This window comes from Poecilia mexicana, unplaced genomic scaffold (genome assembly GCF_051168715.1).
Source record: "Poecilia mexicana isolate PSO_F unplaced genomic scaffold, ASM5116871v1 scaffold_2, whole genome shotgun sequence".
Lineage (NCBI taxonomy): Eukaryota > Metazoa > Chordata > Actinopteri > Cyprinodontiformes > Poeciliidae > Poecilia > Poecilia mexicana.
In genome coordinates, this window is record NW_028263371.1 from 38,977,505 (window position 1) to 39,049,593 (window position 72,089).

Genomic DNA, 72,089 nt, shown 5'->3' on the forward strand with positions numbered 1-72,089 from the left:
GCCCCATTCCTTTTTTATGTGGGGTAACTGGGGATGGGGCAGAAGTGGGCAACACTATGTGGGGCCCATGTAGTTTCGGTATCACGGGCCCAACATGGGAAGCCCATGTGGGCTGACCACACTGAACCCACATGAGATAAGTATGGGCTGACCGTACATGGGTTGGACCTGGGCATGCCTATGTAGGCCCCATTCCATTTTTACGTGGGCTAACTGGGGATGGGGCAGAAGTGGGCAACACTATGTGGGGCCCATGTAGTTTCGGTATCACGGGCCCAACATGGGAAGCCCATGTGGGCTGACCACACTGAACCCACATGAGATAAGTATGGGCTGACCGTACATGGGTTGGACCTGGGCATGCGTATGTAGGCCCCATTCCATTTTTATGTGGGCTAACTGGGGATGGGGCAGAAGTGGGCAACACTATGTGGGGCCCATGTAGTTTCAGTATCATGGGCCCAACATGGGAAGCCCATGTTGGTTGACTGCATAGAAACCAGATAAGTATGGGCTGACCGTACATGGGTTGGACCTGGGCAGGAAAATGTAGACCCTAATCCTATTTTATGTGGGCTAACTGGGGATTGGGCAGAAATGGGCAACACTATGTGGGACCCATATGGGCTGACTGCATTGAACCCACATGACATAAGCACGGGCTGACTGTACATGGGTTGGGCCTGGGCATACATATGTAGGCCCCATTCCATTTTTATGTGGGCTAACTGGGGATGGGGCAAAAATGGGCAACACTATGTGGGGCCCATGTAGTTTCAGTATCATGGGCCCAACATGGGAAGCCCATGTGGGCTGACCACACTGAACCCACATGAGATAAGTATGGGCTGACCGTACATGGGTTGGACCTGGGCATGCGTATGTAGGCCCCATTCCTTTTTTATGTGGGCTAACTGGGGATGGGGCAAAAATGGGCAACACTATGTGGGGCCCATGTAGTTTCAGTATCATGGGCCCAACATGGGAAGCCCATGTGGGCTGACCACACTGAACCCACATGACATAAGCATGGGCTGACCATACATGGGTTAGACCTGGGCAGGAAAATGTAGACCTAAATCCTTTTTCATGTGGGGTAATGGGAAAATTTTTTTTAAATCTGATTAGACAATGTGGTTACCCTGTCACTTTTAAACTTTTTACTATATGTCAAAAGCAAAAGCTGCAAGAGCAAGATTATAAAAACTTTGAAAAAAATTATGAGATGTCAGATTGATGGCCTTTAGCTAAGGAAATTGTTACTCAGTTGGCCTGTATTGGAGCTGATAAAAGGTAAATTGTTGAAGCAATTGTATAAGCTTTCTACAAAATGAAAAGCTCTCCTTGGATGGTTACCTCGTCTTGGAGGTCATAAAGAGGTATTGTATTTGAACCATGCTCACTACATGATTTCTGTGTCTGGCTCATTTACTAACACCGACATTACACTAGGGTTCCAGAAGACCAAAATATGCTTCAATGCTTTATTTTTTAAACCAGTTCAGTATTGTTCAAGCTACACTTTGAAGTCCTAGCATTTTACTTTTTATTATTTTACACTAGAACAGTCCAGATGTCCTAACATTTTTGTGACATTATCTGTTAAATATGCATAATCTTCTGCTGCTCACTCAAAATAGGTAATGGTTCAGAGTGGACTTTTGTCCTTGCTTCTTTTTTTAAATGTAATTTAATTTTATTTTATTATCAATAGGATGTTCAGACATCCAAAGTGTTCATTGCAGCTTTTTCACAGAAGGACTTAATTCTTATTTGGAGAAATAGTTCAGATCAGATCATCGTGAAAAATATTACAAAATGTTTAGAAAATGAATTCAAACAAAACTCAAGTGAGAAAGACAAGAGTAAAATTTTTAGCATCTGTTTTTTCATCTGTAAACATTTTCCAAGTTGTCAGCATAAATAAAATAAAAAAACTAAACATTTCTATTAATGATTATTTTTTATATCTTTTAATCTTTTTTCAATAATCTTTTTAACCTTTTTGTTCATTTTTTCTCTGGCACCGTTGCCAATAAAGGTTGGTGAATTGAAGTAGATACTTTACACATCCACTAAAGAAAGTAGTTCCAAAACACATTTGAATAAGGACGACTATATTTATTTATTTTTATTGAGAAAATTTGTGAGTGCTACATTGGTTTTACATTTGTTAAACCGATGTATTACTCTCAAAATTAATCTCGTGTTTCTTGGAGAACGTACAATTGTTAACTGCGGATGGATATGCGGTTTCAAAATCAAACGTAGTCCCATCAGTCCGTTGGCGCGGAGTCTGCAGGTTCGCTGGCCTTCTACTAAAGAATCTGTAAGTACACTTCTGTCTGTTTTGTCTGTATTGTATCAAATTTTAGGGAGAGATTTTAAATCGCTAGTTAAAACATTTGTTGCTCGTAATGGTTCGGATGACCGGAGTACCCCGAAAGACCTAATTAGTTGTTTCTTCTTTTTTTTGGCTTTTTTTTTGTTTTTCTTTTAGGTGATTTTTTTTATATTGTTAAAACACACACAATAAGTCATTTGCCATTATTGAGGTAAGAATATTTGGATGCAGAGCGATTTCAAACTGTTCTGGGCCAGATCATTTTCAAATACGCTGCGGCGCCATTCACCGGTAAATTTGAGCGCCAACGCGGCAGAATAAAATCGGTTCACTAATGAATCTACGTTGCTAGCGGAGGTTGCTTTTAAAGTACCTTGACACGATAAAACCACTTACATTATTTATAAAGAGTAACTACTTCGCTTTCATTCTGTGTACATGGGTTTTTAACAATCTTTCTCGCAGCCAATTAAGCCAGCATGCATAGCTGGGATCCATTAATTGTGCATTTTTAATTATTATTATATTTTTTTCTTCATGAAACTGCATTGAATCGTGTCGTTATGGGCTAGATAGGTAATGATGAATGGGCATGGGTTTTGTCTGGGCTAACTACAGGAGGCCCATATGTTTAACCTAAAATGGGACCCATATTGTCAGCCCATTTGGGCTAAATGTAGACTGTATTCAGCATTATTGTGGGCTAACTGAGAATGGGACAGAAATGGGCAACACGAAATGGGGCCCATGTGGTTTCAGTATATTTGGCATAAAAGCTTTTTTGTAAATAGAATGAAGGCATAGTAGTAAATATTTTAAAATCATGTTTGTTTTATTGTGTAAGTGACATTTTAAAGCGTTTTATTCTGTCATCGTTTGACTGCAAAAAACATGACAAGTGGGTGTTTAGGTCTCAACTAGCCATTTGTTTGGTCAATGCAAATGGGAGCTTTAGATTTACCAATGTTTTAATACTTTTTAAAAAATTATTTTCTACAGACTACTATGGAGAAGCGTGAAGAAGGCTTGCAAGGGCAGAAGTGACATCAGATCTTCAAAGAGATAATGATATTCCAGAAAAGCGACGTAGAAGGTAACGTGGAACAGGGACTTCTGTAACACACAACTCTAGATCAGTGGTTCTTAACCTGGGTTCGATTGAACCCCAGGGGTTCGGCGGAGCCTCTGCCGCGGAGGGAAAAAAAACTTGTGTAAAGTCGTGATGCGCCGCTTTGCCATCATTTGCTGCGGAGGATCACGTTACATTGCTTAGCCAATCAGTGCTGCGGAGGAGCGCAGGGATGGGGCAAGGAGGGGGGGGGGGTTCGGTGAATGCGCATATGAAACTGGGGGGTTCGGTACCTCAAAAAAGGTTAAGAACCACTGCTCTAGATCTTCTGTCTCCCTGGTTGTCATTTGAGCTGCTCTCAGTTCTTTTACCCATTTGGTTCTCCTTGCTTTACTTTTTCCTTCTAATCCTTCAAAATTTATTGACTTAAATTGATACAGACATTAACAATTGGCATTTTGTTCATGTATAAAAAGTAAGCTTATAAACTATATATGTGTGAAACAATATATAGCTTATAACAAATCAATTAATAAAAACTAAATGTATCATGTGTCCTGATTTTAAAATGTTGTCTTGTAATTGTCATTATACTTAAGGTTGTCATGGTTGCAGAAATTGGAGGAGGGTCCTTAGATGATGCAGTACAACAAGCTGTGCGATTCCTCATGTCCCCTGAATTGGCCCTCCAGTTCAACCTGTTTGGCCGACATAGGAAACAAGTTCCGGGACCTGCGTCTCTGATGTTTTGTATGGTAAAGATCAGTTTTTATATTCACGTTTTTTCTTGAACATTTGTTAATTTTGGTTGTCTTATGCCTTTTGTTCATTTTTAGTAATCTTTTTTTTTTTTTTTTTCTTAAGATTAAAAACTGAGACTTCAATTTTTGGTTTAATTCACATAGTATTCTTTCACTGTGCTCTCAAGAACTTAAAGATTTGATTGCTGACAAAATTTGAAGGTAATATTGTTTGCATTTCAAACAGTATTAACAAAATATACAAGACCATGATAGAACCTTTATGTCAGTAGTTGATTTATATACATTAATATATTTTAAATTTACAATAAGAATATAGTGTGTGTACTAGGGATGCTCCGATCAGGTTTTTTGCTTCCAATTCTGATACCGATCACCCATGGGGCTCATCTCTGCCGATCATCTGGATTGGCTGTTATTTTTTCACTTTAGGTATAAATGATAACATGTTATCTGGCAAAATTAAAAAGTCTGCGCAGTGTGACGGAAAGAGTAGATCAGCTGCACATGCAGGCTGCGAATGAGATACAGGTGATCTGCAACAAGAGGCCGTGATCAGCGATCACCAATCAAACACATTTTCACGGAAATTAACCGATTATGATTGCTGATCGATCTGCACACCTCTATGTACATAATAATAATGACTCCAGAGTGCTTTGATTTTGGCAGATCCCTGCAAGCATTTCTGCCCCTTGAAGGGGAAGAGATGCACATTTCATTAATGTTACATTGTACTAAAAGTAAAACACTAATGCAATTTCTACCTTTGCTTGTTTTTTAGGGGCACTTAAAAGAAATGGATCCATCCACGGAATCACACAAAGATACGGAAAAGGCACTCGAAGTGGGTTACTGGAGCCCCGGACAGAGGTGGAAATAGAAAAGTTAGAGCGACTAGGGAGGCAGCCAGCTCAGACTCAGGTGGGCAGGTTCCAAGATGGACAGTTACAATGATGTATGAGAGCTTTCAAGTGTGGCATATAGGTTATTAAAAATATTTGACAAAAATGTAGTGTGAAAGAGCTATGTAGGTGTGTGTGTGTGTGTGTGTGTTGATATATATTTATATGTATTTATATATAGATGTACAGATCTATCTATATAGTTGCATATCTAGATATAGATCTATATACATTTATGTATCTACATATTTACATAACTAGATGCATAGTTATCTAGATAACAAGATATAGTTATTTAGAAATATAACTAGATATATAGATCTATATATATAGAGATAAATATATATTTACATAGCTAGAAATCTAGTTATATAGATAATTATATATCTACATATAGATCTATGTTTATACATTTGTTATATTAAACTAGTTTCTGTTATTTTCAAATCTGCCATATGAATAATTTTGTAGATTTCTTTTGCCAGTGCATTTCTTGTGGCATCATTTGCTCTGTGTCAATAAAGCTCTTATAATTGACGAGTTAAAAAAACTGAATATTTTAAATTACCAAATAAAAACCTTGACCAAAAGACATTTTTCATCTCTTTTTCTTTAATGCAGGTTTTGTGCTAAAGCATTTTAATACTTTGGTTTGTTGATTAAGATTGTATATCTATTAATGTAATTCACTTTCAGGTTAGGTGAGAAAGACCCCATTGTTCCTACTGGAATGAGGCATCTGGGCCCCACTGAAAACCCAGTCAGCACCCATTTAAATCTACCTGGGCAAACCCATGTGGGGCCACCATGGAACCCGTGGACAAACCCACTTGGTACCCATATTCTAGCCCAGTTTAGACCCAGTTGGGGCCCAGGTAAAAATGAAAGCTCCCAAGTGGGGCCAAGATGGGCCTCATGTAAGTTACCCATCTGGGCCCCACTGAAAACCCAGTCAGCACCCATTTAAATCTACCTGGGCAAACCCATGTGGGGCCACCATGGAACCCGTGGACAAACCCACTTGGTGCCCATATTCTAGCCCAGTTTAGACCCAGTTGGGGCCCAGGTAAAAATGAAAGCTCCCAAGTGGGGCCAAGATGGGCCTCATGTAAGTTACCCATCTGGGCCCCACTGAAAACCCAGTCAGCACCCATTTAAATCTACCTGGGCAAATCCATATGGGGCCACCATGGAACCCGTGGACAAACCCACTTGGTACCCATATTCTAGCCCAGTTTAGACCCAGTTGGGGCCCAGGTAAAAATTAATGAAAGCTCCCAAGTGGGGCCCAGATGGGCCTCATGTAAGTTACCCATCTGGGCCCCACTCAAAACCCAGTCAGCACCCATTTAAATTACCTGGGCAAACCCATGTGGGGCCACCATGGAACCCGTGGACAAACCCACTTGGTACCCATATTCTAGCCCAGTTTAGACCCAGTTGGGGCCCAGGTAAAAATTAATGAAAGCTCCCAAGTGGGGCCCAGATGGGCCTCATGTAAGTTACCCATCTGGGCCCCACTCAAAACCCAGTCAGCACCCATTTAAATCTACCTGGGCAAACCCATATGGGGCCACCATGGAACCCGTGGACAAACCCACTTGGTACCCATATTCTAGCCCAGTTTAGACCCAGTTGGGGCCCAGGTAAAAATTAATGAAAGCTCCCAAGTGGGGCCCAGATGGGCCTCATGTAAGTTACCCATCTGGGCCCCACTCAAAACCCAGTCAGCACCCATTTAAATTACCTGGGCAAACCCATGTGGGGCCACCATGGAACCCGTGGACAAACCCACTTGGTACCCATATTCTAGCCCAGTTTAGACCCAGTTGGGGCCCAGGTAAAAATTAATGAAAGCTCCCAAGTGGGGCCCAGATGGGCCTCATGTGAGTTACCCATCTGGGCCCCACTCAAAACCCAGTCAGCACCCATTTAAATTACCTGGGCAAACCCATGTGGGGCCACCATGGAACCCGCGGACAAACCCACTTGGTACCCATATTCTAGCCCAGTTTAGACCCAGTTGGGGCCCAGGTAAAAATTAATGAAAGCTCCCAAGTGGGGCCCAGATGGGCCTCATGTAAGTTACCCATCTGGGCCCCACTCAAAACCCAGTCAGCACCCATTTAAATTACCTGGGCAAACCCATGTGGGGCCACCATGGAACCCGTGGACAAACCCACTTGGTACCCATATTCTAGCCCAGTTTAGACCCAGTTGGGGCCCAGGTAAAAATTAATGAAAGCTCCCAAGTGGGGCCCAGATGGGCCTCATGTAAGTTACCCATCTGGGCCCCACTCAAAACCCAGTCAGCACCCATTTAAATCTACCTGGGCAAACCCATATGGGGCCACCATGGAACCCGTGGACAAACCCACTTGGTACCCATATTCTAGCCCAGTTTAGACCCAGTTGGGGCCCAGGTAAAAATTAATGAAAGCTCCCAAGTGGGGCCCAGATGGGCCTCATGTAAGTTACCCATCTGGGACCCACTCAAAACCCAGTCAGCACCCATTTAAATCTAACTGGGCAAACCCATGTGGGGCCACCATGGAACCCGCGGACAAACCCATTTGGGGCCCATATTGGCAGCCCACTTTTATCCCATATGGGGCCCACATGGGTATGCTGGCTGGGATGCTGTGTCTGAATGAGGCCATCTGTGAGCTCATGTGAAACAAAAGCTGAGGCTTTTATCTGTTTTTGGAAGGTGGCAGAAAACAAAACCTCAGCTGTACTGATGCTCTGCTATTTTTTTTGTGCATCTAAAGCTTTATGGACCATTAAACCTGTTCTCCTCACTGTCTTCACTGCCCTTTATACTCTCTTCTTGTACATATACATGTTGCCATTTGGTCCCTTCCTTCTTCTCTTTCATATCTTCAAACTAATGTTTCACCAGTACACTTAAACCATCTGATTGTTTTCATGAATTGAAGGTAAATTGTCGAAGAAATGCTCAAATTTTGTGTGTCCTTCTACAGAATTATTATTATTTCCACTGATTGTGATTTTGGAAACCAGTTCGGGCCACTAAATTATTAATAGATATGTTAGATTGTGATAACTCTAACTTACCACCTGCTGGTATTATTTCCTACAATAAAGCAGAATATCTGAAGAAAATAATTGGGGCTCGTCTGTTTTCAAATGAGGTGTGTCTCGTCTCTATGCCACAGGCATGAATACGTTTTTAAAATCTATTACCTTCAAAATCTCAAGACGTTTCTGATGAATGTTTGAGTTAAAAGTCCCTTTATTAAGATGTGAGAACGTGCAGGCCTGACTTGAGTCGTGAAGTGCTCCCTGTTCCCCAAATGTTTGCTAACGATCAGCAAGCTGTAAGAAGAGATCTAAACTTTTTTTTCCCCCTAACATTTAAGAAATATATTTCTGTTTAAACTTGCTGTGTAAATGTTTTGAACTTGTAAAACCATGCTATTTTCCACTAAGGTTATCATGCAGTGCAATCTCACGTTAGTGCAACCCTGCTAGGTATGAATTGATTTATGGCAAGTAAGAACATCCCACTGCAGATGGGTGTGATTCATTTCCAAACAAGGCAGATATAATTCAACCAAAACAATGAAGGTGCGAAGGAGTGAAATTACCAGCAACTGTTGTGACCTTTTCCACTTGCTGCTTGTTATTATTGAATCAAGAATGCCAGTAATGCAAAAGAATACATGTAACACTTTCATATCATATTTGCACAGTTACTGTTCAAATATGATCTAAAACTTTAAGCCAAGCAGATCCACTAAGCTGTTTGGTTAAAGTCTAGGATAATACGCACACACACACACACACACACCCACACAAAAAATAATAGGAGGCTACAAACGCCACACAGTTCCACAGTGTTTAGATGAAAGATAGCCAAAGTTTTATATAAGTGAGAGCATTTTTCAGCAGACATTCAGACATCTCTAAGGTAAAGAGATGTCCAAACATCAAGCTAAAAAATTGGAGTCTAATTTGGATTAAATTTTTCTTGCATGCACAGATCAAGAACAGACAAAATAATTGTAACTTTTGAAGACAGAGACAAGACATTCAGTCTTATTGTACAAAAAACAAAAACTTCCATCTAAATAATAAATTATCAAAATTTAAATATTTAAAAAAAAAATCAACAGTGTGCTTCTGGGCCTCATGTGACATACAGAAAAACAACAACAACAACAACAACAACAACAACAACAACAAAAAACAGACACTAACCAGAGAGAATGAGCACCATACCTCAGAGCCTTTCACCGTAGTTTGAAGTATTATTTTGTTTCCAGCTGGGAAATAAAATCCAGAAATAGCTTGGTCTCAGCTGAAGAGATCTAAGATACGGAACAAACGTGAGAGATACCAACTCCCAGTTCACCCTACATCCACACCAACAGGCTTGAAATCCTCCACTGACATCCCACCAGAGACCCAGTGAGAGTTTAAGAGACAGGGAGGAGAAAAAGAGGGGGAGGTGGGGAGTTTCGTTGAAAAACAGGGGGAGTAGTTGAAAGGGAGAGAGTCAGTGAGAGTACGATGGAGGGAGATTTAGGAGTTTACACGTCAGTGCCTGTGCTTGAGTGTTTGTAAAGAGAAATAGAAAGAGAGAGAGGTTTAAATCTCTAATTACAAGTACTTATCAAAAGCCCATAAGCAGATGGTGGGAATAAGTGACACATGACTATTTACACTGTATGATGTGTATTATGTGCCTGTGTGTGATGTAGTCGGATAGTAGAGGAGAACTAAACTGAGAAAATACAGTGAAGCATGCAGGATATCGAGACGAGCTGAAAAACAAACTCCATTTCACCTCACCTCTCGTATCTCATTTTGAACTTCTCATTCTCCACATTATGATTCTGAACAGGATGAAACAGAGAAACATGCTTTTTTTAAAATTAATTGTATTTATACTTTACTTTTTATCAATATTTTAGTCTATTAGGTAGCCATTACAAGGATGTGCCATGTCAGTGACAAAAAAAAGTCCTATAGTGGTGGCTCTGTATGGATTGTTGCCTCAGTTTCCGATTTTTAGCAGAGGAGTTTTAGCTAAGCATTAACAGCTAATACATGTGGATAGTTACCGAAATCCATTTCCCTTCATTTTGATGTTCAATTTTAAACTCAGCGAGTCCCGTATATATAAATACCTAAATGCGGAGTTTTTGTCGTGTGATTGGCTGATTTGTTGTTTCTGTTAGCAAGCAGCTGAACAGATGTATCTAATAAAGTGGAATGCGAGTGTCTTTCTTGTATCCATTCATCCATTGTCTTCTGATAACTCGAGATTGAGGGAAACCCTGACATCCCTCTCCCCAGTGGCACATTTATCATCCTTTCAAGGCCTTCTAAGAACCTATAGTCCCTCTAGCAGGTTCTTGTTTTTCCCCAGTGACTCCTCTCAGTGCCTGAAAAAGAGACAAAGTGAGGCCCCAGAAGAATTTCTGATCAAATACCTGAACCATCTCGCCTGGCTCCATTTGGGGAATCATTGGCTCTGAGGCCCCACCAGATACCGGAGTCCCTTCAAAACAAAGTCCAGAAAACCTATAGCCAACTGTATCAAGGATATTGTTCTTTTTTTTCCATAGCTACTGAACATTGGTTGAGAAAATAGATGGGGATGTAAATAGATGTTTAGCTCTTTCTTCAGCAGAAGGTAACTGGGATAGCGCCTAAATAAATGTCCTGCTCCATCCCACCATCAATGTGAAGAAAATGATTATTTGCCCTTTATAGGATGAGCTACATCAGTTACATAGTTGAAAACTGAACCTAGCATTTTACAAAAAAGTGGACACTCCGTCAAATACTATTGAAATGTGTTTGTGTGTGAAGGCAAATGTGACTGCATATGTGAGTGACTTCCAAAGCAGGCATAACGAAGAGTAGAGATTTGCAGCCAGGAGCGTTAGGGCAGAAATCTCTATCCACTCATCCATTTGATATTTCCCCCCCTCTGATCTGCAGCATAAAAGCCTCGTGTCTTTGAGAAAATTGTCGGATAAAGACGAGCATGAACAAAGATGATGTTCTTTTCATTCTTTCCTTATGCAGATTGTCCCCCTACTGGATTATGTTATACACAGAAGCACAGCTACATTAATTATTGATCATCTTATATTTAAGTAGATCTCATGTTGTTCGGAGGGAACAACATAATACAGCTGAACAATGGTAAAAAGGAATAAACTCGAGACATGTTTTTGAAATTGAAATCTGATTTGTTAGGTCACACTGAGTTGGTATAAAAGCTGCAACAGAGCGACCACAGAGCATGTAGCTTAGATTTTACAGTTACATGTCGCAAAATCTCATTTGTAGATACACTAAATCCTCGCTTCAACTGGAAACCCAGGCAGCTATTCAGTCAATTCAGCAGCAGGGCTGTGGATCAGCCTGATAACTCTGAGCTGATGGCAGCAGATCAAACTAATCCCAAAATACTATATAAGTATGTACATGGAATAGCCATGCTCCACATTAAAGCACCCTGAGATTGTCTAAGCGCAGTACATTTTTGGATGTTGAGGGCGGAAAAGGTGAAGGCGAACATATGTACAGAGTGAGTTTCTGTGGATGTGGCTGCAGGATGTGAACTTCTGCGCCGCTTCCTTGCAAAGAGCAGAGCAAGCTGGATGCTACAATCAGGATTCAGGATCACCTTTAGCCCTCCTCATCAGTCAGACCTGTCCTGAAGCTACCAAACTGTGAGAAAGGGAGGATGGAGGGCAGTAATGCACAGATGGAGAAAAGGCGTGGTATGATCCAGCAAATAGAAGAATGTGTGAAGAATGAGGAAGCAGATATTCCTCTTTTAGTAACCTATTTTCAACAATGATCAGTTTAATGCAGTACATTTAGTTTACATTTAAACCGTCTGCAGAATGCAGTAAGGTACAGCTGCTGAATTTGCTTTATCTGCAGTATCGGAAACAAGGGAAAATTAAAAGTATGCATGCAATTATTTGTGTATGTGCATGTTTGTTTGTTCGACCTTGTTATGCTATTTTTGTGCCCTCTGAGGTTTTACACAGTGTTCATCTCGTTTGTTTTATCTCCTTGCAGTCGCTCTTGTTCCGTATTCTCACTGTGTCTGTAATTCGCGAAGCTGTTTGTGCAGCCTCGCCTTCTGCTTTCACAAAGTTCATAATTTTCTAACAACTGTCATGTGCCCTGCACTTGTGTGACTGTGGTTTACGTTGTGTTTTGTTGGTTTATAATTAAAGTTGCTTCGAATCAATTTTGCGCTGCTTTTTCCCCCTATACAAGTTGGAAACTGCTGGAACAGTAGCGTCGCTGGCTTGTGTCCACTATGTTGCTTCACTACATTTTTCAAAATGTTGACCTTTTTTTCCACGGATGTTTGGAGCATCAGCTGTTCTTTGTGCTTGAAGGATGATGGTATAGCGTGTGAACTACACATACAGTGCCAGCATGTGTACACACAGTTGGTCTCATTTCCTGATTCTCCGGTCAGACGCTGGTTTCTCTTTTGAGAGCCGAGCCCACAGTGACATCAGCTTCCGCAAACACACAAGGCGTCACCATGGCATCGCACAAAGACATTTCTGGCCCAAAGGGAGGGAGAGCGGCATCATGCTTTACACATTTGTAGGAGAGATCTGAGTTCCGCACCCCTCTTCTCTCGTACCCTCCCTCCTTTCACGTTTTTTCTCAATTGCTGTTTGTTCTGTCGCCTGCTGTGGTAAACAGCACAGCCGGCCCATCAAAGAGCTCCTCTGATTTCCCATAGCCCCGTCTGCTCTCCATTATATATTGTAGCTTCATTGCGTCCATCTACTCTTCCATTAAAAGTTACCATTATCCATTAAGTCCTTTTGAACACTTTCTGGGCAAACCCACATTTTAGTCTGCCTTCTTCAGTTGCTATCTTGATTTGTTGTGTAGTCAAGAGGAGCCGTGACAACAAAGGCAAAAGACCAAATGAAGAAGTGACCACCCACAAGGCTCTGTCAAACTGTTTGGATTAATGGACAGAATTACTGTGTGTGACAAAGAGGAAGAATATAGTGTGTTGTAGGATGCATCTTTTGCTAAAAAAAGAAAATAAAACTGTTACAAAGCAAAATACTTTCATTTTGTCAAATGCTAATTAGAAATGAATAATGTTTTCACATGGTAAAACAATCCCCAATTTTTTGTGCGTTTAAAAAAAGTTTGGTAATTATCCATATTTAGAAACTACGAAAGATCTTTGATGAATGCAGCATTACCACAGCTCTGCAAGATGACGCTGTTGTGTGTGGCTTGGTGTCTGATAATTTTCTTGGTGCTGATGCTTTTGCTGAAGCTGGAGTACATGGAGAGAACCCATGCTTGCACAGAAGAAACATGCAAACTCCATGCGGAAAATCCCCAGATATCCACCCGGCACCTTCTTACTGCAAGGCAACAGCGCTACCAACTGCACCACTGTGCAAGCTAGGCTCTTTGACTCCATATTTGAAATGCAAAATCAATCTGGGGGTAGAAAAATGTCTTTATCACCTCCTGGCTTGATTACTGTAACGTGCTGTATTTCTGGGTCAGGCACGCAGCTCTCTCTTGCCTTCAGCTCGTCCAAAATGCAGCGGCTTCTCTACTAACGTAATCACACAGGCAAGAACAAATCATTCCTGTTCGCTGGCTCACTGTGTGCTACAGAACTGATTAATAAAAGGGGCTTTATAAATAAATCGGATTGAATTTAAATGCAGCTACACATTACATTGTTTAAGAAACAGAGCTGTTTCCAGCAGCAACAAAAAGGGAAACTTTCAGTTTACTCTGCTTCATTGGAAACCTGAGACAGAACCAAGTCAACAGGAATAACTTATTAAATATGATTTAGGTCAAAAGGTGAAAACCTGGACTTGATGGATTAGATTTGGAATCTGTTGATATCTGCGATTCTAGTCCATGTTTGAAACGCTAACTTTGAGGTAATAAAGGAAGCAGTTGTTAGGTTGACAGAGATGGCTAACAAATACTGTTATCTCCTTGACAACACTCATTTACACCAACAGTAATGAACCGTGTCAAAGTTTTTCAGTTGTTTAGCAGGATTTTGGATACGCAATAGAAAACAAAACAGAAAAGATAAATGGCAAGAACAACTCAGATGGGTATTTGTTCAAAATCTCAATTTCAAAACCCATAATACTTAGAGAGGACAGGATAGAACAGTTTTACACAAAATAAAGATTATTTAAATCATTGATTGATCTGACTGTGAAAACAAAAGAAAAATACTGTTATTGTTTCCAAAATCTCATCCAATTCTCAAGAGTCCAATGTCAAGGGCCGACTTGCCTGATGAACTGGATGCATTATGTACTAATAATTCAGTATTAAGAGCATCTCTAATCACTCCTGTAGGCAACAGTGCTTCAATACCATAAGCACATCTAAGGCATACACCAATTTCTCATCTATACATTGTGCAAAACTCTTATTTCTATATCTTTATTACCTTTAGTACTTTGAAGCAGGATAATTTCTTCCAGAAATCTGGCTTGACAAAGTCACTGATCAGCTTCTTTGAAACTGCTGACAGCATCCGCCTGCAGTTTCTCTTGAAGCTAAAAATATGCATGTGAGCTTGGTTTCCACTGTTGCCGCTTCACCTTATCTTGATGTCTCTCTCTTCTTCTGCCACACAATGTCTTTGCTTCCCGTGGCCAGAAATGGAATAACAAACTCATCCCACATTATCATTTGCACACATTTGCATTTTATTACATCAAACTTCTTACATCAGCTAAATATGTAAAGGCTTGTTCAAATGAGAGCATCACAATGAAAAACCTGCATTTGAAAAAAAAAAAAAGACAAGATGCTTTGTGACACAGTAATTCTGCTTAAAATGTTAAGAAATACAAAGCATTTTTAAAGCTTAAAAGTTGAAAAATGAGTCTCAAGTTGTGCTTGCTAAGTGTGGGGTTATATAAAGAATTGATCTGAAATTTTGACTTCAACAGCAATATAAGTGAACATTGTAAATCTTACCCTCAACATATTGTCTGTTTCATATTAGATCTGACTTTTCATCACTGGAAACATGCAATACACGTGTCTGCCAGTGCAGAAGTGGCTGACTGCTGTATGTTTTGTTCAACAAGTTACCATAACTGCTCTGCTCGCTCTCCTCCAACTACATGGCACTTATCCCCCATCATCTTCTGTTCACTTTAAGCAAGCTTAAAAGCACCCAGAAAGGTAGAGTCTCCTTCCAAGGAAATGTTGGCCATAGATCGGGGGATCAAAAGCTCCAATTTGTCTTCCTTCTCCAGCTTTACAATACCTGCAGGATTCAGATGTCTACTTCAGACAGGTTGCATGAAGTAAATCACAATTATAATGCAACTTAAGTTAAAGAAGCAGTACTTTATCTCTTTATTGAGTTGCTATTAGTGGACATAGTTTATGGCACAAGCTCACCTCCTGTGTAGCAAGTGTTGTAAGAGTAATCAGGGTTCATGCTTTGGATGCATCGGAACAAATGCACATCCTCATCCTCATTTCCCACAACGTTGCTCTTCCATCGTATCACCACGTGCCCCATTGTGAAGGTGCTGTCCATGTAGTAGACCTACACAAACCAAAGAACATATGGGTTATGCCCATTGTGAAAACGTTCTGAAACAGGCAGGAAAACAAAAATGCTACAATTTGTCTGCGGATGGGTGGGTGCTTTTAATTCCTCAAAATGAGTAATTAAACACAACATGCACTCAGAGGGAGCACACCCTTTTTGAATCACCATGTGTAAAGGAAAAGAAAGCTACGGTTCTGCAAATAGAGTAGCAGCAGCCCCCGGTGTACAAATTAGGAAACTGCAGTACTCGAGCCCACCTGACTGTAGACAAAGTAGAAACCAGGCTCGTTGACTACAATGCAATCCCCAACTGTCGCCAGGGATGAGCCTCTCCTCAGCCCAGTTTGCCAGGGGATACCTATGTACGGACCCGAGGAAAGTTCTGACAGAGACAGAGCATCTTGTTAGAAAAGATGCAAAAAAAAAACAAAAACAGAAAAAAACAACAACTGACATGCAAACATATTTTCTGTAGGTTTTAATCTGGAACATTTAAGTGCATATTTAATTCCAAAGTAGAGGAAATATAAATAAAAGCAAAACAGGAAACAGTGTACCTTTCTTGAAGGGTTTTCTGCTGTTGTTTGCCAAAAGCTGCAGGCAGGAGACAGAATCTGGTATAAAACGCAGGAGAATTGTATTAGTCCTCTGTGACCTTTTGGGTATTTACGCTGAAATAAATAGGTAATTATGAAATCTACTAGTGGTGTTGCATTTACGGTGCTACAGTAAAATCATGCTACAAGTAGACAACAATTTAAAAATCATTTGTTGTTTTTTTGTACTTGATGGCCATTGCATTTTTTTCTGGGACTCCAGTTATGGGAAAAAAAATGTATCAAGCAATTCACTACTTGATATTTCACTGTCTGGACAAGAAGTTATTTTTCATTTTAACAAAACACTGAAACTCCAAATGCTTCTTGTATGTTAATGTTGGGAGATATTTTGTGGTATGAAAGTATATCTAATGCAAATACCAACAACTTGACCAATCCTGCGTCTGGTTTGGCTTTTTCAATTTTACTTCACTCCACTGTTTCCCACAGCCCTTGTGCACCTTTAGGATGGGGGGCGAGTGAAAGTAAGGGTTTCACTCTGCAAAAGGCAGCTTTTTGCTAACAGCTATTTTATAATTAACTGAAAATGAGTGTTTGGATCTGTATTACAACAAGAACAAACTGAACTCCATGCTATTGAAACTCAAGACAAGGTTCCCTTCAAATATCAATCCAATTCTTTATCCATAAGGTTTACCAAGAGGCCTGCAAACCCTATGTGCTATAACAGTTTTAACTGTTAGTAGGAAGGCTTTCCAGAAGGTTTAGAATTGTGATTATGAGAAATTCTAACCATTCTTCCAAAATAAACGTGGCAAAAGGTTAATGTCAGATGAGAAGACTTGGCTCACAGTCTCCGATTCATCCCAAAGGCGTTCCGGTGGTTCAAGGTCGTTGGAGGTCTGGTCAAATTCTTGGACAACAAATTAAGCTGATTCATGTTTTTAGTGGCTGCTCCTCTGGACAGTCATGTCAAAAAAGCAAACAGACTCCTTCCTCCCTGTAGGTCCCACAACATTAGGAGCATGGCACTATCCAAATAGTGCAAGAGCTCATTTCACTGTAAGAGGAGAATCCTAGCTCCTGAAAAACATCCCACACCAGACCAAAAATGTGGTGTAGAGTCAAACATTACACTTCACACAATGCAGACAGACAAGTATTGTTCTCCTGGCAATTGCTGGTGACTTATGTGCACCGTGTCTCAGCATCCGCTGAGCCCGAACACTTTGTGGCTGTGTTACTGTTGTTCCACTTCCACTTTGTTATAATACTACTGTTGCAGTACTAATAGTGACAAAATTTCTTGACCGTGTTCCTGAGCGCGACCCATTCTCATACTTGTTTGTCTTTCTATGTCTGTGATAATTAAGGTGATAAGAAACTCATAAATTAAATTAAACAAATGAGCAAATACTTTTAGCAACACAACTTAAAAGCCACTGTTCAGCACAGGACCCCGGTCATAACTGCATGTAATGTTCTGTGCAAATGGTGAGCATTTTATTCCAACATAAAATTGTGGTTAAAAATGTTCCTGTACCTAAAACAATGAGACTTGTTTATAAGTAAAATCACAATTTTTCTGAAAAATCCCGTTCAGAAAATAGTCCAGACTGTCAAAAATATTTCATAATTCTGAAACCAAAAGTGCACTTTTCTCTACACTTTTTTCTCTTAAATAAGCAATATATTTAAATAAGCAATATATATATATATTTTTACATTTGTTGCGTATTTTTTCATTATTTCCAACACAACTTTACCAAGCCTGTGAAATGCTCTAAAATAAAATTGAAGTAGAAATATAATTAGTAGAATATAACCAATTATAAACATACAAATCTTGCTTTTACGATTAGGTGACAATTCTCCTAGCTCCTGAAGTGTGCTAAAATAAATGTGCACATATATTTAATGTTGTTTCTGCAGGGTTTGCATGTCATACATCACATCCAATATCAAATGTTTGTCTGTCTTACCTGAGATCTCTGGTTCAGATATTGTTCTTTTCCTTCTTATTCGACTGAAAGCATGTTGAGACTCTGGTAAATCCTGAAGCGCTTTGGTATTTTCTCTTCCTTTGATGTTTCCAGTCTGCATGTACACGATTACCATTTTTAGAAACACTGAAATACAACAATCGAATGCCAGTTGAAATCCCTACTGACCGTTACTTACCTGATCTCGGTGGCTGACCTTTTTCCCCTCTTCTCTCATGCGGCTGATGTCTGACTTGAGCCCCTCTACTTCAGCTCTCAGATCCACTAACTGGTACAGGGAGAGAGCTGACAGAGAAGAGGAGGTGACAGCAGCCAGTGTCAGCAGGAAAACTGGCCAAGATACCCTTCCTTCAGACGCAACTTGTCCAGTTCCGTGCTTCCCATCTGCTAAAACTGCCATTGCTGGGGAAGTTTGAACCCCCAGACAGTTCACACTAGCAGCATGACCGTTTTTACTCCAAAACTATTTCTCTTCTTACAGACTTCGATTATGAACAGTGAATGTTCTCTTTTTCAGGAGCCGCAAGCTGCACAGAGCCTGGATTCGTTCAGTCCCGACTTTCTTAACTCTCGTTTTCTTTCAGTGGCTGAATCTTGTTTAGTCTGAGAGACTACGCAGTATAAATAAGCCAAACAAAAGACAAATCAGCTTCCTCCTCCGTGGTTCCGCAGAAGAAACCACACCAACAGCTTCCTGCCTGACCAGCAGCATGCCAAATCTTTAACTTTTTTTTTTTGCTTTCGTTACCAAACACATCCCTTTCGTTCCCAATCCAAACAATGAACTCATAGCAACATATAGGAAGGATGGTTGATATGAACACGGCACCTCTGGGATCTGCATGAAAGGATTTCAAGCTAATAAACACTTGAGAGAACGTTATAAATGACTAAAATTGTCACAGACTGAAATGAGGAAGTGCAAATGCTTCATTGCTTCATCATAACATGACAAAACGAACTTTAATTCCGAGAATTAAAATGTGAAGTAGGGACAAGTCACGCCATTAGTCTTCTATTTCTTGAAAATTATAATTATTATTTTTTGTACTTCAGTTTCCAACATTAAAGTTCAAAGTAAATGTTTTATTTTTACAGTTTTCAGTGGCCGAGGTTATGGTATATGAAATGAAAAACAAATATATTTTAATGCAGCAATTGACCCACTTCTGCTTACCGAAACACTGCAAAATTCCTGTAAATTTGCTAAATTTAATATAAATCAATTTGATATAAATAAATATTTATATGGTATTTATTGAGTTCTGAGAAAGACACTAAGCAAAAAAGCGCAGAGGCTGTAAGAGAAAGATAAAGTCAGACTCGGATTAAGATAAGAAAATTTATAGCCACATTTCCTGCAAGTCTTTACAGTCACTCAATCGTGACTTTGTGTAAAAAAGTGGCGCTTTGAACTGCACATTTTTAAAAAAAAGCACTGATAAAAAAAAACATGTTTTTGTCCTAAGCAAAAACATGGTTTTGCTTAGGATGGTATTTTTCAGAATGAACACATTCTGAAAAATACCACTAGTGAGTCACTACTCAGTTATTTGAAATATGTAAAAGGGTTTTTTAAAGATCAGTGGTGAACTACATTTCCAAATGATTCAGGGCTGCTATAACCTGAGAAAAACAGATTTTATTTGACAATCCAATATAAAAACAGAGCAAAATTAAATTAGCTACAGAAAAGATTTTTTGGACTTTTTTTCAACATTTTAACAGTCTTACCCTCCTCCATCCATGAAAAACACATTTCTGGCTCTCTCTACAAACTTGTCACTTGTACACAGGTCTTTGTTGACATGGCCCTATAGGTGGCAATCACATTTCTATCTAGGTGACCTTTGAAGGTCACTATTTGCACTAGATTTTTCTTTTAAATGACTGAATAGTAATACACACCATACATTTTGCTTAAGATAGATTAGAAACCATATATAATTTCCTTCAACTTAATATCTTTGTGTGTTTCTCTCACATAAAATCCCAATAAAATACATTGACATTTGGGGTAATAATGCAACAAAGGGTGAAAATGTTTTTTTTAGAATATTAGGTGAGAAACTTATATATACTGGTTCACAGTATTGGTCATATTGACTGGTTCATATAGTCAAATGTGCCATTTATTGCTGAAGATTTTAAATGAAGGTAGGCTACTGGACTGCATTCCTGTTAGCATCAAGAACGCATACAGATGGATCCATTTCCAAATGCAGCAACATAAACCCAGCATATTTTCTTCTGATGAAAAACATCAATGTATTTATTTGTTTGAGTATTGTTTGAGATTAAATTCTAGATTCAATGTGTGGCTCTGATACCCCTAAAAGTTGCAGTGCAACAAACTACATTCAGAAGTTTTTTTTTTTTTTTAATTACTACATATAGTCCACTTGTACATAATTCAGAGAACATTAGTGAGCAAACAGCATCACAAAGACCAAACAACAAACTAGTTTGCTATAAATAACTTACAGAGCACTGTTCAGTCTCATCCAAAAATGAAGGGTGCCACGAGTTGAGCAAGTGGTGCGAGTGCGGTGAAATTGATGGGGTTTGTTTGTGGCTCTTAGAAGCAGCTTTGTACTTCTCACACTACATAAAGCTTTCTGTCAGCAGTTTTTCTTTTTTCTGCTCAGAATACACGTAGCCTCATGCCAGTTGGCGGCAGAAGTGAACCGGCGATAAATTTACACTTACCCATGATAGTCGCAAAGCTTGCTAGCTACAAGAGTTAGCAACTAGTTAGCCTCGAGACACAGAATGCCGTGAAGATGTCCGCCCACGACTGAAGCTTTTGGCTGACTGCGAGAGAGAAAAAAGACTACAAGAATACACAACATTATTAAATAGTCTTGCCTAGGATTGCCACCTTTCAGAAATTAAAATAAGGGACCAGTCCCTGTATATGTAAAGCGAGTAGGGGGGGAGGTTCCGGCGGCAGCGTGTCGGTTAGTGTGTGTTACCCAGAAAGCAGTTGGTCACAATATCGCAACACCAACACCGTGAGTAAAACAATGACTGGGGCAGCCTACTATATAAAGTACTACGGACACTTACATATTCGTAGGTTATGGAACAAATCGCGTCCCGTATCAGTTCAACGAGAGATGCTTCATTGAACAGTCAGTTATAGGACAGTTCCCGTATTTTACGGGATGGGTGGCAACCCTAGTCTTGCCATAACAAAACTAAAGGCTTGTAGCAAACTAAAGAGTTGTATTGCAATGTAAACAGTACCCTGGTATTTTCTTGCCTTTAAAATTCATTTGAACCTTTTGGGCTTCATGGTGTTCGTGACAGAACATAAAGTAATGGTGGAATATTCTCTGCAGTGCCATTTGAAATCATTCATATCATTTAAAGTTTTTACAAAGTATTTTATTAGGATATTCTGACAGGGCAACATCAGGTATCACCCCATAGTAACACATGGTGGTGGCAGCATTATGCTTTAGGAAAGTTTTTCTTCTGCTGAGACAAGAAAGCTGGTCAGGGCTGTTGGTACAATAAATATAGCTAAATTTAGGACAATCCGTGAAGAAATGAACAAACGTGAATCAAAACACCATTTTACTGTATCAATTTATTGCATGTTACAATACAGAAAATAGAAAGTGAAAATGTGTGCTTACAAAAGAAGTTGAAAGAAATAGAAAAGATACATAACTCTGAAATGGAAAGTCAGTCAAAGCGACTGCTTTGCTCCAATGATAAAAACAGCTCATTCACATGTCTCATCAATGGTTCTTTAAAGTGAAGTCATGGTTTAAAATCAAGGTGCGTGTACACAAAGTATTTCAACACTGTGCATGTTCATTCAAGAAGCTTGCCAAGACGAAATGTAAACACATGCCAGCTTGCAACATCAACTCTTAAAATATAAATTCATGTCAACATTTCCAACAGCAATCACTCTAAGAACATAGAAAAATATCACTCAAAGTAGCTTTGCACACCTAACATTTTCCTAAGAGAAAAAAATCAACAGACATTCAATTTTATTTTATACTTTGTGTTAAAGAAACCCCTATTTTGTGACAATCTAAATTAAGTGTCATACTCATAAAATAGGTTTAAACTAGAAGGTGAAACATTTGGGTGAAAGGCAAATATCTTCATGAGTGAAGATATTTGACAATCAGCAGAGATATCTGAAACAAAACTGGTGGAGGAAAAATAAGTTTATGTTCACACAGCTAAACTTAGATTGCACAAAATCAGCATATGGATTTAATATCATACAAAAATTGTCTGAAGCTGTTTAGTGCAACCAGTGGTAAGAAGTCACAGAAGTCGGAGGAAGGACGATCATTACACAATCTTTTTTTACGATGCATTTTAGCTAAAGACCACGCTTACATTCATAGTGGCCGCAGACCATTTTCAAGTTGTAGTTACATTGACAGACACCAGTTGGGTCTTTTCGCTGCTGTCAATCTGCTTTTTTTTCTTTTTTTTAATCTAATATGGCTGAGACCTACTGAATATATTCAAATGGCTTTCAAACCACTGCTGTGCAGTGTGCTGCATTCAGAAAGCAAGAGTGGATAATAGGATTTTAATCTTCAGGTTTTAGCCCCATCCTGTGGAAGACATGCAGGAAAGGTTAATTAGCTCATTAAAAGCCCTCCCTAAGAGAGAAAAGCCGTTTTGCTATAGAAGCACAGGGAGACAGGATCCTTCAATTAACAATTAAAATGCAAAGGATAATAGCTCATAAATAATCACATTAGACTAAAAACGCTCACACTTTATTCCCAGTGTTTCAGGGGCTAACAGATTCCCCCCCCTACTGTAATGCAACACACACACCAGCATACATTGTATGTTTTAAAGGGGAAGGAACAAGCGCTGACCAATTACTGGAAATCCCCAGTTGAACTGGCCGGTGCATAAAACATGTAGGACAAACTGAAACGAACATGTGCCTTTGGAGTTCACAAAAATGTAGTTCTTAGGATTCGTTGCAGTTCACCAATAATCTACAGTGTTTTCTTGTTAGGTTGTTTCTTTCCTGCTTATTATTAATGACTCATTTATTCACATTACCACATCTTGGAAATAAAATGCAGAAATTTTGTCCTGAATCATCGAAAATAGATTCTCCACGTGAGCCAAGCTGATTACCATAGCAACCAGTTTTCTCTGAGTATTGCCACTTTGCACCAAGCATATCAATGTTAGTTGCTTAGTAATGACTAAAACTCATTTTGAGAGTTCCCCTGTTGGCTAGAGTGAATCTTGGTACATTTGAATATTTTCAGGAAATTAATTTATTTCAGTAATTCAACTTAAAGAAAGTTTAACTCATTTATATATTAATTAAAACTGAGTGATATTGAATCAGTATAGCTTAAAACAATTTAACCCCCAAATTTAAATCTCAGAAATATGTTAAACTGCATACGAGCAGTTTAACATAGAACACAGAAGTCATATGAAATATAGGGATGACTGCTGAGTTGACTGTAGTCCAGTAGGCAGTTTTGACCCATTTCTGGTAGGCCACAAAGGGTCATTAACAAAAAATGCTTTTCAATATTAGTTTATATGCATAAGAGAATATAAACTAATAGTTGAGAGGAAGGAAAAAATGTTCAGAAAGTGAGGACTGCATTTCAATTCAGGGTCTCCAGAGGTACCACATAGATGTATCCAAGACCTATTTTACAAGTGTTTCATTGGTGGTGTTAAGTCACTTCTAAACCAGATAACGCCAGAAGCACCTTACCTGGGCTGAGGTGAAAACAGAGGGGCCTGGTTTTCAGGTGAATGGGAAAGGCCTTTTCCCACAGAAAAAAAAAAGTTAATTTTGCATTTCATTTCAAAATGATCACAGTCAGGATGGATTTTGGAAAGATACAGAATCCAAGTTGCTAGAGGTTCAGTGTGACGTTTCCACGGTTGTTGATGGTTTATGAGGCCATGTCATCTGCTGAGTTTTGTTCATAGTGTTTTATGACGTCTAACTGGAACTTTTAGAGCACTGTATGCTTTCTTTTGCTGACAAGTTTCATGGAGATACAGATTTCTAGCTTTTTTTATTGAACCTGCTGTAACCTTTTATTTTTATTAGGTAAAGAAAGTCAATTTTAAAGTTTAAATTATGTGTAAGCCTTAAGCATCTAAATTAACATAAACACTTTTAAAATAATTGACAAATGGTATAGATGAGCATTACTTTTTTCATTTAAATTTAAGGAACAACCATACTTTTTGACAGGTTGCCAGCTCATTCAGATGGATCTGTATTTTGAAAGTGTCTAATTCTTGAGAAAGCAGCAGCTTCCTATCTCTAACAAAGAAGTAGTTTGACAGGATATAGGCTCTCAGCAAGTCACCTTATATTTCTCACCATTTCTTCGGTGTGAGCTATTGATAAATATGCAGCAGCTTCTCTTTATGTTAATGTGGAAGGCCAATTTTGAAGGTGCATATAAATATTTATCGTGAGAACGTTGTGAAATGCCAAGCTGCCGCATGTGTACATGACACTAAGGGGGGCTGGGGACGCATCATTATATTCCTCAATGTATTCCTTGTAAAATGTAAGAACCCACACAAAGGAAGATTTGGTTAAATCTGAGCTGAAAGGTTCTGTGTATTAACAAAGGTATTTACAGTACACCTCTACACACCACTCTAATTTACAAAATTAGACACGGACGTGTCAATTGTGTCTTGATCAATTTTCACAGGAACGCCACAGGGCCTTTTACGGTCAAACTTCTTTTAAAACTAGATCAGATGATTTCTGGTAAATTCAAAAGAACACACCATCAGATTCTTCTGTGGTTTCAGCACATCTTGTGACGTTAGCAACTACGCTCCGGCTCCATTCATAGAAAGGTCATAGACACATCCATTCATATGTGAAGCACAAGAAAACCCAGGGAGATATTACAATCTCCTTGACTCTTGAAATAGTGAAAATATTTTTAGCATATCAAATTTACAGAAAAGTAGAAAGAGTGAAATAAAAAAAAATAAAAAACCCAAACAAAAGCATAAAATGTACATTCACTCCAAAAACCAATGAAGTTTCTTAAATCAGCTCTTCACCCCCTAACCCGCCGTCAGATGATGGTGACGCTGGCTGAGGCCTGAGCACTCTCCTCGTGGGCGTGGCTCTTCAGCAGGTCTTTCATGAACTGCTCCAAAGCATCAAAGTAGCCCTGACACTGCCACGTGTCGTTGTGCGTGCCCTCTGGAAAGATGGCCAGCCGCTTAGTCCGTGCAAGGGACAGCTCGTACAGTTGTTTCATCATAACCGGTGGGATGAGTTGGTCCGACAGACCCGACACAAACAGCGAAGGCATGCGGCACAGCGCCACCTGTCTGTAGGACAGGAACTGATTCTTATAGCACCAGAAGGGCAGCAGGCGCATTGGCAAGAACGAGAAGAGAGTTGCAGCCATGTGAGGGATGCTGAGAAAGGTGTTTTCAACGATGATGGCCGCTATGCGGTGAGGGTTCACTGACGCAAGACGCACAGCTACAGCGCCTCCTAATGAGCGACCAAAGAGTACCACTTTTGTTTTGTCCAGGTCGGGGCGTGTCATGACATAGTCCAAGGTTGCTTCGGCATCCAGGTACAGCCCATCTTCACATGGCTCTCCCTCGCTTTTTCCGTAGCCACGGTAATCCACCAGCACCACATTTGCTTTCAGATTGATCAGCATTAGAAGTGCGTTTGGCACTCTGTGACCAATATTACCTGCATTGCCGTGGAAATAAAGGATTGTAGGAGGAGCAGAGGAAGTGGGGCTGCTCTGATTGGTGGATGTGACGCCAGAAGCAGAATCTCCTCCTGTGTAACGAAGGAGGATGAGGTTGAGCTTCACACCGTCCTTGGTGCGAATATACACATTCTCGTGCAGGATTCCTGCTGGCATGGGAACATACAGGCGAGAGGAGGAAGGTTGGTCGGGAAAGTAGAGAAGAACATCCTGAAATTTGTAGAGGATGCCGGCTACAGATGCGAGGATGAGAGCGAGGAGGAAAAAACCTCCATACAGGTGGAAAGTGAGGATGAGAGCCAAAAGTGAAACTCGGCAGGCACCCCAGGACCAGGATACTAGAGTCAGGGTGCACCGCTCCATCGCCCCCCACAGTCTCCAGGGCTTCTCCATGGCCGCACACGAGCTGGGTCAGAAAATACACAATCTGCAAATAGAAAAAGTCCATGAGAATCAGAAGAGGGAAAAACAATTGTTGAAATCTGTAAAGACTAAAAATGCAAAAAACACACAATTTCTCTTTCAAAAAAATATTGCATATAAAGTAATAGGCATGGCAATGAATATGCTTATTATTTCTGGTAAGATAAATTTGAAAAGAAACACATAAATGTACTTATGTAATGTTTTCTCAAAATATTAAATATAATTTTAAGATCAGAATTACACTCAAAAATATTAAACCTTAGAGAACACCTTTAAAACTTAAAATCTAAAAATAATAAAATAAGAGCTGCATGATGTGCCATATCACAAACAGTATCTGGATATTATGAAGAAAAAGGACAGGAAAACATAAAATGTGAGTTACGCATAATCAATATTATCATTGCACATGGTGTTGTGCAGCCTAAAATAACATGCATGGGAAATTAGGTCAAATTAATAACCTCAAAAAAAACAAAAAAAAAACTTGGATGCTTATCAAACTGAAATTTAATCAAATATGAAAGAAACAGGCACCTAAAAATAACATCAGGGAGTCATAAAAAACAAACAAGAAAAACCAAAGGGCACATTTTGTATAATACCACTATAAACATAGAGGACTGATGTATTATGTTAAATCTACATCTGTCTTGGTGTAATATGTTTAAATGTTTGCCAATCCATAGGAAACAAACATAACATACAATAAATAACGTAATGATAAAATTAATATGATGCTTATTGGATTGGGAAATGATACAGAGCAAACTACATCTCCTTATCTATTACAGGGAGAGTCCCTGTATGAGATAATTTTTTTAAATAAAAAAATTTGGCATTTAAGCAATTTAAAACTCGGCCATTTTGACAAAATATAACATCAGCATTCTGAGACATAATAATACAAGAACGAAAAATGACTGAGCCCCACCCACAATGAAGAAATTGTACAAGCTACTGTTAACCTGGGAAACCGTGATGAAGGCATACTGCGGTTGGATGTCTTCAGAGGTAGCTGTGCCGCTATGCACATAACGTCAAACGGCAACCTAACTCATTGTAAGTCGTGTTTTTAGTCTTTCACAAGGAACTCCCAAATCGATAAAGAAGATACTTCCAGTAAATGTGAACTAAACCCCGTCAGAAATGTAACCATAAATGCAGACGAGTTAGCTGAGTGCCAAGAATGCTAACCAACTAAGCTATCTTTGGCAGCCACTGGCTGTTAGCACGGCTGGATGTAGCTTTTGAAGCTAGCTACCTAGCTGTCATCAAAGGGTGGACTAAGTAGCCAGCTACTCACCCTTCTCTCATTTTTAGCGTCTCAGCTGGATGGATTGATTACAAAATAACGACACAAAGACGGCGAAGTAACTGTCATTCAGCTTTAGATCGGTTCACGAGTTTATAATTAATGCAGAAAGACAACTGAATGACACCTACTACCGGTAGAGATAGCTACACAGGTTAGCATTACTGGCGCAACCCCTATTCAGTTCCGTGTATGAAATTCAGTCCGTAAAGGTGTTCCGGAAGATATGTGATCGGTTTCCATTTAGAAATGCATAATTGGCGTTATCGCAGATGACAACCTTGACAAAAACTGATATAACACAATATTAAATGGTGGAGTTTAGAAAAATGTTGAAGAAATAAAAGCATGCAATTAACAATATGTGTACTTCTGTCTGTCTGTACTTCTCAAACTTTATCCACCAGATGTCGCTCTTGGAGAGAATATGTATTTCGAATATTTCTATCTCTGTCTGTCCATCCGTCCGTCCATGTTTCGATTCCTTTTGATTGTATACTTCCACATTGTGTGTGTTCTACATATTCCTTGTACAGATCTTTCACAGATCATTTTCCTACATAGCCATAATTATAACTGCATAGTTTATTTAGGATACCCCATCCATTTATAATTTATTCCTGCTTGTACAGTTTTCCACTTATATTTTGTCAGTGCTGCACATTTTCACGTTTCAGTTGCCATTACTTTTCCAATTGTCTATATTTCGTGTGTTTCCCTTTACATGTTGCTGCAGACACAGTAAAAATGAATCTATTCTGTTGTATTCTTGTCTGAAGAGTACGCTGTGTTTACACAAATATGACAAAAACAGCTAAGGCGGGTTTATTGAAGTTTTTCCCACTTCTTAGGCTGCTCCTTGGTTTTGTTGTGATTTACATCTTAACACATTGTGTCACCTTGAAGTAGTCAGACTGATTTCATAAATTAGCACAGCTGTTGGCTAATCAGCCAAGTTTTCTTGATTTAATTCTACAGTGACACGGAGGACAACATCGTAACCATGGATAGGCCAAAATTTGCAACAAACGTTATATGTAGTTTTATCATTGTGAAGCTTCTAGTTTGTGCATTCACATCTGGGAGGGGAAATGTAAACACGTGAAAGCAACCTATGACTCACTAGCTGCAAGTGAGATATGCATCATTTTCAGATATTTCTTGAAGTGTAATCACACATATGACGCAGTGGATTATATACTATATACAGAGTAACAACACTGGCAGGTCACCTTTTTACAATTTCTAGTTCTTCAAATTATTTTGAATTTGATGCCTGCAATATGTTCTGGGGAGGATGGGGTAAGTTTTGTCACTTTGTGAACAACAGTGTGACCAAAAGTTTAAAAACAACATTTCCCAATGTCCAATTTTAAATAATTTAGGGATTTCATCGTCTCCAGTCCATATTACCATCAAAATATTCAGAGAATCTGGAGAAATCTTTGCAAGTAAGCGACAAGGCCAAAAATCAACATTGAATGCCCTGACCTTCGATCCCTCGGGAGTCACTTCAGTGTCACCATTGTCAGTGAACATTGCTACATCAACAAGTGCAAGTCAGAACTCCTCAATGAAAAGTGAAAGCCATGTATCAACAACACCCAGAAATGCTGTTGGCTTCTCTGGGCCCAAGTTAATCTGAGATCGACTGACACAAAATGGAAAAGTGTCCTGTGGTCTGACAAGTCCACATTTCAAATAATAATAATAAAAAAAAAAATCATGGGTGCCATATTCTACAGGCCAAAGAGGAGAAGGGCTGTCCAGACTGTCTTATCTGGACAGTGATTGTACAGGAATGTGTTAGTGCCCATGGCTGGAAGTAGGCAAGAAATCCACTGTGGTCAGAAGGAGATGGACATTAGGTGTGATGCTATCAGATGTTATTCCAAATACCTTGCTTGTAACAAGTGATGAATTACCACTGAACTAGTTTCTGTCTATTCTGCTCTAATCTTTGCCATCAACAGGACACTTTTGTCCACACAGCTGCTGCTCACTGGGCATTTTCTCTTTGTTTTCCTTTTTTTTTCATTCCCTGTAAATTCAAGAGATGACTGAGTGTGAAAATTCCAGATCAGCTGTTTTTCCAAGTAATCAGATCTGCCAGTCTGGCACCAACGATCATGCTGGATTCAAAAGTCACATTAATACCATTTCTTTCCCTTTCAGATGCTTGGGTTTAAGCTTCACCAAGTTGCCTTTATCACATGTTGCTGTGATTGGCTGATTCCCCAACCGAGTTAACAAGCACGGGAACATGGACACCTAAAAAAGTGCCTGGTGAGTTTAAAAACTACACACTATTGTACTATTAAAAATGTATTAACCTAGAAAAATATTTAATTTTAGAAAATACTTGCAGATCATGCTCCCACATTTCTTCTAATTCTTTAAATTTTTTTTTTAAAATGTAACTTTAATTTTAATAGATAGTTCCTTCCTCTTTGCATTGCCTCTACATCACAGTTGCAATTAGAATGACTTACCTTGGAAACACAGGATTAAGAGCTAAAAGTGAGGGACAGGGGTAAAATAGGATTTAACCTTACTTTGCCATTTTGGAATGCAAACATATGTGCTATTTAGATTAGAAGTTAAATACAAAAATCTGCTATTGAGCTATGGCATCATTTTGTAGCCAGTAGCCTTGCGCAGTAAGGAGCATTTTTTTTTATTCATATAAATGCAGTAAACTGTATAGTGCAACATGTATCCACACACACACGCACACACACATACTCATACTTGTCTCTTTGAATTATAGGCTGTGCTGCATTCTGATGGACTTGGTTTATAAGAGACTGACAGCTGGCAACTTCACTCTTTCTTACCTATGACTCAATTACCTTTGACATGGCAGTCAAAACATCTATTACGCACACACGTACACACCGACAATCTTCCACACAACCCCTCTCTGTGACTGCACTCCAGATCCCATGGCTCAATTACTTGAAATATAGCACCAAACAGCTGGAGGGCTTTAGCTCAATAACACAGCGTCAGAGCAGCTATATGACGGGGAGTCATTGTGATGACCTGGCAGGGAATATGCTACCACCAGGCTGACGGAAATACTTATCATTCACCTCACAGCGTGCTACCAGTGGCCACCCAGGGACGAAGTAGACATTCCAAAAGGCAGCCATGTCTCCCTTTGATTATGTTAAAGGTTGAACCTGAACTACTGCTGGAGCGCTGATGTTTCAGTTTTGTCACAAGTGTTTTATGACCGATGCAGTGACGTTATTGCTGTTTATCATTCTTGCAGTCGTTGCCCCTTTTTTTTGTTCTGGTTATGGTTATCTGAATTAAGTCATTATTATGACCAGTAGAATGTGAATACAATGTCATACCAAAGGTGATGTTAATATCTATGGCTACAATTCAGATATCTTGTCACCTTGGAGACAAAGCATTGATCTGAGTCAGAAAGGACGGGTACGCTGTGGCAACTTACTTTAAACACTTAAGAGACTGCAACTGTTGCCATTACATTATTTTCCACTTTAACTCTGAAGACATTTCCTCTTAACTCGTTGAGAATTTATTGTAATATAGTTAAAGACAACCTTAATTTGGAGTTCACTTTTTTTTTTTAGCAATGTGTATTAAAGGTAGAGCGAAAGGAAGCTACCCTTACTTGGCACTATGTCCATGCGAAGCATGACCTACACAGTGTGACTGCCAGGAATAAATTAACTGGAAATTGCTGGATGTCTAAAGCAGCAATTAGGCAGCAGTGCTATGGCAGAGGAAGTAAATGTTTATTAAAGGCTACATTTCCCCCATTTCCCTTGCAGTAAGCCTTCTGTTGCATCTATGATGATATCTATCACTTTAATTGGCCGTCCTACAGTTTTGTGTCTTCATATGTTTATCCTGCGTGAAATATGGCAATCATCTTGCAATATCCAGGGTAATTACATGGGAACTGGGCATACTAATTGGATCGGACTGTAACATGAGGCTTTTGTGTAAAGATGGGAGACTTATAATAGACACCTGGTTGCTTTACATGCAGAAAATTCAAGTATTCTGAGAAAATTAGGCCATTTTAATGAACGTAATCACATCTTAAGCATCTTTACAGTATGGATAATGTTAAACTGGTCATTATCCATCTTCTGGTATTTTATGTGCACTTTTTATCCTTTCCTGCCAGTAATCAAAAACAGCTGCCTATTTAATGGCTGTAAATTTGGCAGAAAGCTTTTGTCAGGAGACATTTTATCTAACTTTGCATGAAGATTGAAAGCAAAGTCAGTTGCTAGTTTGGCCCCAACTGATCTAGCAACTGTGTGCTAAAACCTCTGAGGTTACTAATAGTCCTTTTGAACTCAAGCACTCAAATCTCTAAACTGTGGCATCTCTTCTAATTCCCTTGCTGTAAATATTTCATGCAATTAGTATGCTATATTCGTTGTTGCACACACACACACACACACACACATATATATATATATATATATATATATATATATATATATATACTTTTTTTTCCATTGCTGAAATGAGTATAGTTCAGAACATAAACCACAAACCAGGAAAGGTTACGCAACTTTTATTAACAAATCACATAACGTACAAGATGGACAGCAAGTGCATCAAAAATCAGATTCATAATACGTAGCACACATACTCACTATTTTAGTAACTTGGTATTACACAGGCGAGCTTCATTTCTTCATGCTTAGATGTAGTTAAATTAGATGCATAATCATACATCGGAAGTGTAAAGTATTAATAAAATAAACAAGTTACATGTTTTAAAGTAAATCTCCTGCATAGGTAAGGTTAGGTAGGACACATACCTCTAGTAATTAGCAATCCATCTTTGATGTTTTAGTGGTTATAGAAATCAGTATTGTTTGGAACTGAAAAATGCAATTACCTCACATTTGCACTTAAGTGCAGCAATTGAGATAATATGTATTTTCCAGCACTCACTAACCACCACCTATCATTAGACTCAGTCTTAACCTCAGTTACCGTACCATGCTTCGTTTGTCGACTTGCATGGAACTCTTCATCTTGGGAAGAAAACTACAAACGTCCACCTTTACAATGCACATTCTCCATTTAACAGAGGCACAGCCATAAACTAACACTATAGCAGAAGTTCAGCATCAACAGCTGTCATTGGACTATTTGTGAAACCGTATGCAAAGACTCACAGAGTACTGAAGCCGTACTCTTTGAAAAATGCTGTCACATTCACGTAAAGTCAAAGGTACAAAACGATGAGGTTGATATTAGGGCACAACGGTTCACAAAGGATATCCCTATCCACTCAAAGAGTAAATTCACTCAATTTAGAGGAAGCTTAGTCACTTTGTGAAGGTCAGTTAGACAATGTGTGGTTATTTGAGTTGCTTTGGAAGATCTCTTCTGACACCGCTGATTCCAGAGGACATGTAGAGTCTGGTCTCCAGTAGAAACGGAAGGGTTGTGGTCCGGATTAAAGGTTACTGTTTCATCCGGTGAGGACTGAAAGGTCATCTTTCATTTCTCATTTAATAAGTAGATGTGTTTGTGCTGAGGAGTGTGGGTTCCAAGGTCTGGGTGTGTTGGTATACAGTCCATGTACTGAAATTGAAGATGGGCTGAAAAGCCAAAACTGAGTACTCTTGTACAATTAAAGATGCAAATGTAATGAAAGATAAATTTGGGTGTATTTTCAATGTGAACCAGAAGAAAGGAAGGAACTCATAAAAGTAGTAGCAAGATGTCATGATTTGTCAGTGTGTCAGCAAACCATGCTGACATACGTGACTTGCTTGAAAAGCACATATGGTGGCTATCTACTGGCATATTTTAGTCACTCCAGCCTTATCAAATAGAAATTCACTTAATTGTCTCAATCGGATCTTTAGTTTCCACCAGATTGTAAGAAGCCACTCTCCAGTGGGTAATATTTCTTTGTAAGATGTGAACGACTTTCTTTTTTGTGGTTCATTTACTAAAAAATAAATGATTAAAGATGGGACACTCTACTGAACACCTCAAGCGACTATTCTGCATTAACCAATTTTAGAATTGGGTTTTGAAGCACTGTTCAGAAAAAACGAGCTCTACAAGACAGAGATGGATATAATACAAATCTCTTGTAGAGATGAGATGAGAAGCATAGTGACAAGTTTGTTTCGCACCAAAGGGCAGAAATGTGTAAAATGTCTTCTTGTTTTTATGGTGAGCTTAAGACCCAATTTAAGTTTGAAAAGTTTTTATTATACAAGAATCAGGTCCAAGGTCAGCTGACTTTAGGTTATCCAACTGTACATGTCATAGAGCGGTGTAGTTGATGGTGAGGAGATGAACGCAGAGACCCAGGTATGAAGTTAATGATGGTTTAATGATAAGATGAGGCTCGAAACAGTCCAAGGCAGGCAGCACGGCAGGAACAAGCACGCAGCTAGATACCGGTAGCAACTGTCAAAACGGACTAGACGGAAACAAACACAAACCAGGACTTAACAGTTCTACTGGTGAGTAAGAACCACAATGAGACGTAGACAAACAACGACAAGGACCCGACGAGGAACACAGACAACAGGAGGGTTTAAATACACACGGGGTAATCAGGGGAATGGGACACACCTGGGGAGCAATCAACGGGGAGGACAGGACAGAGACTCACAGGAACACAGGACTGAACACAGAGAAACTCAAAAATAAACACACAGAAACACGGAACCTAACAGTACAAAACTGGAATATTTCCTGAAGATGAAAGTGGAGAAATAGGAAAGGAAAAGGGGGAAAAAAAAACATGTACTTGTGTAGAAGGGCTTTATGGGGCAAAAGGAAAGTCCCTGCCATTTACCTTTCCTTTACACACTTAGTAAAATGGTTTTAAAATACATTAAAAATGTCACTGGACTATTTAAAAAGCTTTTAATGCCAGATGGATGAAGAATGTAAGGAAATGCCTTGAAAAATCATCCAAATATTTAAGAATTTATTGGCTCATGTTCTTGAGATGCAGTGAACTTTGCTTGCAGGGTTGTTACAGTATTAAAATGTCAAACTCGATATCGATGCCAACAAACATATTTGTTTGATACTGTTGCAACATATTCTGAAGAAAAATATGTATTTCTATTTCAAAACAAAAAAATATGATTATGTACAATGTGACGAAATGCGCAAAACCAACAACTGGGAGCCAATTCAGCCCATGTTTAAATAATATATAATTTAAAAGTGTAAATTCTGTATCTCAAAGATTAATAAACAAGGTAGAACTTTGAATAAATCGTGTTATCCTTTTTGGAAGGGTATACTTTTGATTCAGTTGTGCAATTATTTTATTTAATTGTATTATAATTGCTTATCTTTAGCGGGCCACTGTGTGATTCCATTTGCCTGTCAATTTGCCATTGACATCATTAACTTTTAATATTGAGGGACAAATTAAATATTACTCTATAAAATAATAGATAAAATGGTTTTGGTGCATGCAAAACATATTTTTAAATGGTGGGTTGAGACAGGTTCCTGCTTTTTCTGGTCTAATCGTCAACTTCTGTTTGGCTCCACTATAACCTGTGATATTATGAGTTACATTAACCTCCAATGCCTTTATGACTAAACTGAGGCGTAATGGAAGGGGTGCTGTGGTTTGTTTTATTGCTTCGCTTTAGAAGCTGTTAAAGCCATCACTTGATTAACAGAGCGTGTTCAGGACGGAGGACTGCATGGTCAAAATGGAGAGCTGTAGAGATCAGACCAAAAGAGCACCATCCTCGGGGTGTCCTTGTCTGTGAGGCTAATATTTAGACAGTTAGCATTAGCTTATGTCATCTGGGAGGTTAACTTCTTCACTGCTTCAGATACAGGAGCTTTATCGATTTTTTTTAAGTTGCTCTCAAATATCCGTGTCACTTAGTGTTAGCGCAGGTAGCATGTGGCATCTGACATTTTCTTTCTTTTTGTTTTTTTTTATTTGCCTCAGAGGAAAAGTGCCTCCAAAATGGTTGGGTTTAAATATTCTAGACTTCAGTGATATCCAGGGATAAGCAAGAAATGTTATGTGGTCAGAGATCCACCTTCCTTTATCTTTTAGCCTTTCCTTCTGTAGTAAAACAGAACAACAACTTTGGCTCTGCTAACCGTTAAGTTTATCGCAGTCTCCTCCTCTCATCTTATTACCTTTCTCTACAATGTTCCTCTGTCCTACTCACACAATCGCAGGTACTTACTACCAAGCACCAGCCCCCCCCGCTGCCACCCCGAGGCCCACACAATGAGAACTTAATGAAAAGGTACTTTACACAGGCAGCTTTGCACTGGGGAGACACCTTTAACTGCCACTGGTAATGGCAGGAATTAACAGAGAGCAGCTCGTTCCGGGTCTTCGTGCATGTGTGTGCGTGTGTGCGTGAACATGCACTTCCTGATGACTGTTTGCGATGCTTGCTTAAGTGAGTCATTGAGATTTTGTCCTATATTGCGTGTGCATGTGTTAGTTCACCACCCAGCAATATACAGCAGCGGTTCATCTGGTTGATTTATCTCTCCCAGGCCACTGTGCTCCGGATCCTATCTTGATTACAGTGCATCACTGCAGCCAAAGCCATGGCCCCCCTGCGACCCCATAAATTAGCCCCACTCTGTGATGGGGCCTCTCAAAGTCAGATGATACCAATCCATTTGAGATGATTGATTTAACTACAGACATAACTTCAGCATATCATTTATGCTACCCGGAGTTCGGCCTTCGAATCGAAATTCACAGTGGTGCGATGCATTATAGCTCGGTTGAGAACAGGGGCCGCCAGTGAGAATGGATGTCGTCCCATAAATCACTGTTAACAGGAGGTTTTGATGGTTATGGAAATTGTTCACACCTTGACAGAAAAAGGTAGCCGAGCATACTTGTCTCTTTCTTATTTTCCCATCAGGCTGAAACTGTCTTATGGAGGTAAAACACGGCAACGTTCTTCAATCCTAGTTTTATGCTGAGGCACAGTAGACAGAGACGGCACAGAATTTATCGCTTTTGACCTTTTGCTGAACTTTACTCTGTCTTTGGTAGAAATTTGCAGTCTTGCAGTGAGGAGAGAAGGAAGGGGACATGTCCAAGTGAGGAAAGGAAATGGTCTTCAGATTGACAGTAAAGTTGCGACTAAATGTGTGAGGATGACAGAGCGTCCCTGACATCAAAAGCTTATTTCAAAGATCACATTTGCAGAGCCGCAAATGGGCAGATAATGCAATTTACAGTGACACTACCCTTACATTTAACCCTGTCGTAATGGCATTTGGAGCGGAGAGGGAGAGATAGATATGTAATTGTTGCTAATTGAGTAATTCCTAGGATTTCGCATCGCCCAGAGAAACACAGATGCTGTGATCAGAAGAAGAGAGTGCAACAACTAGGGGTTGGGTGGTGGAGGGGGTTCGATTTGCACGTGGCTCGTAGACTGCAGAGTGTTTCTGCAAAGTCATCTGAGGTCAGTCAGTCACTATGATGAGAGAGATGACGCAGAGCAATGGCTCAGTTCAGAAAATCATCATGCAAGCCTGGACTTTAGATAATGAATAACTCTGAGCTTTGTTTACTAACAGACGAACTGCATGGAAGGCTAGATTACTGCAATGGAGACTACATTCTGGTTTTGATATTAAAGCGTGTAACCACTCCCCATTGGTACTGGAATCTCAGATGTAAAGACAAACAAGCGGTCGATTTCTGCATATTTTGGACATGTTCCTGTTCTAAAACACCTCAATCTGAAGGTTGGATTAACTTCATAGTACACAGTCAAGTTCTGCATGCGGGATGGCAGCCCTTACCGTCTGATTTTGGATACTTCATAATGAAACCACAAAGAGATGGCTCCAACAAATTAGTGAACCTCAATGTGTTTGATCAAGCAATGCGGTATTAAATATAACTGGCCTCTAAGTTGATCAATTTAGAATTTTGTTTGATGTCCTGTGCTGTAAATTGTGACAAATGCATTGACATAAGCAACAAGAAAGAATCATTTCAATGAATTAAAACAGATGTACCCCATGGCCAAGTTTTTGTCTAATTTCTTTTCAGCTTATAGATATGATTTAAACCAACTGTTGAAGATCCTCCTAGGAATGGGTGTCACCAATTAGCTGTGGCTATAAACACTGTGAAGCAGGGATTATATTGTTTTGATCTATGTTTCTTGTATCTTTCTCTATCTAATAAAATGTAAAAAGAAAAAAAATTGTGTCTTGTGCAGTTATACAGGTATATGATGACCCTGTTTTATTATGGCAAGGACATCATATCCATTACAGCACATCTGCTGCATTTGAAGTCTATCGTAGCATATTTTGATGTCATGTCTTATGTTGAATGTAAACACAACTGTGTCGATTTGTAATAAATATAAAACTCTGGACTAGGCACCAGCTTTAAGAATTAGCATACACCACAATTAGCAAAGTGCTCAGTTGCAACAGACATGAAAATAAATTGAAAAAAACGAAAGCGGATTTTGCTTTCTAACTGTAACAACACACCAGCAAGTATCTCATTTAATGAAATTATCCAATGATCTTGTATGTTTGAATGCATTCATTTATTTCAGACTGCAAATACCTTGACATCATGATTGATGAAACACTCTTTTTTTTTAATTTTCATATTTACCAACTGTTAAACCAAAATCAAGGATTGATTTCTTTTTAAGAGCAGAACTTGCTTTTGCTGTCAGAGCCAGTAAACACCTCGCTGCTGCCAGTTTCCTTCCTGTGCTTCTGCCAGCTGTCTGACACTGTTGGACACAGTGCCTTGAGTTTCATAACAGTACGTAAGTCTCCAACACATCAGTGCATGTTGTATATTTTGGCCAGCTGGACATTTTTGTCCATGCACAGATATTTCCGTTACAGACGTTTTATGTCAGTACTTTGGCTAGTCAGAGTTTTGCATTTTCTGCCCCCTTATTCTGGAACGTTCTACAGCAAGACCACAAACTCTGAAATCGAAGCACTGTCTGAGATTTTAAGCACCTTTTTAAGACCCTCAGATAATGGAGACTTGTTGTTGCTTTTAGTGGTTTTGGTATCCGTTGTCTTATTTGTGTTGCATTAGCTTTGTTTTAGTGTTATTTGTGTGAACAGGTTCCACTTGAAAATGAGATTAATTGTGGTCTCAGTGAGGCTAACCTGTACAAATAAAGATTTACAGTAGTCAGATGCTGTTATTTATTTTGTTTGTGATTTTTTTGTTTGTGCTAATTATCTGGGTAAATGGTGACTACATGATAAGACATGATCAGTGGTTGATAAATAGAAACTTTAACTCAACGGCAATCGGGAATTGTAAAAAGCTACTTTCCTAGCCTTCCACATTTCTAACCAAGACTGCTGAAATATGATTTTATTTGCCCATTACCTGTCTTAGAACTCCACAAAATATGTTTCCTTTTCAAAATGTTTTAATTACAGAAATGTAGGAAGAAAATGAAAAAAAAAAAGACAGAATAAGACAAAACCTTGTCAGTGGTGAAGTTGTCGTCTCAGAGAATCGTGGGTTCAAATCTTGACTCTTTGAAATTTCAATGTTGTTTCCTTTCTCTTTGCATTGTAGCAGTGATGGGCTACAAACTGCTCACTTCCCAAACGTCATCCTAACATATGCTAGGTAGTTACATGAATATTGAGAGTTTGACTCCTGAAAGATTAAAGGTGGAATAATTTCTGCTCTAGAAACTCATAATGCTATTCATATTCCATGTTATCCAGGATTTAACTCCACTTCTGTCTCTTCAAAGGCTGAAATATGCTTTTTTTTTTTGGTACTTTTTTTGTTGGATCCAGGGGACAACATCTCTCTTTCATCAGACTGCGCTTTTTTCTGACAGCACAGATTAGTGAGAGGGAAATGCATTTAGAGATGTCAGGCTCATTATCTGCTGCTCACACTGAGGCTTAGCCGTGCTTTTGCAACAATAAATGGTTCATCCAAGGTCTTCTATGTTTTTTTTTTTTTGTTTTTTTCTCCAACGCATTTAGCTAATAAAAAATTATGTACACTCACAGCACACAATGGATATTGAATTCAAACGATGCCAGCAGGTCTGTGCAGGTGAGGAGGACCAGCTAGTTTAAATCGGTTTGATTTTAGTCAAGTTAATCTGTATTGAATCTCAACAGAAAAAGCGAGCAGGTGAGAAAGAATTCGGAAACGGAGAACAAAAGAGGTACACCGGGTCCAGCTTGAGTTGCTGTTGACAGGCTTGGTGACATAAACAATTTGGGAGGGCCTGAGCTTTCTCAGCTGGAGTGCAGAGCCTGAGTATTAGCCCTGCAGCTCATGTAAACTCTGCCTTCTGTTGTTTACTCTCAGGCTGACAACGAGTTTAGGATGTTTTCTGAAATGTGTACAGATACCAAACAAATCTGCTTTGCTTCATTGTGAAAGCTTCTGTGAATGGCAAAAACGTTCTTTAAGGTGTTCCTTGTTGTTAAATTATGTTTGCCTGAGTTAAAGGATGCTAAACGTATTACAGCTGTCTTCATGTCATTTCATTTCTGCACCTTTATTTAAGAGTAAACTTGAGGTAACTTAGCAAAATAACTTAAATTTAAGGAAGCCTGGTAAAGAATGATATGAAATTTCACCCAAAGGTAAAGTGTTTTCATGTCGTATGTCTAGTATATGAACAGATAACAGCATCACATAAAACGTGCCTGTCAAAAAGGGGCTGATATGAGTATGAAACGGGTTGAAAAGTTAAACAATCCCAGATGGGTGCCATCTTCTATGCAGCAAGAGAAATGATACATTTCAATTCAAACAAACTTTGCCAAAAAAACAAAACAAAACAAAAAAAAAAAAAAAAACCTTTGTAATCTGCCGTGACATATACAAAAACAAAAACATAATGGAGAAATAGTAACATGAACAGCAATGTGGAGTAATGCAGAAATAGTTTCTGACGGTACTTTATTATGCCCGATCTCAAAGAATTACAAAATAATTATAGAATAATAATCTAATCAAAAATCTGAAAGTGAGGAGCAGGTAGAAGTACATAAAAACAAGATAAAAATAAATAAATAAATAAGTAAAATAAAGCGATCAACTTAATAGTTTTACAAGGAGGAACAGGAGATTTTTGTGTGAGGATCATTCTGCAGGAAAACTAATAAGTGTTTACACTATTCCCCTCTCATATTTGGATTACAGTGGCAATTCATAGAGTACAGAGTAGGAGATCCACAAGACCTGCGTAGATTCCTGATCTTCACCAATTCAAATTACACCAATTGAAGTCTTAGAGCCAAACTCTATCTAGTTGTATTTTCTATTGCCCTTAATCTACTATTAAACTTAAAATATTAATAATAAACTCATAGTGTTGAAAGATGGTTCCGCACTAAGTGCTTTCGACCTGGTCTTTGTATCCTGTAGGTTACACACTTATAAGCTGTGTTACCTTTCTGACAGGTATTTTCTTTGAAGCTGCAGTCTGGATGAATACAGATATCCAGAAAGAAGAGTGGGAATATGTGATAAGCCAGGAATTCAATATCTTGATGGGAACGGAAATCTGTGATGATGAGCCACTGAAAGAATTTAGAGCGTTTTTTTATTTTTATTATTATTTTAATGGCAATCCGGTGTGGTAATTGATCAGAGAGAGAGTAAAACCCCCTCGTCTGCAGAAAGGCAGCACAAAGGGAGTGGGGAGGTTCATGCGCAAAATTGCATCTAAATCTTGACTGAAATTCGACATGAGCCAAATTATAGACGGCTCAAAAAGGAGAAAAATCAGCTGGAGGCAGTAATAGAAGGAAGAACAAACATCCACATATTTGGACGAAACTAGAGAACCAGGAGAGGAGCAAGTGAGGAACACTGGATCCATTTTGGATCGCTGTTGACAGCATAATGACATGTTCAGCTTTAAATGACAAGACCTTATTAAAAAAAATAAATAAAAAAGACTTGTGTGATCACCGTGAGAGGGTTTTAGTCTCACATGATGATCAAAATAATTAAATCAGTATAAAACCAATATTCTTCAGTGGATCTTATTTCAGACTTTCATTGCCAGTTTGCAACATCCAAGGCAGGGCAATGAGCCTGGGCGGAGGGTGTGTGTCTCTTTCAGCCAATCAGAGAGTGATGTGGCTGTGTTCCCCCACATACCCCCCTCTTCGATGCCAGACTGATGAAGGCCAAACAAGGAGAGAGAGAGAGAGAGAGAGAGAGAGAGAGAGAGAGAGAGAGAGAGAAGGAGTGAGGGAGGAGAAAAGAAAGATGGCCTGAAGATTTTAATTAGAAGAGAAAAAAACAGTCAAATCAGGGTCAAGGAGATTTGAAAAGGAATGTTTCAGATGGTGGCTGTAGGAAAGGAATGGGGAACGCTGAGAAAATAGAATGAATTGTAAGGGTTGTTCAGTTAGTCAAATTTATATTCCATTTCTGATTTTGACTCCAAACAGCCAAAAAATGGGCTAAACATCAAAAAAGTATAATCATAAAAATGTGTTGAAAGTGAAAAAAAACCCATTGAGAACAATGATAATTATTATGTACTACATAGCTCTACAGCCCTGTGACAAATATAAGGTTAGGGAAGAATGAGAAGAAAAAAATGACATTGATTTTCCTTTTTCGTGACGATTTAATAGGTAGGTGAATAATTTGCAAAGTGAACTTGTCGAGACTGAGATGATTCTTCCCTTTTCTTGTTCTATTTCTGTGTGAAACTACTGGGTCCAGGCAGCCACCTCTACGCTCCCCCCCCCCAAGCTGGAAAGCTTTTGGGAATGTAGTAAAAATGAAAGAAAGAAAAGATCAAAGTGCTTAAAAGTCTCAAGGAAATGCAAATGTCTTTTTTGCTGAAGCATCAGTACTGTATCAGTTTCAGTTTATGTTTGAATTGCAAAATCAAGACAGATTGTGTATGTTTTATTGTTTAAACTACATAAAAAAATATCTAAGTAGATACTAAAAACGCTCAAGCTGTTTATTTGATCATTTCTAATTTTTGACATAATTCTTGTCTGACTTACAAAGGTGTTTTTTTTTTTTTTTGTTTTTTTTTACAAATCACAGAATTCTGTAAAGACAAATGCAGACATTGCTTACAAAAAAGTATAGTGAATTGTGCAAATGATCGTTTTATGTAACAATAGGTGTAGCACTACAGTGACACAAGATAATCAATTCTACACATGCCGCATCAGAGAGAACACACACATTGCATGGATAGTGGATGAGTCATGTCTGCCAGCCTCTACTGTTCTTGTGATGGCTCGAGATTTAAGGGCTCGCTATCTGCATTCATCTCACAGATGTAACCCCCCCACCCCTTCCTGCACCCCTTTCCGTCTCTCTGCTCGCTCTCTCTTTCTTGCTGTTGCACAACTTGTGTTTCCCTCACACACACATAACAGGTAGAAAACACTGAACGAGTGTGTGTACGTGTGAAAGCTGACAACTCTCCATATGTTGTGCGCGGCTGCCACTGTCAGGATCTGATATAAGTCAAAAGATATGGAAATTATTTTATGATAATCCAGTCTATCTCTGTATTTCCCAACAGAGAATGGTGAGACAAATCCACCGATCCACAGATCTGAATACCAGCACAAACACAAAAAAGTCACATTCAGGGTCAAATGTCAAATACAAAGTATTCGCTGTGCAATTGTGCAGTTAAAGGACAAAAATTAGACAATTTCTGTCAAAGTAGGACATCAATTCCTATGAGGCATAATCACAGCTTTATGCAGTGACATAATGCGTGCGAGAAAGAGTGCTGAATGAGCATCGGAGCTTTCTTAGCAGTGACACAACAACGCTGTCCAAAGCAGCATCTTTATTTTCACTTCTGAACACTAGCGGTAAACATCCACAAGCACAAAACATCAATCAAGCTGAACCTCCGTGTAACATCTTGGCTGTGGACATGATCTCTTTCAGCAACTTTAGCTGGTTTGAACATAATACAACGCAAGCTGCTGCCTTGAAGCAAAAAAAAAAAAAATCAGGTTCAAATCCATGCTGTCGTATTTCTGCATGGAGTTTGCATTTCCTCCATGAGCATGCGTTGTTTTCCCTGACTACTTCTCCTCTTTGTTGTTTTTGTCGTACAGTCCAAAGACACACATGGTTGGCTAAATGTTCTCTATATTGTCAATGTCTTTAGACAACTGTTGTTTGTTGATGTTGCCCTTGATGGAGTGGTGATGGTGTGCCACTGAAGGAAGACAAACCCCCCAAACCTCTCTCCTTCATGTACGGATTCTCAGGGAAATAACATATAGCTGGATAAAATATTGCAAATAATCCAGCTGCATTTTTTTAGAGACAGGAGGGTTAACTCCACTGTAGTAGGTGAGATATCAGTGGTGCTGGAAGTTTGTCAAGTACAACTATTATTTTTTAATAAGTTTGTGAGTCATATTTGGCTAATCTAAGATTCTTTGGAGTGGTGTTGGACTCCACCAGATGGTTTCCATGCAAGCTGGAGTTTTTTTTTTGTTGAAAGTGTGGAAATATAGTGATTAGATAAATTGAAGAATGGAAAAGCGTTGATATCCTAAACTTATTCTCTTTCCCGTTTTCTCATTCTCTCTTTGTCTGGCCTCACTAACTGTGAAAAGCTCACACAGAAGCTTACATATTTTGGATTCTGTGCTCTTCTTTCTCTTCTTCCAGACAACAGGACCTTGATTTTCAAATGAAATGGAAATTTGACTTTTCACTGAAAAGAGGTTTTTTGACCTCTGAGCCAAATTCCAGTCCGTTCTCTCATTAACCCCAGGCAGGGCGCTTCTGATGTCGTCTTTTGACTTGCGTAACACAACTCCAAATGACAATTTGCAACAAATGAAGCCTTTGTCCTGGATATATCTGTGTGTTGTAACTCCTGAAGCTCTTAATGGTAGTCCTCCTTATTATATTGGCCATAACACATAACTTTGAGCCTTTTTTAGTAGTATGAATAATACACATTTATCAAAAATAAACAAATAAATTATTTGAAATTCTCCCCTCTGGTTTTATTTAGTCTTCTATATGAGATTTGCCTCTTGATTGAAATTAAAATGCTTTTCAATAATTCTTTTAGTTATTAACTGAAGTCGAAAGTTTAAATAAAAAAAGTAAAACAAAATAATAATTTGAGCACAGTTCTCTACAGTTGTAAATTCATATTTCAAAAAAAAAAAAAAAATTAAATAACAAGTATGCACATTATAAATGACTCTTTGGCTAGGTAGCAGGTAATCTGGAGGGTTGGGCACCACCTCTATATACCCCCCACCCACGGTGGCGCCACTTATCCGATATGTTTCCAAGGCCAGTATATTGACACCCTGAGTTTGACATATACTTTTCAAGTCAAGGACGAAATGTTTTTACTCATGCTGCCCCAAAGTACCTGATGTCCCTCTGTGTCTGGATATGTGTCAAAAGTAATCTTTTAACTGCAGTGTTATGAATGGATTTGCCTTGTACCCTGCACCAAAGAGCAAGATCTCGTTATAAGTGTGTGCTAGTTCTTGCCATGTCAAAACAGTTAAATACCACTCTAAATATCACAGCGCCAAAAAAAAAAAAAAAACAGCGTTTACCACCTTTCAGTGTCTGCGGTCTCTCCCCCAGCCTCTGCGTTTGTGTGGTTCGCATACAGGTAATAAGCTGCTCCGCCACTGCGCAACGATGGAGCTATCACAACGATGGAGATGACGCAAACAGACTCAGCTCTCCGAAAAAGTGTTTCAAGACGAACATGGCGGCAACTTAACCGAGGTCCAAGATGACAGTGGCCACCGGGAGAACCGATTCGAGGCTTTCCGAGAAACCCGTCTACCTGCGTCGAGGGGGCTGCTGGCTCTCCTTTAAGTGAATCTGCGGATCGAGCGGTGGCAGACGCGCAGCATCAGCACCGAGAGGCTCGCAACAGCTGGTCTCCCTTGCGCGCCCCCCTGACAAGCGAACAAGCCCGGAGAGGGGACGTCAGGGAAGAGGTGGGGGTATGCGGTCAAAAAGGACGCCGTTCCCCCCCGGAGAGCCATGGAGAACCGGGATGCGGCAGCGCGAAGCTTAATCTGTGCGGGCACGCTAATTGGTTCGGAATAGCACCGACTTGCTGCGGGGCGCGATAGCAGGAGCGCCCTGGACCGGCGGAGGCTCCGAACCCCCCTCCTACCGCTGCAGAGGAGAACCAACCGGAGCCCGTCGCCCGACAAGTCAATGAGTATTGTGGCAGAGGAGCCCCCGCGGTGGAGTCGGCCCAGGGCAGCACTCTCCTAAAATATGACCAGGGGTGTTTGGATGCGTCGGCAGCATAACGAATGCTTAAAATACTGGTCTGCACCCCGAGAGAACGAGAAGCCATTCACGGAGCCGGAGCGGGCCCAGAGATGGCGACAGTCGCTGGCCTCTCTGCTCTTCATCACCGTCCTGCTCTCTGATCACCTGTGGTTCTGCGCCGAGGCCAAGCTGACGCGGACCCGCGACAAGCGGTCGGACGAGGGGCACGCTATCTCGGACGCGGGCGAGAAGAAGCCAAACTCCCCCCAATCACACCACGTCCCAAAATCACCCGACCCCCGCCGCCTCGCCAGAGAGCAAGATGTTATTTTTATAGGGAATTCTACCAAACCTCTGTGGCGGATGGACACCTGTCACCCGGACAGCGTGTCCAGAGACTGCTTCACTTTCACGGACGCTCTGACAGTGTGCCTGGGCCTCTCTGGCGAAGAAGAAGAGGGGACACAGTCGGCGTACGTGAATCTGAGCGATTTGTACCTTTCTTTTTGTAATTCCTACTCACTTTTGGATTTGTTTTACGGGTTTACGAGTCCGGACGTTTTGAATTGCTCCCTGGATACGACCATGGGGGTGGATCTGCTGGGGTGCGCGGAGTGTGTCCGGGCTTATCAACGTCTGGATCGGCAGGCGGAGGAGAACTACAGGGAGTTTGAGCTGCTGGTTCAGAAGTACGAGACGGACGTGTACTCAGTCAGGACGTGCATAGATGAGTGCAAGGTAGGACGCACGCACGCCCCGCACGTGCACTTCAGAAGAAAAATGGGGTAGGGAGGTCACGGTCGTCATGGTAACCGCTTGGCATATTTGTCATGTGTGCATTAATGCTCAAAAGTTCAAGGTACCTATAGGTCATCAGACTGCATGGCTGCAGCACATTCTGCACAAACTGGAAGATACTGGAGGAAGTATAAGCATCTAAGGCTGCAAATCTTCTTTTATGTATATTTTTTAATGTTTCGTTTATATTATATGATTATTTATATGTATATTTATTTATTATAACTGTTGGCCGTTTGTGTAGCATACCTTGCAGCTAATGTCTGGCATATGGAGTCAGATTCAGTCACATCTCAACCAGATAAGCAGAGAGAGAGACAGGGTGCACCGTTTTAATATTTCTAATAGCACTTCTGTGATTTCTGCATCTAATCCAGGATTTGCACTTCCCTTAGTTTACCTGTTGTTCCAGCAGCAGCAGCAGTAGAGTGCAGTCACACACCATGCTTGCTTTTGCAATTAACAGCACACATCAGACGATAAAGATGGATCCTACATTTTGTGTCACGTTTGATGTTTGAGCTCAGTCTGCCTGCTGTCGAGGAGAAACGAGGTGCATCAGCTGAATAACAGTTGAGACTGTTTTTGTTTGTTTTGAGCTGGATGGTTGCAGAGACTTGCCTTTGTTTTATCAGTCCTGTTGTAACTGTCCATGGTGCTGAAACAAAATGCTGCAAAGGGCTTTCAGAAGGAAAAGTCTTTACTTCAAAGCTTGGATGTATTAAGGCTATAGCAGGCAGTTTAACAGCAAGGTAGATAATATCACTAATGTATGTAACAATGTGTAACGTATTGAACTGACTTTAGAAGAGTTCTCCATAAGATTTCACATGTTTTCATTTTTGTTTAATGACCCAGGACCAGATTAACTGCCTTCCAAAAAATATTCTCCAAATCGAACATATTCTCTATTTGTCAACCATTTTGACACCTTAGAACCTCAAATTTCAGTCTGTTTTATCGGTGTCTTATAACAAAACAACACAAACTGACACTCAACAGTTTTTTTTTTTCCCGTTGAGAAATCTGAATGCATTTCCAGATAGGAAATCTCACAACAAACACAACATGATTCGACACAGAATTTTGACTGGACCTACACTCTCACACACAAACTAGCTTTGATTTAAATCATTTCAATCTAGCTCTGCATCTTTAGAGTCACTGTCCTGTTGAGCTGTTGAATATGATTCTCATTGCTCTAGCAGCCTCAAACAGGTTGCCTTCCATTATTGCTCCATATTTAACTTTTTCAGTCTTCCCACCAGCTTTGAACTGCTCCCCTGTCCCTGCTAACATAAGGCAACCATTCTACATGTTGCATGCCCATGTTTCATGATGAGGGAGGGTATGGTGTACAAGGGGATGTGGAGTTTCAATTTTCTGCCACACATGCATTCATATTGATATATTGACTCATCTGACCTACATCCATGTGTTTGCTGTGTCTTCTATCACTTTTGGCAAACTGCAAACAGCTTATAGTGATCCTGTCAACATTCTCTTGCCTTAGTTGTAGATCTCTGCAGAATTTACCATGGATCACTTTGCTTCTTATCTGATTACTGCTCTCCAAGCGAAGTGTGCTAGTTTAGATGTAAATCTATGACTTGGAAGGTTTGCAGTTTTAACATATTGTTCTATTTTAGGACAGTGAATCGGCCAGTGATCTGTTACTTGGGTTTTTGTCTTATAACCCAACTCCTGCTTCAAACTTCTTCACCACTTTATTACTGACCTGTTTGCTTTGTTTCTTAATCTTTGTGATGCTGTTTGTTCACTAATGTTATCTAACAAACCTCTGTGCCATTTCACAGAACCGCTAGATATAATTACTCAGCTGGAATATATTTACTAGATCATGTGTGTTTTGAAGGCAATCGGTTGCACTTTATTTAGGGGTATCAAAGTAAAGTGGGCTCATTACAAGAGCAGGTCACTAATTTATATGTGTCATTTTCGTTTTCACCTAGCAAGAATGCTGCATTTGCTTCTGGTCACATAAAATCCAGGTGTTTAGTGATCAAAATGGGTAAAAGTGTTAAGCCTATAAATATTTTTCAATAATCACCGCATGTCTAGAGGGCATCTGTAATACAATCACAATAACTGGTATATAGTATAAAGAATTCAAATGAAGATAAGTTTTCTGGTAGAGCTAAAAAGCCACCCGGCCTAATGTTGCAATATAACAATGTGCATCATTAGGCTACATTAAGTGCTTAGATAGGCTTACAGTTATATGCTATGTTGTAGTGTGTATGCCCATTTCTTATATTGAACAGTTCAGGTTGGAGAGAAATTCACCTAAGGAGCAACCTTGCATTTTGTAGCAAAAAGCTTAAACAATTTAAATCTTTTTTTTTTTTTTTTTTTTAGTTCAAATGGAAAGTCTATCTGACTCTGAATGTTGACAATCTGAGTTAGATACGTTTTAACAAATAAATCAGATCACTACAGAAGAGTTTTCTTAGCTTCTTTTGAACCATAGCATGTAAACATGCTTGTTTTCTCATGTGTACAGTTTCAAATGCAAATTATTTCCGTTAGTCTATATTCTACCATATCTGTAAATACAAATTTGCATTATGTCATCTAATAAGCAGTCTGCTTTTGCACTGCATCTTTTGCTAATGCAATAAGACTCAGGCTGAGCTACATTAGCCCTTTAGCCCCTTTATTTCAGTCTGAATCGTTAATCTGTTTCAGTGTACATGTGACCTTTGTGGGAGTCTGACTCCCCAGGCCTGCAGGCCTCCTCCAGAAGCTACTGCTTCTTCAAAGGCCATTCTGTTGGACAATACAAAGACATGAGGCAGCTTGAAGGAGCTGTTATGGGTTTTCGCTCTCATATCCTCTGTAGCTTTCTTCTAAAACCTTCTCCCTGTGGAAAATACGTTATTCGCATATAGAACATTGTTGAGAAGTTTGTAATACCTAAAGGAAATTAAAGAGCAACAGACACATTTGTATGCTGCATTCACGTATTGTCACTATATGATGCAAGAGGTGATGCAATATAAAGTTTCTTTAGCAACATAAAGTGACTGAAAAAGCAATAGGGTGAAGAAAAAGTTTTATGTTCCGGCAACACTAACATTTGTGTTTAATAACAGTGCTCAGAAGCATATTTGATGTATGAAAGGATCCAGCTTGAAATGCAACATTTGGGACCAATAGAGGGATGTGCATAAAATATTTGTTTCAGATAAGCTTTTCTATATTTTATCCTTTTACAATCTTGAACTCTAATTTGCAACATGCTATGTAAGAGACAAAATGAACAGGTTGAAGAATGTCATCTGGTCAGGTGAGGTGAAAATCCAACTTTTTGGTTTACATACAATGTGTGTGGTAGAAAAATTACATTATACATGACCCAGTGACATAATTCCCACTGTGATGGCAGCATAATCTTATGCTGCTTTTTTTTTTTTTGGCTGGGGCAGTGGTGGTTTTTAGCTTGATGGTGAGATAGATGGAGCTGAATACAGAGCAATTCTGCTTTTGCCATTAAAGCCATTAAAGCGTGATGTAAAGTTTGTGAGTTTAATGGAGCGAAATGTGAGCTTTAATATTGTACTTTATTTGGTGAGAAACATTTCAAGGAATACCACATTTTTCTCATTGATGGTGAGTTTTGTTTAGTTAAAACTGTTTTAAAATTGGTTTGAGTTTTAATTTGTAAACATGAAACACCGACAAGGCTGCCTCTTAATTACAAACCTATTAGAAATGCAATGAGTACTCTTTTTATGTCTAACGCTTTCCTAATCCTTACTAATGGAAACTTTTTATTTGCCATTTTGTTATTTAATATCTTAACGAGAGAAGCTTGACTTGTAATTTTGTTTTATCTGCTACCTTCAGAAGATCAAAACTACCTGTAGAAAATGAATCTACTGAGTGTTTGAAAGGTTCTGCTTCAATGTGATCTGCTCCAGTACATCTTAATTGACTTTTAGGAGATGAACCAATAAAATTTAGTGGATAATTCTGAAGTGGGAAAGATAGTACACATGATGTAGATGTTAAACATTTTGAAAAGTGTGTTATGCATTTCTGTTCAGCCCATCTTGATTGAATACTCTGTAGGACTTTTGTTTACTGCGGCTAAATATTCAAGTGTTCTGAATTATCTCTCTGTTCGTTTTGCACATCTAAATATTTTTTTTTCTATGTTCTATTTTGCACAGTAGCTCAAGCTCAGTTTAACTGTGAAATTCAATTTTCAGGTCTTTCCACAAATTCTCAACTAGTGTTCTTCCTGGATTTATCTGTGTTTAATCAATCAACCCAGATAAACTCTGACCAACTTGACTGACCTTGCAGACACAATTTTCACCACTTACAGCCTTTTACGTGTTGGCAAAAAATAAATTGTTGTCTCATTTGATCACAGCACCTTTAATTTAAATATTTATTGTGCACTTCTAGTGACTTTCCTTCAACAAAAGTTTGCATGACTAATAATCGTCCTGTTGAAACTTTCTTCCACCTGAGCAGTAGATCTTTGTAGCTGATCCAAAGTGACTGTGGGCTTCTTGAAATGATAAAAAAAAATCGTATTTTTCAGTTTTCCCATTTATGCAAATGGTAGTAGTTTTTCTACTGTTGCAGTTGTGCTATAATCTCTTTTTAGATAATTCATTTTGTAGTTTCTCAATGGGATATAGAGACCTGATACCTGTTCTAGAAATAGTTAAGCTCATGGTTATAAATAAAAAAAGTGAATAATTTCCAGGGATGTTTATACTTTGGCAAGAGTGCTCATGTGATTAAACACACCCATATGTGAACAATTTCAACTCTCATGGTGGTGACTGCAAATCTTTCAGTTCTAAATCTTGTTCCATAATGAAGTCAAAAGCAGAACAATAACATTTACACAAATACAAATAAAAATAATAGAATAATGACAGTTTGCATTGGAAAATAAATCTCTACCTTGGTTGAAAAAGATGAAATTTCTTGACTCTAATATTTATGAAGTTGCAGTTCCAGCTTTGAGTTCCCGCCGCATTTATCCTTGATAACACTTTTGATCCTTGCAACTGATCCAAGGTTTCATACTTTTGTGAATATGAACAACCGAGTCTCTGAAAGTAGAAATAAAACTAGAATTGTGTATTAATAGCTCTGAGAGAAAGATTGCATACTGGAGAGTGTGTCTTAAGAATAAGCTTTGAAGTAATTAGTCTGATGCTCAGGGGACCACAAGCCTTTTAGAAAGTTGAGATGGAAGAATGACAGCTTGGACTTTTAGAAAGACTTGTGGTGATTGAAACTGGGAAATTAGTATCTGAAAAAAGGGGTAAACTGAAACACATATTATAACTGCCATTTTATTTACAACGTAGCAAAAAAAATGTAGCAATACTAAAAGGATTTAAAGGCAAATGATCTTATAAAACCTCTAAAATCTCCCAGGGCCAATAGTATCTTTTCAAGATCCTTCACAAGTCAAGAGTGATAACTTGAAGTGTGCACAAACTTTGCTGTCTATTTGTCCGCTGACAGGTTGCTTGTGGCTGTTTGTTGAGTCGCTTCCTCCTGAGGCTGCTGGCCTCTCTTTCTGCAGTAGGAACCCCGAGGTCACGGACATGCAACCAGTGACAAGCTTTGAAGTGTGCAGCACACACAGTTCTTCTTCATATTACTGCTGGCCAGACAGCCTGTCATCTGTGCCACATTGCATGGCCCCTGGTGCCTTCAGCACATGTGCACGAAAGCGTTTCCCATTGTCTTACAAAAGTATTCATTCTTCTTGGATTATGTTTCAGGTTTTGTGACATTGCAAACACCAGCTTTAACTTAGGACTTTTAAGTGACGTACCTATACAGGACGATGTGTGAAGTGGAAGGTATAGGCGTTAAAAGTTTTCAAATTTCTTTAGCGAATAAAAATGTGAAAAGTGTGGCACTGTGTTCGGCCCTTTTTACTTTGTCACTGGAGCGCCACAATATGTTAAATTGCAGCTGCAATGACGACGTGTGCGACAATTGCAAAGAATGACTTGGATACAAAATTTGTTGGGATGCTATAATTAAGAATGGATTCAAAGACTATTATCAAATCTGACTTGTTAAATGGACTTCAGCTGCGATGATGTCCACACTTGATGAACATTTTTAGTGAGACTTAAGCTAACAACAATTTGTTGGGTCATTTTGATGAAAGAAAAGACTCAGGAGAAAGTGGGTTAATCAAATTTGTATAGTCATTACAATATTTATTTATTTATTTTATTTAAAACATTATGAATGTTAATATTACACCTAGTTCACACACTGCAGATTTCTTTTAACAGTAATAGGATGGAGTATAAACTTATTTATCTCTGCCTATTACACAACTCACTTTAATAGCCCCAATTTTAGAGCTACTTACTGTATTTATAGTCAGGTTTTAGCTTCTCTGTTGCAAAATAGCAACAGAAAAACAAATTCAAAAAAATCTAAATAGCAAAAATAGTTGTGTTTTTTTCATCATTTTTTCTAACTGTTTTTCATCTCGATTTTTTTAAGCATAGTTGAATTATTTAAACTCACATTTTTATATTTTTACTATCAGATAATTTTATTCCTGACACATACTTCTCAAAGTCTTGACATGTCATTTTTAAATTCACCCTCTCAAATTATTTACCCTCTTTCTTTCTGAAAACGGTTCCTGTGCTTTGGTGAAAGTGCATTTTACTTCTTCTTCAAAAAAAAAACCCAACTAAGTACTCTTTTAAAACTAACTTCAGATACTGAAGTTGCATTGTTTTTGATTTTAAAGAGTTCACTTGTCTTGTCTGTAGTCTCATCTGAATATAACACTGCTGTTATATTCAGCAGCGTTTTTCTGAATTCAGTGGTAGTCATCTTGTTAGTAAGTGGAGTTGATGTGCTTTTGGGTGTAACCCAGTGAGTTACATCCTCAAGGTTGTTGCAGGTTTTCTTTTACGGCTTTGCACATATGGAACTTTTGCCGTTCTTCTTAGCCAAATAGCTCAATCTTAGTCAGACTGCATAGAGAGCGTACGTACGTGAGCATGATTTCTTTAGTTTTTCTCCAGTTCCTAATTGGAGGTGTGTTTGAACTTTGGCTGGGCCATTCCAAGATTTGACTTTGCTTAGATCTAAGCAGTTCTACTGCACCTCCAGCCACTACATGTGGTCAAAAAGTCACATTTTGGCTTAATATCGCAACAGTACCTTCTTCTGCATGTTTGTGGTGTCCCCCTTGTTGTTTACGTCAAATGGAAAACTGAACTTTGGCTTGTGTTGAACAATAGTTTTCTTCTTGCAGTTCTCCCAATAAAGTCCAGTTAATCTGTAGCGATCACAATTTTTCACACGAGTTGTGTATATCTGCTGCTTCGTCAGAGTATAGGCTTCTGTTTTTCTTGTCTAATTATTTCTTGTCTAAGACTCTTGATTTTCAGATGATGGACTAAACACTGCTCCATGAAGCAGTGTTTAGTCCTGAGCTTACTTAGTCCTGAGCTTACTTTAAACTTCTCCACAGTGAGATCCCTGATCAGTCTCCTGTGTTTCTTGACCTTTGTCAGTAGAACAGCTGGATTTCTCCCTACTCTTGTCTTTTTCACACCTTTTACATTTCTTTTTGATATTTAAAACCTGAAAAATAGATTCATTTTGATCTCTCTTTATTCAGGTTTGTCCATTGAGTTTGAAGTGTATTAACATAAAATCCTCCTAATGTACCTTTACATGTGCAGGAACATCACACACACATGCGTGCGCCCGCACACACACAAAGATCCCCTTACACAGTGTTTCCTGCAGGTCCAGACCTGAATGTCCCTTCCGGTGTAATTTAATTTGCACTCCCATAATTCTCTGCTTCTCTGGTGGCTGTGTCTCCAGGGCTCCGTCTCAACATGTTGATCTCCTTCTTCCCTCCATCAGTGAGCGTTCCTCTCTTGCTTTCACATCCTCTCCCATCAGTGTCAGCTTGGAGAAACCACATCTCACTTACACACACATACACACACACACAAAGTATTTCTCTCTCTTCATTGTCCCCATCCATATGAGGAAGACGTTCCTTCCTTCAAGGCTTACGGTTCGTCTTTCATGCTGCCTTTCTAGAATCGTGGGTGTCGAGCCTTTTCTTCTGCTGGAGTAATTGATAGTGATCTAAGTTAAAGTTCTTTCCTTCCCATCCACTGCGGGCTTGTCCACAAAGATTTCTCTGTGTACACTTATAAAATAATGTTCAAATTCGCAGTGAATTAAATAAACTTTCACCATTTGCACACCAGTATTTGTCTGAATGCTCATTTAACTTAGCTGTGTGGGATTACGTGTTAACTTCACACTGTACAGCTGAGGCTGTCGCTTATTCTGGTCTGTGGTCGTATGCTTTGGCAAAGCAGCAACAACACATGATGGCACTGTGAAATTTGGAGATCAGTTTCAACAAATGCAAAGGTTGAAAAGAAAAGCAAAGGTCACCTCAGAGTCCATGTGCATGTTAGTGTATCTAAAAAAACTGTTCAAGGTTTTGATGAAGAGGAAACGTTTAATACCTTTAAGGTTTATCAAGGTAGAATATGTCCTGATGTTAGATTTCAGTAGAGGAAACTGCATAGGAACGAAAGTCAATCTGCATTATCTAATCAATGTACGACGATTCAAAAGTGCCACAAATTATTAGATACATAAATCATCAAAGGGTTTGTTGTACTTTCCATTAGTTATTTAAAAAACACATTTTAAAAGTGCAGTAAAATACAAAAATAATTTACTGCATGTATGATTTATTAATCATGTAATTAAAATACCGATTTTGTTTATAAAAAAAATAAACGTGTTCATTATTATTCATATTCATATTTTAATTTTTTTAACATAAGACATTATAAACTTGTTGGAGCGTCTCAACCAGAATCCTGACTTGACTCTCTGGAGGAAGCTAAAGATTAAGTTGATGGCAAGGAAGACATCAAAGACTTGTATCTCATCACCAAAGATAAATCATTAAAGTATCAAAGTAAACATGCAAAATGCTGACAGCAATTACAAGATTATTTTCACTGCTATAATTCTACTTAAGATTTCATCACTGATTATGGAGAAGGTTGTAGCAAACTTTTGACACGTTATTTTTTATGTTTTGCTTTGGGAGATGACAGTCTCTGACAAATCTTTGAAAAATTCTAATGAAGTGGGCGTTACGAAGAGACGCGGCGGGGCACGACCAAGTGCAGGGAAAAGATTCACTGTTCAACAATTCACATTTAATTAAAATGCAATAAGCAATGTTACATGTTGAAAACAGAGCAACCGTTGTTTTGTACAAAGGTGAAGCATTGATTGTTCTGACGCAGCTCGGTTTTGACCCAAGCGAGCGCGCGGCTGTGAGTGCCTTCTGCAGTGAGTCTGAAATGGTCGTCCTGCACGATACCGCCGCCAGCAGTCAGCGCAGAGGAGACCCGTTGCTCTCTGGGTCCACGCTGCAAATGAGTCACGCATGCAAATCAGAGAAATGATATCGATCACCGCTTGCCAAGCGTACAATTCCATCTTCTGACTCACCACAGGGGCTTTTGTCTGAGCGAGATGGGTTTTATACCCAAACGCGGGAATGTGTGATGCGGTTGTAACAAGCTACACGTTTGAAACTGGCAACATTCAACTGCAGCAGCCAAAGTTCAACCCAAAGTTCAACATTTTACATGAAAATGTCAAATTTTGCTCAGAAACATGAAGATAGCACTACTTTATCTGGGCGTTAGTTACATGTTAAAGTCTTTCAATCAAATCCTCCGTGATATTAGGAAGGAGTCCAGGTTAAAAAAAAATATGAGTCTAGGTTACTTCTAATTGAGAAAATTTAAAAGAGGTCAACATTTTTTATATTACGAACATGTATTACTGTTTTTGTTTGGTCAGTAGATTTGTTTTTGTAATTTAAGGAAGGACCTATGCTTTCTTCAAACTGTAAAAATTAACCATAGCATGTGATTATCTTTTAAATTCCTTATATAATTTTTATTTCTTCAAAGAAATCCAACAAAGCAAAGGATTATAAAATAAGGAATTTTACTGTAACACTAGCTACATAGAGCCAATGTCAGTATAAATCATATTTTATAAAAAAAAAAAGAAAGAAAACGTTTGAGCTGCTGTTGTTGCTAATTACAATTTTATGACTCTGTGCTTCCTTCTTCCAAAAGGCATTTACAGAAATAATTATTTCTTTTGGAAAGAAGTCGAATGCTTCTTATTTCTACTTTTAGACTTTCAGATGCAACAGATGAGCAAGGCTCTGTGTCCCACCATTCATTCAACAACTTCAAAAGCAAAGTGTCCATTCTCATGTTTCTGTTTTCATCTCTTTCTTCCCTCATCTCTATGTGTTTGCAACAGTTACATGCTGTTATATGTAGGGAAACGTTGGTTCTGGGTCATTTTTATTGCTCTGACAGGTCTTATAACTGATTTAAAGCTGGACGTTTCCATGTCAGCAAATAAATAAATAAATAAATAAATAAAAGAAGGATCCTCCTTTCTCCTGTGCTGCTCATTTTATGCAGACCATAATGGAGTTACCATACCTGGTTAAATGTCCCCTGCTGATTTTCTTATTCCACTGAGCAATATGAAATTGTCACTGCAGCCTTTCTGAGGCGACGGATTTAAACTCTAACTAGTCAGAAGAGCGGGAAAAGAAAATATTAAAAAGAGAAGAATGAATCAATTTTTCAGCGAAACGGCAATGCGGTTTTTGTATCTGTGTTGCCCCTGAGTGATAAATTGTCCACACAAGAATATGTGATGTAATTCAGCATCATTTCCCCACTGCTATTGCCACAACTTAAATTTTTGTACATTTAAAAAAAAGCTGCTTCTGTGCCCCATCATTATTTGTCATTTTTTTGTATCGCTGTTGGTGAAGATTGCTTCAGAAAGTGGGGGAAAAAAAACAAAAAACAACAACCTTTCTTGAACGTTTTTGAAGTGTTGAAGGCCTAGATCATTTCTCAACAATAACGTGGATCTATTTATAGAATAGCTTGTTTATTAATTAAAACATGCCTGCTAATTTATTTACTTCTCTCATACACTTTGTACATCTCACACATTGCTGCTGCCACAGGATCAATATAACTGTGACTCAATAAATATTTACTCACATCAGCATGCAGGATATTAGAAACTGAAAGCAAAGTTCACGGACTGCCCTACTTTTTATCAATTCGGTTTATGGCACTGCTAGAGATTTGAAATGTCCTTTCCAGCTAGTCAGTTTACCTTTAAATATAAAAAGAATATATATATATATATATATATATATATATATATATATATATATATATATATATATATATATATATATATATATATAATTATTTTTTTTTATATTTTTAGATTGTGATATTTTTTGTGGTATCACAAAAAAACAACAACACTGCGCTGTGGACAGGATATGATGAATATCACACCCTTGATCCCAATAGATACACCCACACAAGAGACACACACCGGTACTTTAAAGCCATGGCAACATTTGATCTTGGCCAAAATCCCCTTTATATTCTGACATTCAGTTTGGCATGAAAAACACAGAGGAAACAATGTGACAGCAGGGTAAGAACCTTCGAGTGCAGCAGTTGAGAAAAAGCTTCATCAGTAATCAGAAGATAGGAGGAAACCATAGTGCCACCAATTAGAGCAGCATTGGCTGTTATCCTAAAATAACGCCGCAGACAGCACCTTGTGTGTGCAACGTAGCTCTGAAATAAAGACTGCAATGAGCTTCTCACTTGGCACTTGGGTTGCTCTGTGGTGTTTATACAGCAAAAGACATTGCACAATGTCATCTTCTATGCAAGTACAGAAAAAAAAAATTATCTCAACTGGACAAAAAAACCCTTAAGAACAGTTTGCTAGATGAGAATTTTTACTTTAATCATGATCATTAGCATGACTCCTGATGTCTGACAAAGGTTGCTAAATTTTGCGTTAGAGAGGAAAACCTTCTTTCATTCCAAAGCAATTCTTTTGAAATACACTTTTAATTGCCTCTCTCAGCGAACACATATAGGAGGTAATGACTTAGGATTTATATGTGTGAATGTGCTAAAACACTGGCTTTAAAAAGAAAAAAAATTCTGTAAGATTAGTTAAAAGAATAATTGAGGATACCGATTCAGAGCATAGGATCAGCAAGATCTCAACAAAATTTTGAAGGGAGAAAAAGAAATGCATATCATCAGCTTCACAATCTAAGCATCTAAAGAGAATGAATGGCAAAATGTAGCTTATGTGAGGAGAATAAATGTGTTTCTTTATCAGAGCCACAACAAAACATCATGGTGGCAGCATCATGCTGTGTGAATGCTAATCTTTCACATATGCAGGAGTTGTTTGAAGTTGATAAGAATGTACAAAATAGATGATACTAAAGAGCAGTCTTGAAAAAAAGAAATACTTCAGAGGCTGCTAAAGACCTACAAAGGGGACAAAAGCTCACCATACACCAGGACAACAAACATAACTTACAACCAGATCATCAATGGAGTTGTAGATGAAAGTATATTCAGTTTTTGGAAAGCCAAGTTAAAGGGCAAACTCAAATCAAATTGGGAATCTCTGCCAGAAATTGATACCGATGTTCACAGATGCTCTCCATCTGGCTTGAATGAACTTTGAGCTGTTGTGTTAAGATTGGTAAAAATAATTCAGTGTCTGGATGTGCAAAGCTGACTGGAAAATACCCAAATACCTGAAGCTACAGTGTGGTAAACTATGAAAAATGTCAAGGAGTAGCATGAACTCCACTCAATGTGTCTCCACTACCGAGGCAAGCAGAAAGGGCTGAATAGATTTCAAGCATGTTTGTCTTCCTTGCTTAGATTTATTTAGGAGGCTTTTAAATGCATCTTAAGCAGCCAAGAATGCTCCTGTTCTCATGAGGTATGAGTGTTTATTTCCCTCATCTCCTCCCCAGGCAGGAGAGGAGGGAATGCGCCTTTTGGGAAGGAGCAGCACTCCCATGGAAACGCTTCCTCGTCATCTTCTGTTACCCGTCCACACAGACGTCACAACAGACCATGCACTTTTCTTCTTCACAGCCTTGAAGAGTAGATCAAATCAACAAGCACATGTCCAGTCGTTATTTAGTTTATTTTGCATAATGTCCTCTGCAGGCCCTTAACTTGAAAGAATGCTTGTGCTAACCCATTTAGCATGTCTGCGTCCCTTCCTATGTACTCGTCCGTTTAGGTGTCTCAGCTTTGTCTCAGAAGTGATATGGCAGCCTTCACATCCACAAAAGCTGTCCAATTACTTGCATTTTATTGTGCAATACAATTTCATTTGTTGCACAGACAAAGACGAGCCTTATTCCATTTGTTCCAATTCCATCTCTTAATGAATAGATCTGTGTGGGATTTGTTATTGTCTGTGACAAATGTGGAAGGAGTGTGAAAATGACTTTTTAAACCCCCACAAAATGCACTGAACAGTGTTAAATAAAATGCATCAGTCTGCTAGTTTAACTCCTTCGCCCTCAGCTGACAGCGTATCCACAAAAGCTGACGGGTTTGATCAAAAGACGTTGGGAGCCTTATTTTGAAACACAAGCCACCTGAAAAGTGCAGCCACGACAGCCGAGCAAAGTTCCCTTTTGTGCTGCGATGCACATGTTTATTCAGTCCTCGTGTGTGAATGTGACAGTGATCTGCAGACCTGATTGTTTATTTGAAAGGCAGCGAAATTTGCTTTTCAATAGAATGAGTCATTGATATAAATGGATTCCATTTCAGCAGAACTTCATTGAAGCAGCCCTGTGCGAGCTATCTGCAACACAGGCTTGTATGTGTGATATTTGATATCATGCCAGTGCGATTTTATAGTGGATTTAAAATACTGGAAGTGGAACGACAAGGTATTTTATCTCTGTGAAAATTCATTTTGATAGTTTTTTTCTCAGATGTTTATATATATATATATATATATATATATATATATATTATGAATTCAATCCCACAGATCAGTTATTTCCCACAGTAGCAGTCATGTAACTGCAGATGAACCTCCAAAGGAGGCTGACACTAGTGCTTAAAAATCTGTGTCCAGTATGGAAACTTGGTGTTTTTAAGAGTGCAAGCATTTAAAAACACAACACTTTACAAGCATTAAAGCATTTTTCTTTTCTCTGCCCAGGGGCAGTGAAAGTAAAAGCCTGCAGCAGAGGCCATCAACAAAATTGACTCAAGGGCCTGAATTTTTCTAAGCAGACAGGCAAGTCACATCTTTTGTGCCCCCATGTTTCTGTCCTTTTCGGCCTATTTCAGTTGCTTTTGTCACTCACAGATGGCATCGACTAGACTCTTTCACTTTTTAAAGTGATGTATGATTTTCCATTTATTCGGTTTTGACTGGGAATATAAATATGAGTGTTGAAAAGACATACTTCACCTATAGTGACTATACAAATATTAAATCTGCAATATAGAAAAGGCTTCAGGTGTTTTCACTGAAATAAAAGAACCTATCCTTGCACCTATAGTGCCATTATTTTGGGAGATCAGTTCTGATAAAAAGAAAAAAAAACAAGATTCATTTATCTCAATCCATTCAAAAGCATTAGCATTTCTTCGCTCTTTAACTTTGTGATATTCCTAATTCATATCCAATTCATCTGCTGAATTATTAATTCTCAGCATACATTATGCATATAACAATTGATCCATCTCTACTCAAAAGTGAACAGTACCCAGATTGACTCTGAGACGAGTGTAGCATTTCTAGTTGCTAAACTAAAAACAACAAATTTAGTTCTGAAGGAACAAAAACGACTTCAATGAATCTTAAAACAAGGACAACGTGAAAACATTTGAATCTATTCAGAATTTTCTGTTTCAAATGAGGCCATAGTTATACAGAAATATTTAATCAAGTATCTCTTAGCAAGTTACAAAAATAAAAAATAAAAATACACACTCTATCAGTGAAAGTTGTTTTCAATTTTTAACCATTTTGCGGTTGATTTTACAACTCAATGAAAATTTTCATTTTGTTTTTCATAAATGTGGTTCATTCTTCTATCTATTCAGGGCTTTCACTAAATAACATACTGACAATAAGCAACTTTTAGTTCATACTTTGCTGCATCAAATGGATGTTATTGTTATAGGGTCCTGATGATCAGTAGTCTAGCAATTCTGTCTTAGTAGTTCAATCATGTCGGTAGTTCCTAAAACTATCCTACTAATACTTAAATTATTCCTAAAATACTGTGCCATTTCCTATCATATTTAGCAAGAGAGCTTCAGCTCCACTTCCAGCAGAGTCTGTGTCAACCCTGATTTGCATGCAGCTTGGAGACACTTTGGATTTCAGTCAGTTTGGATTGACAGATAGAACAGGTTCCATCAATGCCCCTTTCTTCACAGACGAGACTCTTGAAATGAGTCTCCAGAGAAGACAAAAGAACAAGATAAACCAATCTATACCAGCAATGTTGAATGTGTGCTGAGAAAGCTGGAGCCTCAGCAGGAAGGATGAGACCAGTCACAGCTCTCAGACTGTGGTGACATTCTCACATTACTGAGTCATCGTCATCATCAGTCGCTCACAGCATGTCCTGATGCGAAGGCAAGCATAGCAGAACAGAGACGACAGACACATGCATTATCATTTCTACAAACTTTTTTTTTCCTGTACAGTAGTGTGGACAGACATCTTGTATCATAACTGGCACACATGGGAGGAATATCATGAGTGAACCAAACACAGAGGGGTTTCAGAGACTGACAGAATGACTAATGAACGGTTAGATTAGAGAAAATATCCGGTGATGTGTGCTAAGTGATGGGCCTGTGTCAGACAGCCCTGACATGCCCCTGACATACTGTCATTTTTCAGGGTTTTGTACAAACAGTTGATTTGAGCACCTGGTTTGACATAATCCTTTCCATTTTAATCAGGCTGTAGTGTTTTTGTCTCCCAGCGAATGAGTAAGTATTTCCACCTTGTTCTGTTACGGAAGCCTGCTGGTTCAGTTGACTGATTTATTGTGACTGGAAAAGAAAGCTCAAAGAAATATTTTGACACTAAAACTGCACTTTAGATTTTCATTTTCTTACCAGGAGTTATGTTAAAACAAAACAAACAAACAAACAAACAAACAAACAAACAAACAAAAAAAAAACATCCTGATGATTAACTACCATGTTGGAGGAGGATCATTAGCCAATATTAGCATTGTTCATTTAGGACAAAATTATCTATTTTAGTTGTTTTGATAAAATCCCAGCTTAGTGCAAATTGAACATTGAGGAGCAATAATGACATAGATAGATAATCGTCAAAATCTTTTTCAACCTCAAAATTTTTTTAGGATGATTCAAAACTACCAATGCTAAATAGATAAACCATCAAAATGTTAAATTTTTTTCTTTGGTTTTTTTGAAAACCCTCGGACGTGGATTCATGCCATATTACACAATTACACCTCTATTGGAACTGATGCAAATGAGTGCACTTCCTCCTCCTCACAGCCCTCTTTATTAAACCAAAGAGGCTGATTATTCACAATGTATCTCCAGTGGCACCTAGCAACCTCATCACAATTTACGAGTCTTGACCAGAACACGATACGGACCCCGGGGACCAAAGTTTGGCTGTGTAATTTGACATTTTTTGTGTGTAAGTTGAAGCTTTTTAACCGTCTACTCTAACAGAGCAAATCTAATTGTGGACAGCGCAGCAGAGAGCAGTGTATTGATGGGTACAGATAGAACATGAAAAAGGAACAAAGTAATACATCAGAGCAATAAAGGGGAGCAGGACCTGAAGAGGAGAGTCTTATCAGCTTAACCTCATCACCTTTTCGAAGCCGCGCTTTAGCCCGTGTGTCACTGAGTCTGTGTATACATGGTATGGTTGGATGGATAGATTATTATGATTCCCTTTTGTCCGTAGTCATCATAGTCATCATTTGGGATTCTTCAACTTCAGCTGTGATACCCTTTGCTCAGATTTTTCTTTGTCACATTCATAAATGTCCCTCTTCTCTTTTGTTTTGTCAAGCTTCCTGCTGGACATGAATGATGCTCTTCTTGTGTCATCTGTCTTAGTTTTTCTTAGAGTAACTCTGTCAACTCCGTCCAGATTCCCTCTGTTTATTATTCATATTTTGTCACAGACTTTTCCAAAGCACATGATATGGACTAGGATTCCCATCTCTGATGCCCCCACACATTTTATCGGTATCTTATCTGAAAGACCAACAAAACGTTGTGCATAATTAGTGGGAAATGGGAGTGCATTTACCGTTATAGGAGCTCGTTAAGCAACAGACTCAGACTGCCATAATGCTAGCCAGAGCAACACAGAAAATCATTCCTGTCTGTTGCGGTAAAGCTACAATCTATGATTGAACTCTTTTACATTAACAGATTACCTTGGGAAAGTTGTTGTATTTCTTTTTTTTTTTTTTAAATGCCATATGTTACCTTTTTTAAATAAGGTAACATATTATGGAGGTGATCAAAACCATTTCACTGGAGCATGGCTGTATGTTTTCTGTCAGGTTTCATTATTGAAGGCAGATAGACTCTTAGAGACTCCCTCTTATACTCTTCCTTTGCTAAAGAAAACAGAGCACAGATATGAAAACACTTTCTCTATTTTTGAAATTTAGACCTTAGAAAGTCTCTTAAAAGATTGTGTCAAAAATGAAGCTATGAAAGGTGTTCAGAAGAGCGGGGCATTTCTCCACATGGGAAGCCATGTTGGTGTTTCCTCCACAGTCCTATAGAATTTGATCTTAATAGTTCTCTGAGATTTTCTTCCAGCTGTTATCCATTTTTTTCTATGACCGATTTCCTCTCCAGCCTTCATTTTTATCAAGGTGCTTGTCCACCACATACATGGTGCCCCTATTCGTCACCTCCTACTTCTCTCGCTGTCTTGCTGTAACCCATAATCCCTCTGTGCAGGCTCTTAGCTGGATAAAACTGTCTCCTATCCTTTCTCTTTATGGCAGGATTTACAGCAGCACCCATCCACTGCCCTCTTTTAGTGCTCTTATGGTAGCTTCCACTGCTGCGAGGTTATGCTCTCTGGAGAGCATAAAAAGTCTCCCCTCCCTCACAAATTCCTCTCTCAGTTTCTGAAAAACACCAAAATACAACAGAGGGACAAAAAAAACCATTCTATTCTATTCTATTCTATTCTATTCTATTCTATTCTAATGCTCTTTGCAATTAAGATAGAAAAGCATTGCCAAGCCATTTTAATACGGTAAAGCTAATTGTAACTGTAATTAACTGCCATAATAAAACGAAGAATAAGCAGGAAATTACTTTTTAGAAAATCAAATGGTTGCCTAAAACAAAATATTTTGTTTTGTAGCAGTTAAGAGGTATTCCTGACTGCATGCCAGTGGCATGGAGTCATCAATGTTACTATAATGCTACAGTAACAGTGTTACCCTTCAGGATGACTGCAATCCACCAATAAATTGCAAAAATGTAATGAAGTCAGACTTTCCTTGTTAGCTGGATGGTGCATGTCATGCAACGTTACCTGTGACATCAGGACTCGATCTCTGGCAGATGATGATGTAACGCTATTCTGTTTCTTTTTATGTTATTTTTCATCAAGCACAAATAAGTTAGTTTTAACTATATTTTGTTTAAAGGTGAGCTTTTTATTCAGGGGCCCTGTCAGCGTCGTACAATGGATCATTTTGATTTGGACATTTAAAAGTAGCTTGTAGTTGGAAAACTGTGGGTTTTCTTCATTCCTCCCGCTCTGCTCCTGAACCTTTCCTCGGCCCGTCTCTCAGCACAGCTGTTTCCTATCTTCTCATCTGTGCTCTGCCTGTGCTTTCCCTCCAGCTGTTCCACATTCCCTTTATTACACCTTCTGCATGTATGCCCTTCTGCTCCCCAGTAACCTTGTCAGAGGTTACTGGCACAGAAATGAACACAGTCATTTCTTTATTAAGTTTCTGATTGTCCTGTCTGCAGTCTGGTCTGATCCCTGCACAAAAACATGACAGAAAGAATTTAGGGTTTGGTATGTTTTTGTGTGTGAAGTGCAGAGTTTGACTTTGTGATGAGAAAATCAATTGATACTAGACACTGAACAGTAACTGGGTACAAAGGTTTTAAAAAGTTACTGTTTCAAATAATCCCTACTGTCATCCTTTTTTTTTTTTTAAAGGGAACATGTCCTTACCTGTTGCTTCGATCTGTCAGTCAGCTGGCTGAGAGAGTTTTCTCAAACAAAAGACAAACTTTGCTGTTTGCATCTATAATGAGATCCAAAAATACTTGGGTGACCACAGTGTTGAAAATAGCACCACCTATCTCTCTTATTAAGATAACTTTGTTTTGAAACTACCGTGCAGTTGGGCAAACTACTGAAAGCTAATTAATGTGGCATATCTAGACATTTCTTTAAACATTAAAGCTAAATTTAGAAGACTTTAAAAAAAAATACAAGCGTCTGCATCACAATAAATGTTATTGATGACCTTAACTGTAATAATCAATATGTTGCATTATTTTTTTGCAGAACTGGATACTTGATGCTATGTCTTTTTTTAATTATTATTATTATTATTTTGTCTTGACACCATAATACAGCAAAATTGTTGTATTTTTACTGAGCTATACCCTGAGAATCTCATTCTGCTCCATGGACTGCATTTGTGGCTGTCGGTAAAAAAGTAGTTTATCAGGACAACATTTCCATATGTATGTATTTTTCCCCGTTTGACAGCAGGCACAGAATACTGGATGTGAGGCACTGGGAGGCACAAGCACCATGAAAAAACTGAAAATCGTGTGGAGAAAATGGACATAAAGAGATGAGGCCGATGTGAGTCTGATTGGTAAACGTTACAAAGGGGTAACGTGGGAACAAAGGGAAATCGGACCTGAGAATGATGTTTTTAACTCTAAGAAAAGAGGGACGACTGATTGAGACAGTCTGATGAGGTTGACATTATTTACGTGAGGTGACGATACCCTGATATTTCTTTTACCTTCCAACTCACTCTGTCACAGTCAGTTCTCTATCTATCTTTGTCAAACCACCAAGGTGTCACTTCTCTGATCATACACATGTTTCCATCTCATGTTCTCTCAAGTGTCATGTTCTAAACTTTATGTTGAACATAGAACCAAAGTATAATAAAAAAAAAAGTAGATGGCCAAAAAAATAACATGAATTTTATATAATGCATTTGACATTTATATCATTTTCAACACTGAAAACAACTTAACAAAAAACTGCATCGACACTCCAACATGCTGTTGTCTTTGATGGAGCTTTTTATTTTTGCTGTTGTGTCAGATCAGAGAAAGTTAACTTAACTCTACATGAGAGTTTAAATCTGTATCATTAACATGTTTTCACATGTTTTCACCCAAACGCTCCATTCCACGTTAACGGGGGTTAGTTTTTGTGTTTTCTTCTTTCTGCGAAAGAAATATTGTTAATGCTTGGACTGCTGCGAATGTCTTCAGCTGCTGACAGCTCCGAACCAGAAGGAAGACAGTAGTTAACAGTCGAGCTATTATCTTGTTATATGAGCTGGTTTGGCAAGATCATGTTCAGATCCACTCTGATAAAAGACACTGCCTGGATGGCAGCTTATGTTCCTCCAATAGCTGTAATTATCCTGCAGTATTATTTAAGACTCCAGAAATGTGCCCTGCCCTGTACAGTGTTGTATCCACAAATGTTGGCTTTTAGACTGTACTGATAACAAGTCAAATTGTCTCTATCATCTGTAGAGCGTTTAGTAAGGATGTCGAATGGATGGATATGTAAATCAATAAATGCGATTTGAAATGTTTCCTCTCACCCTAATTGGGCTCAAAATATCTGAACTCTGTGAAACAAACGGGTTTTTTTTCTGACTAGCCTTGGACAAAATGCCAGAGCAAGGCACTGTCCAAATGAGACTTACAACTAAAATGTTTAATCAGTGGGTCAGTGCTAATTGGTGGTGATTTTGTGATACTTAGACGATGCAGTAGATCTGAATGTCCAGCTTTCTGAATCCCTCGACTTCTGCTCTGTCTTCCTGCAATCTTCCATCTAGATCTCTCTATTTTTGCTTCCCTCTGGCTTGGTGTGGCAACAGAAGCACCGTCCAAGAACAGAAAGCAGAAGATCACTGGTGGAGCCCCGGATGCTATTACCAGCTTTTACTTGTGAAACTTCAACCCCATTTGTGCTTATTTGTTGATGTGCGTGACTGTGTTTAGGGAATTTGTGTGTGTTGCGTGTCTCTGTGTATTACAGCCGTGTTCCTGTGTGTTCTCGGGGCTCAGTGTAATCACAGCTCTAATCTGTCTGCAAGGATTCTGTGTGTGGGTGACATTAAAGTTCTCATTAGCACTGTAACTCAGCACCAGTGTCACTGTGAAGACACCAGCAACACATCCACAGCCCAAAGTCTTCAGTACCCATTGTGTGTGTGTGTGTGTGAGAGAGAGAGAGAGAGAGAGAGAGAGAGAGGGAGGCAGGGAGGGAGAAAGGCAGACTTTAAAAGCTTAAGTTCACAGTTTGAGGGATTCATTGCTCACGTTTCCTCATTTTCTTTCCCCATTCGCTGTTATGCTGCCATCGAGTTTCATATCTGCAAACGTGTTCGCTTGAATTTTTAACACATGCTCACACATATAGGGGATTAAACCGTATTTTAGTCTTGACTCGTAAAATGAAGTCAAACAAACCTCCATCAACCACATCTCCATTAAATAACACAATCTTTTACAGGCATCTTTTATGTGATTTATGATGAAGTAAGGCTGGATGAATAATAAAGAGGAGGTGGAAAGATTTGGAGAATAGCAATGGAGAGGGGAAGAGTTAGGTTGCTATGGTAACAGGAAATGGGTTGGTATCGAGTGTGAAATGTGGTGTCAATTGTTTTACTGAGAGGAAAGCACAACAAATGTAATCCTGTACATCGCGGGCTCTGCCCATGCTTTTGTTTCCTGAGACGCCTAAACGGCTGTGTGTTCTTTGGCAGTAAATAACATATTCTGGTGTCCTGGATTCGTTGACCCACCTCTGAACACTGTTTGCACACTGTGAGCATTCCTGTGACTACAGAGGGCAACAATTTTTTTTCCACATTATTTGCAAAGTATATTTCCTACACAAGCTGTAGGAAATAATAATAATAATAATAATAATTAAAAAAAAAAAAACAGAACAAGTGATAGGAGTGAGTCAGAGTACAAGCGATTGTACTCAGGCAGAGTCTAAGTTATTCAGTCCTTAAAATGTTTCAAGCTTTCCGTTTGTTTTGAAAGTCGGACTGAAAGTGGGAATGATTTCACTCATGAGCCGAAAGCAGTTCTAGCCACATTAGCCATGTTATTAGTCTAAACACTGAGGTAACTGATGACTAATGCTGATCACAGCCAAAGCATCTCAGAATTATGTTCAGCTTGAAAGCTGAACATAACTTTTTTTTTCATGTATAGTTGAAAAGTGCTTTATAAGTGTAATGCCATTTCATTTGTAATTTTGAATGGAGTAAATGGTTCATAGGAAAGTATGGTGGGGCAATATTTGTAAAATCCTATTTTAAAGCATAAGAAATATTTTAATTCAGTATCTGAATGTCTTAAGAAACTGTGTTCATCATTGGCTATAAGCAAGTCATCAAAGTGAACGAAAAACTATGAGTTCCTCGTTTTGAACGGAATTCTTAAAAGAAATGAACTTTTCAATGGTATTCTGATTCATCTATCTCTATCACTGCCCCTTTACAGCTGGTTAATCAAGCAAACACAACATTAATTGTTTTCTTTCCACTTCCCAAATATGCAGTACTAGATAAGTTACTCACAACAGCTCCATCGTAGAAACTCAAAGACTTACCTCTCTCTAGCTACGTGTAGTTGTTTATAAATCCACAAAGAAGCCAGCAGTGTCCTGGGCCAAAGAGAGGGAGGCATGAAGTATATGAGGTGTGTGACCCAAGTTAAAAAAAACAAATAAATAAAAAGTACACCTCTGTTGTTTTTTAAAAAAGCAACTTACACAGAGGTGTTCGGCGACTGCCCATTGCTCATTCCGTTTTGAAGAGTCACCATTAGGTGCACATGGCTGCCATTGATGTGTTTGCTCTCAGTACACTTGCATTGAATGAAACACCTCACGTTGTCAAGGTGTGTTTTTGTCTCAAGTCCATCATCTACCTGCTGGTCTCTTATTCCGTCTGTCCACTAGCGGAACAAGTCTGCGTTGGGCAGAAGAAATTTGCAGGAAGGAAGGAAATATGTGTTAAAGTTTATGTCTTCGCTATATGACAGAAGAGCAGCATATTTACTTGAGTTATATAATCTACTCAAGACTCCTCTTAGGTCTCCGAAGCGCTTCTTTTTTGTGAATCAAGTTTCCCATAGAAAATAGGACTTATGTAGGACATCTTAAAACAAATACTGACCTGTTGCTATTTCATGCTTCTCTCACAAACTTGATTTCTGGCTCTGATGTGTACCAGTGACTTCATCTTCCTCTTGCCACCCATTTGAAAAATCGCAAAGAAATGGTCGGCCATGGGGTTTTGTGAGTGGAGTTAGACATCCAGGGGATTCATTTGTAAGCTCTGTGCATGCTTTTCTCTTTAACTTGTAAAATCTTATGAAATTGCCTCGTGTTCTTTACCTTAATTTTGACTTTTCCTTTTGCATTGACTCTTTCAGTGTAGTTTTTTCAAAAAAAGGTCAAGCAAATTCAAAGTGAGTTGAGGAAGCAATATCAGATTCATCCAACTGGTCTCTTATGTCCCTGAGGCTTTCTGCAGCTGTCAGTAAAAGGAACAACGCAAAGTGAGAGAGAAGAAGACATGTTGAGGGTCAAGAGGTGAGACAAAGTTAAAGCTCAAAGAGTGAACATTGATGGAGCAGTTGCATGTGGACTTTGCTTTCTGCATAATCTTCATTGCTGATTTGCATATGCATCATTCTAGGTGTATGTACTGCCAATTTTCCTGCAAAAAAGTACATATTTAACAAAAAGACACAATATTTGTTGAAGTGTTAGGTAAACACCTTCTTTACGTCTTCCTGCTGTATGTGTGTGTGTGTTTTTTTTTTTTTTAAGGAAAGTGTAAGCAAAAGCCTGCAGCTTTGAGTTTGATATAGTTTGGACATGGAAGTTGGTTTTGGAAATAAAAAATTACAAACTTTTGGCAATTCTCAATTGATCTATCAACAAAAACAATTAATAATGTGCCAGAAGTTATAATATTTACAATGCAATTAAGCAAATGAAACAATACTTGTCTCCTGCTGTAAAGGGCAATAAGGAGAAGAACGGGCTCCTTAGACATGTCATTGTCTTAGAGATAAGACAATGACAGCTATGGCTACAGTGTTTGACTAATCTCCTCACTTGTAAAGTGGTGCTTTTGTTGCAGCAGCAAAACACATTTAAACACTTCCTCTTGAGCATTCGCAGTCACTTTTGCTGACAGCTGTGGTGTTTATATTCAAAACACTGACAAAAGTGTATCGAATCTAATTTGCAATGGGTGCTGCGGTGGCGCAGGGGTAAAGCACAACCAATATGGTGGCCTTGGTCCTCAACACAGCCGTCACAGGTGCGAGTCCTGCTCTGATGACCTTTGCCGAATGCCTTTCCCTTTCTTTCATTACCCACTTTCCTGTCTGACCACTCTGAAATAAAGACAACTAGAGCCAATGAAAACTAAGAAATAAATAAATAAATCTACTTTACAATACAAAAAAAAAATACAAACTCCTTCTAAAACTAAGCATCGTTTTCCCTGAGAGCCTTCTGCCACCTGCCTGATATCAATTTGTAGTGAATTCAGTTGACTCAAAGATTCAGTTGACTCAGTGATTTGGAAAGGAAAATGTTTGTCTAGGCATCGGATGATAGAGCAACAAAGAGCAGAAACAAACTCTACACCTCCAAGACCAGATTGTGTCCAGGCACTAATGGCTGGACTCTCCTTAGAAACTGAGTAATCAGGGAAGAAAGAGCACAGACAATCAGGTGACCAAGATCTCAGTGATCATGCAGCGTAAGCTTGAGTCTGCAGTATTGCAGCGTATCTTGCCTGAGGGCACATTAGCAAACGGCTGGGGCAAGCTGGAATTAAACCCACAACTTTTAGATTACAAGAAAATGACTCTACCTGCTGAGACAAAGTTACAATAATTTGAACATCTTTCTGTGAAACTGTAGCTGTCTTTTCATTATGAAATACTCTTTGTAGATGAGAATACAGTATTTGTTTT

General features: G+C 38.8%; 2 protein-coding genes, 1 long non-coding RNA gene and 1 pseudogene across 5 annotated transcripts; 2 read left to right on the top strand and 2 right to left on the bottom strand.

The window, feature by feature from the left end:
• The first annotated feature begins 2,178 nt into the window (after positions 1-2,178).
• LOC148160862 (uncharacterized) lies at positions 2,179-5,185 on the top strand. 2 transcript variants are annotated; one of them, XR_015766241.1, is made up of 4 exons: positions 2,179-2,329; positions 3,344-3,437; positions 4,013-4,168; positions 4,959-5,185. It is a non-coding gene; the product is annotated as an uncharacterized LOC148160862 (long non-coding RNA). The 2 variants fall into 2 exon arrangements; XR_015766239.1 differs by lacking the exon at positions 2,179-2,329 and having other exon boundaries at positions 2,574-3,437.
• A 9,613-nt stretch (positions 5,186-14,798) lies between these two features.
• Positions 14,799-21,134, bottom strand: tnfsf13b (TNF superfamily member 13b). Of its 2 annotated transcripts, XM_015003027.2 has the most exons (7): positions 20,958-21,134; positions 18,427-18,533; positions 18,228-18,342; positions 16,243-16,299; positions 15,943-16,067; positions 15,529-15,679; positions 14,799-15,391 (listed from the first exon to the last, which is right to left on the bottom strand). In XM_015003027.2, exons 1-7 carry the CDS (start codon positions 20,959-20,961, stop codon positions 15,279-15,281), a joined length of 672 nt encoding a protein of 223 aa, XP_014858513.2. In that variant the 5' UTR covers positions 20,962-21,134; the 3' UTR covers positions 14,799-15,278. The 2 variants fall into 2 exon arrangements, with proteins under 2 accessions (XP_014858513.2, XP_014858506.2); XM_015003020.2 differs by lacking the exon at positions 20,958-21,134 and having other exon boundaries at positions 18,427-18,919.
• Positions 21,135-22,989: 1,855 nt separating this feature from the next.
• On the bottom strand, positions 22,990-27,938 carry abhd13 (abhydrolase domain containing 13). The gene is made up of 2 exons (XM_015002980.2): positions 27,732-27,938; positions 22,990-26,426 (listed from the first exon to the last, which is right to left on the bottom strand). Exon 2 carries the CDS (start codon positions 26,390-26,392, stop codon positions 25,337-25,339), a length of 1,056 nt encoding a protein of 351 aa, XP_014858466.2. The 5' UTR covers positions 26,393-26,426; positions 27,732-27,938; the 3' UTR covers positions 22,990-25,336.
• Positions 27,939-44,416: 16,478 nt separating this feature from the next.
• Positions 44,417-46,803, top strand: LOC148160863 (NALCN channel auxiliary factor 1 pseudogene; annotated as a pseudogene).
• Positions 46,804-72,089: the final 25,286 nt, after the last annotated feature.

Excerpts from the sequence above, each read along its gene's own strand:
- tnfsf13b (XM_015003020.2), bottom strand. The coding sequence starts at position 18,648 with ATGGCAGTTTTAGCAGATGGGAAGCACGGAACTGGACAAGTTGCGTCT. Across the intron at positions 18,343-18,426 it reads AGGTCAGCCACCGAGATCAG|ACTGGAAACATCAAAGGAAG; the intron begins GTAAGTAACGGT and ends GTGTACATGCAG. Across the intron at positions 15,680-15,942 it reads TCTACTTTGTCTACAGTCAG|GTCTACTACATGGACAGCAC; the intron begins GTGGGCTCGAGT and ends TGGTTTGTGTAG.
- abhd13 (XM_015002980.2), bottom strand. The coding sequence starts at position 26,392 with ATGGAGAAGCCCTGGAGACTGTGGGGGGCGATGGAGCGGTGCACCCTG.